The sequence below is a fragment of the Pseudophryne corroboree genome, unplaced genomic scaffold, assembly GCF_028390025.1.
Source record: "Pseudophryne corroboree isolate aPseCor3 unplaced genomic scaffold, aPseCor3.hap2 scaffold_462, whole genome shotgun sequence".
NCBI classification, from domain to species: domain Eukaryota; kingdom Metazoa; phylum Chordata; class Amphibia; order Anura; family Myobatrachidae; genus Pseudophryne; species Pseudophryne corroboree.
This window is the reverse complement of record NW_026970077.1, coordinates 258507-327655: the sequence shown is the minus strand read 5'-3', so window position 1 is coordinate 327655 and position 69149 is coordinate 258507. Positions and strand designations below refer to the sequence as shown.

The 69149-nt window shown below is 44.2% G+C and overlaps 21 non-coding genes and 4 pseudogenes across 21 annotated transcripts; 24 read left to right on the top strand and 1 right to left on the bottom strand.

The window, feature by feature from the left end:
* Positions 1–27700: 27700 nt before the first annotated feature.
* On the bottom strand, positions 27701–27866 carry LOC135027233 (U1 spliceosomal RNA). Its single transcript, XR_010223735.1, has one exon. It is a non-coding gene; the product is annotated as a U1 spliceosomal RNA (small nuclear RNA).
* Positions 27867–36937: 9071 nt separating this feature from the next.
* LOC135027230 (U1 spliceosomal RNA) lies at positions 36938–37101 on the top strand. Its single transcript, XR_010223732.1, has one exon. It is a non-coding gene; the product is annotated as a U1 spliceosomal RNA (small nuclear RNA).
* A 152-nt stretch (positions 37102–37253) lies between these two features.
* On the top strand, positions 37254–37395 carry LOC135027206 (U1 spliceosomal RNA; annotated as a pseudogene).
* A 694-nt stretch (positions 37396–38089) lies between these two features.
* Positions 38090–38253, top strand: LOC135027241 (U1 spliceosomal RNA). The gene has a single exon (XR_010223743.1). It is a non-coding gene; the product is annotated as a U1 spliceosomal RNA (small nuclear RNA).
* A 152-nt stretch (positions 38254–38405) lies between these two features.
* Positions 38406–38568, top strand: LOC135027171 (U1 spliceosomal RNA). The gene has a single exon (XR_010223680.1). It is a non-coding gene; the product is annotated as a U1 spliceosomal RNA (small nuclear RNA).
* A 674-nt stretch (positions 38569–39242) lies between these two features.
* On the top strand, positions 39243–39406 carry LOC135027249 (U1 spliceosomal RNA). Its single transcript, XR_010223750.1, has one exon. It is a non-coding gene; the product is annotated as a U1 spliceosomal RNA (small nuclear RNA).
* Positions 39407–39558: 152 nt separating this feature from the next.
* LOC135027205 (U1 spliceosomal RNA) lies at positions 39559–39721 on the top strand. Its single transcript, XR_010223711.1, has one exon. It is a non-coding gene; the product is annotated as a U1 spliceosomal RNA (small nuclear RNA).
* Positions 39722–40392: 671 nt separating this feature from the next.
* On the top strand, positions 40393–40556 carry LOC135027236 (U1 spliceosomal RNA). Its single transcript, XR_010223738.1, has one exon. It is a non-coding gene; the product is annotated as a U1 spliceosomal RNA (small nuclear RNA).
* A 152-nt stretch (positions 40557–40708) lies between these two features.
* LOC135027202 (U1 spliceosomal RNA) lies at positions 40709–40871 on the top strand. The gene has a single exon (XR_010223708.1). It is a non-coding gene; the product is annotated as a U1 spliceosomal RNA (small nuclear RNA).
* Positions 40872–41542: 671 nt separating this feature from the next.
* LOC135027240 (U1 spliceosomal RNA) lies at positions 41543–41706 on the top strand. The gene has a single exon (XR_010223742.1). It is a non-coding gene; the product is annotated as a U1 spliceosomal RNA (small nuclear RNA).
* Positions 41707–41858: 152 nt separating this feature from the next.
* On the top strand, positions 41859–42036 carry LOC135027210 (U1 spliceosomal RNA; annotated as a pseudogene).
* A 659-nt stretch (positions 42037–42695) lies between these two features.
* LOC135027239 (U1 spliceosomal RNA) lies at positions 42696–42859 on the top strand. Its single transcript, XR_010223741.1, has one exon. It is a non-coding gene; the product is annotated as a U1 spliceosomal RNA (small nuclear RNA).
* A 152-nt stretch (positions 42860–43011) lies between these two features.
* On the top strand, positions 43012–43174 carry LOC135027170 (U1 spliceosomal RNA). The gene has a single exon (XR_010223679.1). It is a non-coding gene; the product is annotated as a U1 spliceosomal RNA (small nuclear RNA).
* Positions 43175–43848: 674 nt separating this feature from the next.
* On the top strand, positions 43849–44012 carry LOC135027250 (U1 spliceosomal RNA). Its single transcript, XR_010223751.1, has one exon. It is a non-coding gene; the product is annotated as a U1 spliceosomal RNA (small nuclear RNA).
* Positions 44013–44164: 152 nt separating this feature from the next.
* Positions 44165–44327, top strand: LOC135027190 (U1 spliceosomal RNA). Its single transcript, XR_010223697.1, has one exon. It is a non-coding gene; the product is annotated as a U1 spliceosomal RNA (small nuclear RNA).
* A 671-nt stretch (positions 44328–44998) lies between these two features.
* On the top strand, positions 44999–45162 carry LOC135027251 (U1 spliceosomal RNA). The gene has a single exon (XR_010223752.1). It is a non-coding gene; the product is annotated as a U1 spliceosomal RNA (small nuclear RNA).
* Positions 45163–45313: 151 nt separating this feature from the next.
* LOC135027209 (U1 spliceosomal RNA) lies at positions 45314–45455 on the top strand (annotated as a pseudogene).
* A 692-nt stretch (positions 45456–46147) lies between these two features.
* LOC135027229 (U1 spliceosomal RNA) lies at positions 46148–46311 on the top strand. Its single transcript, XR_010223731.1, has one exon. It is a non-coding gene; the product is annotated as a U1 spliceosomal RNA (small nuclear RNA).
* Positions 46312–46463: 152 nt separating this feature from the next.
* Positions 46464–46605, top strand: LOC135027197 (U1 spliceosomal RNA; annotated as a pseudogene).
* Positions 46606–47300: 695 nt separating this feature from the next.
* LOC135027259 (U1 spliceosomal RNA) lies at positions 47301–47464 on the top strand. Its single transcript, XR_010223760.1, has one exon. It is a non-coding gene; the product is annotated as a U1 spliceosomal RNA (small nuclear RNA).
* Positions 47465–47616: 152 nt separating this feature from the next.
* LOC135027185 (U1 spliceosomal RNA) lies at positions 47617–47779 on the top strand. The gene has a single exon (XR_010223692.1). It is a non-coding gene; the product is annotated as a U1 spliceosomal RNA (small nuclear RNA).
* A 668-nt stretch (positions 47780–48447) lies between these two features.
* Positions 48448–48611, top strand: LOC135027234 (U1 spliceosomal RNA). The gene has a single exon (XR_010223736.1). It is a non-coding gene; the product is annotated as a U1 spliceosomal RNA (small nuclear RNA).
* A 152-nt stretch (positions 48612–48763) lies between these two features.
* LOC135027199 (U1 spliceosomal RNA) lies at positions 48764–48926 on the top strand. Its single transcript, XR_010223705.1, has one exon. It is a non-coding gene; the product is annotated as a U1 spliceosomal RNA (small nuclear RNA).
* Positions 48927–49597: 671 nt separating this feature from the next.
* Positions 49598–49761, top strand: LOC135027244 (U1 spliceosomal RNA). Its single transcript, XR_010223746.1, has one exon. It is a non-coding gene; the product is annotated as a U1 spliceosomal RNA (small nuclear RNA).
* Positions 49762–51512: 1751 nt separating this feature from the next.
* Positions 51513–51586, top strand: TRNAS-ACU (transfer RNA serine (anticodon ACU)). Its single transcript has one exon. It is a non-coding gene; the product is annotated as a tRNA-Ser (tRNA).
* Positions 51587–69149: the final 17563 nt, after the last annotated feature.

Sequence of the window (69149 nt, the reverse complement as noted above, 5' to 3'; positions counted from 1 at the left end):
CCTGAATTTTCCAATGCGTAGCTCTTTGCAAAAGAGAGATATTGGCAAGGAAAAGCTGTCTTGTACCTTTGCATTTTTCTCCCAAACGAAGGACACTAGAATTAAAATTTTAAAGCCTCCTGTTAGGCCATCATCTAAACGACATAGCCCTGAATTTTCCAATGCGCAGCTCTTTGCAAAAGAGAGATATTGGCAAGGAAAAGCTGTCTTGTACCATTGCATTTTTCTCCCAAACGAAGGTCACTAGAAAGAAAATTTTAAAGCCTCCTGTTAGGCCATCATCTACACGACATAGCCCTGAATTTTCCAATCGTAGCTCTTTGCAAAAGAGAGATATTGGCAAGGAAAAGCTGTCTTGTACCTTTGCATTTTTCTCCCAAACGAAGGACACTAGAATTAAAATTTTAAAGCCTCCTGTTAGGCCATCATCTACACGACATAGCCCTGAATTTTCCAATGCGCAGCTCTTTGCAAAAGAGAGATATTGGCAAGGAAAAGCTGTCTTGAACCTTTGCATTTTTCTCCCAAACGAAGGTCACTAGAAAGAAAATGTTAAAGCCTCCTGTTAGGCCATCATCTACACGACATAGCCCTGAATTTTCAAATGCGTAGCTCTTTGCAAAAGAGAGATATTGGCAAGGAAAAGCTGTCCTGTACCTTTGCATTTTTCTCCCAAACCAAGGACACTAGAAAGAAAATTTTAAAGCCTCCTGTTAGGCCATCATCTACACGACATTGCCCTGAATTTTCCAATGCGCAGCTCTTTGCAAAAGAGAGATCTTGGCAAGGAAAAGCTTTCTTGTACCATTGCATTTTTCTCCCAAACGAAGGACACTAGAAAGAAAATTTTAAAGCCTCCTGTTAGGCCATCATCTACACGACATAGCCCTGAATTTTCCAATGCGCAGCTCTTTGCAAAAGAGAGATATTGGCAAGGAAAAGCTGTCTTGTACCTTTGCATTTTTCTCCCAAACGAAGGACACTAGAATTAAAATTTTAAAGCCTCCTGTTAGGCCATCATCTACACGATATAGCCCTGAATTTTCCAATGCGCAGCTCTTTGCAAAAGAGAGATATTGGCAAGGAAAAGCTGTCTTGTACCTTTGCATTTTTCTCCCAAACGAAGGTCACTAGAAAGAAAATTTTAAAGCCTCCTGTTAAGCCATCATCTACACGACATAGCCCTGAATTTTCCAATGCGTAGCTCTTTGCAAAAGAGAGATATTGGCAAGGAAAAGCTGTCTTGTACCTTTGCATTTTTCTCCCAAACGAAGGACACTAGAAAGAAAATTTTAAAGCCTCCTGTTAGGCCATCATCTACACGACATAGCCCTGAATTTTCCAAAGCGCAGCTCTTTGCAAAAGAGAGATATTGGCAAGGAAAAGCTGTCTTGTACCATTGCATTTTTCTCCCAAACGAAGGACACTAGAAAGAAAATTTTAAAGCCTCCTGTTAGACCATCATCTACACGGCATAGCCATGAATTTTCCAATGCGCAGCTCTTTGCAAAAGAGAGATATTGGCAAGGAAAAGCTATCTTGTACCTTTGCATTTTTCTCCCAAACGAAGGACACTAGAATTAAAATTTTAAAGCCTCCTGTTAGGCCATCATCTACACGACATAGCCCTGAATATTCCAATGCGCAGCTCTTTGCAAAAGAGAGATATTGGCAAGGAAAAGCTGTCTTGTACCTTTGCATTTTTCTACCAAACGAAGGTCACTAGAAAGAAAATTTTAAAGTCTCCTGTTAGGCCATCATCTACACGACATAGCCCTGAATTTTCCAATGCGTAGCTCTTTGCAAAAGAGAGATATTGGCAAGGAAAAGCTATCTTGTACCTTTGCATTTTTCTCCCAAACGAAGGACACTAGAATTAAAATTTTAAAGCCTCCTGTTAGGCAATTATCTACACGACATAGCCCTGAATATTCCAATGCGCAGCTCTTTGCAAAAGAGAGATATTGGCAAGGAAAAGCTGTCTTGTACCTTTGCATTTTTCTCCCAAACGAAGGACACTAGAAAGAAAATTTTAAAGCCTCCTGTTAGGCCATCATCTACACGACATAGCCCTGAATTTTCCAATGCGCAGCTCTTTGCAAAAGAGAGATATTGGCAAGGAAAAGCTGTCTTGTACCTTTGCATTTTTCTCCCAAACGAAGGACACTAGAATGAAAATTATAAAGCCTCCTGTTAGTGCTTCATCTACACGGCATAGCCCTGAATTTTCCAATGCGTAGCTCTTTGCAAAAGAGAGATATTGGCAAGGAAAAGTTATCTTGCACCTTTGCATTTTTCTCCCAAACGAAGGACACTAGAATTAAAATTGTAAAGCCTCCTGTTAGGCCATCATCTACACGACATAGCCCTGAATTTTCCAATGCGCAGCTCTTTGCAAAAGAGAGATATTGGCAAGGAAAAGCTGTCTTGTACCTTTGCATTTTTCTCCCAAACGAAGGACACTAGAATTAAAATTTTAAAGCCTCCTGTTAGGCCATCATCTACACGATATAGCCCTGAATTTTCCAATGCGCAGCTCTTTGCAAAAGAGAGATATTGGCAAGGAAAAGCTGTCTTGTACCTTTGCATTTTTCTCCCAAACGAAGGTCACTAGAAAGAAAATTTTAAAGCCTCCTGTTAAGCCATCATCTACACGACATAGCCCTGAATTTTCCAATGCGTAGCTCTTTGCAAAAGAGAGATATTGGCAAGGAAAAGCTGTCTTGTACCTTTGCATTTTTCTCCCAAACGAAGGACACTAGAAAGAAAATTTTAAAGCCTCCTGTTAGGCCATCATCTACACGACATAGCCCTGAATTTTCCAATGCGCAGCTCTTTGCAAACGAGAGATATTGGCAAGGAAAAGCTGTCTTGTACCTTTGCATTTTTCTCCCAAACGAAGGACACTAGAAAGAAAATTTTAAAGCCTCCTGTTAGACCATCATCTACACGACATAGCCCTGAATTTTCCAAAGCGCAGCTCTTTGCAAAAGAGAGATATTGGCAAGGAAAAGCTGTCTTGTACCATTGCATTTTTCTCCCAAACGAAGGACACTAGAAAGAAAATTTTAAAGCCTCCTGTTAGACCATCATCTACACGGCATAGCCATGAATTTTCCAATGCGCAGCTCTTTGCAAAAGAGAGATATTGGCAAGGAAAAGCTGTCTTGTACCTTTGCATTTTTCTCCCAAACGAAGGACACTAGAAAGAAAATTTTAAAGCCTCCTGTTAGGCCATCATCTACACGACATAGCCCTGAATTTTCCAATGCGTAGCTCTTTGCAAACGAGAGATATTGGCAAGGAAAAGCTGTCTTGTACCATTGCATTTTTCTCCCAAACGAAGGACACTAGAAAGAAAATTTTAAAGCCTCCTGTTAGACCATCATCTACACGGCATAGCCATGAATTTTCCAATGCGCAGCTCTTTGCAAAAGAGAGATATTGGCAAGGAAAAGCTGTCTTGTACCTTTGCATTTTTCTCCCAAACGAAGGACACTAGAAAGAAAATTTTAAAGCCTCCTGTTAGGCCATCATCTACACGATATAGCCCTGAATTTTCCAATGCGCAGCTCTTTGCAAAAGAGAGATATTGGCAAGGAAAAGCTGTCTTGTACCTTTGCATTTTTCTCCCAAACGAAGGTCACTAGAAAGAAAATTTTAAAGCCTCCTGTTAAGCCATCATCTACACGACATAGCCCTGAATTTTCCAATGCGTAGCTCTTTGCAAAAGAGAGATATTGGCAAGGAAAAGCTGTCTTGTACCTTTGCATTTTTCTCCCAAACGAAGGACACTAGAAAGAAAATTTTAAAGCCTCCTGTTAGGCCATCATCTACACGACATAGCCCTGAATTTTCCAATGCGCAGCTCTTTGCAAACGAGAGATATTGGCAAGGAAAAGCTGTCTTGTACCTTTGCATTTTTCTCCCAAACGAAGGACACTAGAAAGAAAATTTTAAAGCCTCCTGTTAGACCATCATCTACACGACATAGCCCTGAATTTTCCAAAGCGCAGCTCTTTGCAAAAGAGAGATATTGGCAAGGAAAAGCTGTCTTGTACCATTGCATTTTTCTCCCAAACGAAGGACACTAGAAAGAAAATTTTAAAGCCTCCTGTTAGACCATCATCTACACGGCATAGCCATGAATTTTCCAATGCGCAGCTCTTTGCAAAAGAGAGATATTGGCAAGGAAAAGCTGTCTTGTACCTTTGCATTTTTCTCCCAAACGAAGGACACTAGAAAGAAAATTTTAAAGCCTCCTGTTAGGCCATCATCTACACGACATAGCCCTGAATTTTCCAATGCGTAGCTCTTTGCAAACGAGAGATATTGGCAAGGAAAAGCTGTCTTGTACCATTGCATTTTTCTCCCAAACGAAGGACACTAGAAAGAAAATTTTAAAGCCTCCTGTTAGACCATCATCTACACGGCATAGCCATGAATTTTCCAATGCGCAGCTCTTTGCAAAAGAGAGATATTGGCAAGGAAAAGCTGTCTTGTACCTTTGCATTTTTCTCCCAAACGAAGGACACTAGAAAGAAAATTTTAAAGCCTCCTGTTAGGCCATCATCTACACGACATAGCCCTGAATTTTCCAATGCGTAGCTCTTTGCAAAAGAGAGATATTGGCAAGGAAATGTTATCTTGCACCTTTGCATTTTTCTCCCAAACGAAGGACACTAGAAAGAAAATTTTAAAGCCTCCTGTTAGGCCATCATCTACACGACATAGCCCTGAATTTTCCAATGCGCAGCTCTTTGCAAAAGAGAGATATTGGCAAGGAAAAGCTGTCTTGTACCTTTGCATTTTTCTCCCAAACGAAGGACACTAGAATTAAAATTTAAAGCCTCCTGTTAGGCCATCATCTACACGACATAGCCCTGAATTTTCCAAAGCGCAGCTCTTTGCAAAAGAGATATATTGGCAAGGAAAAGCTGTCTTGTACCATTGCATTTTTCTCCCAAACGAAGGACACTAGAAAGAAAATTTTAAAGCCTCCTGTTAGACCATCATCTACACGGCATAGCCATGAATTTTCCAATGCGCAGCTCTTTGCAAAAGAGAGATATTGGCAAGGAAAAGCTGTCTTGTACCTTTGCATTTTTCTCCCAAACGAAGGACACTAGAAAGAACATTTTAAAGCCTCCTGTTAGGCCATCATCTACACGACATAGCCCTGAATTTTCCAATGCGTAGCTCTTTGCAAAAGAGAGATATTGGCAAGGAAAAGTTATCTTGCACCTTTGCATTTTTCTCCCAAATGAAGGACACTAGAATTAAAATTTTAAAGCCTCCTGTTAGGCCATCATCTACACGACATAGCCCTGAATTTTCCAATGCGCAGCTCTTTGCAAAAGAGAGATATTGGCAAGGAAAAGCTGTCTTGTACCTTTGCATTTTTCTCCCAAACGAAGGACACTAGAATTAAAATTTTAAAGCCTCCTGTTAGGCCATCATCTACACGATATAGCCCTGAATTTTCCAATGCGCAGCTCTTTGCAAAAGAGAGATATTGGCAAGGAAAAGCTGTCTTGTACCTTTGCATTTTTCTCCCAAACGAAGGTCACTAGAAAGAAAATTTTAAAGCCTCCTGTTAAGCCATCATCTACACGACATAGCCCTGAATTTTCCAATGCGTAGCTCTTTGCAAAAGAGAGATATTGGCAAGGAAAAGCTGTCTTGTACCTTTGCATTTTTCTCCCAAACGAAGGACACTAGAAAGAAAATGTTAAAGCCTCCTGTTAGGCCATCATCTACACGACATAGCCCTGAATTTTCCAATGCGCAGCTCTTTGCAAACGAGAGATATTGGCAAGGAAAAGCTATCTTGTACCTTTGCATTTTCTCCCAAACGAAGGACACTAGAAAGAAAATTTTAAAGCCTCCTGTTAGGCCATCATCTACACGACATAGCCCTGAATTTTCCAAAGCGCAGCTCTTTGCAAAAGAGAGATATTGGCAAGGAAAAGCTGTCTTGTACCATTGCATTTTTCTCCCAAACGAAGGACACTAGAAAGAAAATTTTAAAGCCTCCTGTTAGACCATCATCTACACGGCATAGCCATGAATTTTCCAATGCGCAGCTCTTTGCAAAAGAGAGATATTGGCAAGGAAAAGCTGTCTTGTACCTTTGCATTTTTCTCCCAAACGAAGGACACTAGAATTAAAATTTTAAAGCCTCCTGTTAGGCCATCATCTAAACGACATAGCCCTGAATTTTCCAATGCGCAGCTCTTTGCAAAAGAGAGATATTGGCAAGGAAAAGCTGTCTTGTACCTTTGCATTTTTCTCCCAAACGAAGGTCACTAGAAAGAAAATTTTAAAGCCTCCTGTTAGGCCATCATCTACACGACATAGCCCTGAATTTTCCAATCGTAGCTCTTTGCAAAAGAGAGATATTGGCAAGGAAAAGCTGTCTTGTACCTTTGCATTTTTCTCCCAAACGAAGGACACTAGAATTAAAATTTTAAAGCCTCCTGTTAGGCCATCATCTACACGACATAGCCCTGAATTTTCCAATGCGCAGCTCTTTGCAAAAGAGAGATATTGGCAAGGAAAAGCTGTCTTGAACCTTTGCATTTTTCTCCCAAACGAAGGTCACTAGAAAGAAAATGTTAAAGCCTCCTGTTAGGCCATCATCTACACGACATAGCCCTGAATTTTCAAATGCGTAGCTCTTTGCAAAAGAGAGATATTGGCAAGGAAAAGCTGTCCTGTACCTTTGCATTTTTCTCCCAAACCAAGGACACTAGAAAGAAAATTTTAAAGCCTCCTGTTAGGCCATCATCTACACGACATTGCCCTGAATTTTCCAATGCGCAGCTCTTTGCAAAAGAGAGATCTTGGCAAGGAAAAGCTTTCTTGTACCATTGCATTTTTCTCCCAAACGAAGGACACTAGAAAGAAAATTTTAAAGCCTCCTGTTAGGCCATCATCTACACGACATAGCCCTGAATTTTCCAATGCGCAGCTCTTTGCAAAAGAGAGATATTGGCAAGGAAAAGCTGTCTTGTACCTTTGCATTTTTCTCCCAAACGAAGGACACTAGAATTAAAATTTTAAAGCCTCCTGTTAGGCCATCATCTACACGATATAGCCCTGAATTTTCCAATGCGCAGCTCTTTGCAAAAGAGAGATATTGGCAAGGAAAAGCTGTCTTGTACCTTTGCATTTTTCTCCCAAACGAAGGTCACTAGAAAGAAAATTTTAAAGCCTCCTGTTAAGCCATCATCTACACGACATAGCCCTGAATTTTCCAATGCGTAGCTCTTTGCAAAAGAGAGATATTGGCAAGGAAAAGCTGTCTTGTACCTTTGCATTTTTCTCCCAAACGAAGGACACTAGAAAGAAAATTTTAAAGCCTCCTGTTAGGCCATCATCTACACGACATAGCCCTGAATTTTCCAAAGCGCAGCTCTTTGCAAAAGAGAGATATTGGCAAGGAAAAGCTGTCTTGTACCATTGCATTTTTCTCCCAAACGAAGGACACTAGAAAGAAAATTTTAAAGCCTCCTGTTAGACCATCATCTACACGGCATAGCCATGAATTTTCCAATGCGCAGCTCTTTGCAAAAGAGAGATATTGGCAAGGAAAAGCTATCTTGTACCTTTGCATTTTTCTCCCAAACGAAGGACACTAGAATTAAAATTTTAAAGCCTCCTGTTAGGCCATCATCTACACGACATAGCCCTGAATATTCCAATGCGCAGCTCTTTGCAAAAGAGAGATATTGGCAAGGAAAAGCTGTCTTGTACCTTTGCATTTTTCTACCAAACGAAGGTCACTAGAAAGAAAATTTTAAAGTCTCCTGTTAGGCCATCATCTACACGACATAGCCCTGAATTTTCCAATGCGTAGCTCTTTGCAAAAGAGAGATATTGGCAAGGAAAAGCTATCTTGTACCTTTGCATTTTTCTCCCAAACGAAGGACACTAGAATTAAAATTTTAAAGCCTCCTGTTAGGCAATTATCTACACGACATAGCCCTGAATATTCCAATGCGCAGCTCTTTGCAAAAGAGAGATATTGGCAAGGAAAAGCTGTCTTGTACCTTTGCATTTTTCTCCCAAACGAAGGACACTAGAAAGAAAATTTTAAAGCCTCCTGTTAGGCCATCATCTACACGACATAGCCCTGAATTTTCCAATGCGCAGCTCTTTGCAAAAGAGAGATATTGGCAAGGAAAAGCTGTCTTGTACCTTTGCATTTTTCTCCCAAACGAAGGACACTAGAATGAAAATTATAAAGCCTCCTGTTAGTGCTTCATCTACACGGCATAGCCCTGAATTTTCCAATGCGTAGCTCTTTGCAAAAGAGAGATATTGGCAAGGAAAAGTTATCTTGCACCTTTGCATTTTTCTCCCAAACGTAGGACACTAGAATTAAAATTGTAAAGCCTCCTGTTAGGCCATCATCTACACGACATAGCCCTGAATTTTCCAATGCGCAGCTCTTTGCAAAAGAGAGATATTGGCAAGGAAAAGCTGTCTTGTACCTTTGCATTTTTCTCCCAAACGAAGGACACTAGAATTAAAATTTTAAAGCCTCCTGTTAGGCCATCATCTACACGATATAGCCCTGAATTTTCCAATGCGCAGCTCTTTGCAAAAGAGAGATATTGGCAAGGAAAAGCTGTCTTGTACCTTTGCATTTTTCTCCCAAACGAAGGTCACTAGAAAGAAAATTTTAAAGCCTCCTGTTAAGCCATCATCTACACGACATAGCCCTGAATTTTCCAATGCGTAGCTCTTTGCAAAAGAGAGATATTGGCAAGGAAAAGCTGTCTTGTACCTTTGCATTTTTCTCCCAAACGAAGGACACTAGAAAGAAAATTTTAAAGCCTCCTGTTAGGCCATCATCTACACGACATAGCCCTGAATTTTCCAATGCGCAGCTCTTTGCAAACGAGAGATATTGGCAAGGAAAAGCTGTCTTGTACCTTTGCATTTTTCTCCCAAACGAAGGACACTAGAAAGAAAATTTTAAAGCCTCCTGTTAGACCATCATCTACACGACATAGCCCTGAATTTTCCAAAGCGCAGCTCTTTGCAAAAGAGAGATATTGGCAAGGAAAAGCTGTCTTGTACCATTGCATTTTTCTCCCAAACGAAGGACACTAGAAAGAAAATTTTAAAGCCTCCTGTTAGACCATCATCTACACGGCATAGCCATGAATTTTCCAATGCGCAGCTCTTTGCAAAAGAGAGATATTGGCAAGGAAAAGCTGTCTTGTACCTTTGCATTTTTCTCCCAAACGAAGGACACTAGAAAGAAAATTTTAAAGCCTCCTGTTAGGCCATCATCTACACGACATAGCCCTGAATTTTCCAATGCGTAGCTCTTTGCAAACGAGAGATATTGGCAAGGAAAAGCTGTCTTGTACCATTGCATTTTTCTCCCAAACGAAGGACACTAGAAAGAAAATTTTAAAGCCTCCTGTTAGACCATCATCTACACGGCATAGCCATGAATTTTCCAATGCGCAGCTCTTTGCAAAAGAGAGATATTGGCAAGGAAAAGCTGTCTTGTACCTTTGCATTTTTCTCCCAAACGAAGGACACTAGAAAGAAAATTTTAAAGCCTCCTGTTAGGCCATCATCTACACGATATAGCCCTGAATTTTCCAATGCGCAGCTCTTTGCAAAAGAGAGATATTGGCAAGGAAAAGCTGTCTTGTACCTTTGCATTTTTCTCCCAAACGAAGGTCACTAGAAAGAAAATTTTAAAGCCTCCTGTTAAGCCATCATCTACACGACATAGCCCTGAATTTTCCAATGCGTAGCTCTTTGCAAAAGAGAGATATTGGCAAGGAAAAGCTGTCTTGTACCTTTGCATTTTTCTCCCAAACGAAGGACACTAGAAAGAAAATTTTAAAGCCTCCTGTTAGGCCATCATCTACACGACATAGCCCTGAATTTTCCAATGCGCAGCTCTTTGCAAACGAGAGATATTGGCAAGGAAAAGCTGTCTTGTACCTTTGCATTTTTCTCCCAAACGAAGGACACTAGAAAGAAAATTTTAAAGCCTCCTGTTAGACCATCATCTACACGACATAGCCCTGAATTTTCCAAAGCGCAGCTCTTTGCAAAAGAGAGATATTGGCAAGGAAAAGCTGTCTTGTACCATTGCATTTTTCTCCCAAACGAAGGACACTAGAAAGAAAATTTTAAAGCCTCCTGTTAGACCATCATCTACACGGCATAGCCATGAATTTTCCAATGCGCAGCACTTTGCAAAAGAGAGATATTGGCAAGGAAAAGCTGTCTTGTACCTTTGCATTTTTCTCCCAAACGAAGGACACTAGAAAGAAAATTTTAAAGCCTCCTGTTAGGCCATCATCTACACGACATAGCCCTGAATTTTCCAATGCGTAGCTCTTTGCAAACGAGAGATATTGGCAAGGAAAAGCTGTCTTGTACCATTGCATTTTTCTCCCAAACGAAGGACACTAGAAAGAAAATTTTAAAGCCTCCTGTTAGACCATCATCTACACGGCATAGCCCTGAATTTTCCAATGCGCAGCTCTTTGCAAAAGAGAGATATTGGCAAGGAAAAGCTGTCTTGTACCTTTGCATTTTTCTCCCAAACGAAGGTCACTAGAAAGAAAATTTTAAAGCCTCCTGTTAAGCCATCATCTACACGACATAGCCCTGAATTTTCCAATGCGTAGCTCTTTGCAAAAGAGAGATATTGGCAAGGAAAAGCTGTCTTGTACCTTTGCATTTTTCTCCCAAACGAAGGACACTAGAAAGAAAATTTTAAAGCCTCCTGTTAGGCCATCATCTACACGACATAGCCCTGAATTTTCCAAAGCGCAGCTCTTTGCAAAAGAGAGATATTGGCAAGGAAAAGCTGTCTTGTACCATTGCATTTTTCTCCCAAACGAAGGACACTAGAAAGAAAATTTTAAAGCCTCCTGTTAGACCATCATCTACACGGCATAGCCATGAATTTTCCAATGCGCAGCTCTTTGCAAAAGAGAGATATTGGCAAGGAAAAGCTATCTTGTACCTTTGCATTTTTCTCCCAAACGAAGGACACTAGAATTAAAATTTTAAAGCCTCCTGTTAGGCCATCATCTACACGACATAGCCCTGAATATTCCAATGCGCAGCTCTTTGCAAAAGAGAGATATTGGCAAGGAAAAGCTGTCTTGTACCTTTGCATTTTTCTACCAAACGAAGGTCACTAGAAAGAAAATTTTAAAGTCTCCTGTTAGGCCATCATCTACACGACATAGCCCTGAATTTTCCAATGCGTAGCTCTTTGCAAAAGAGAGATATTGGCAAGGAAAAGCTATCTTGTACCTTTGCATTTTTCTCCCAAACGAAGGACACTAGAATTAAAATTTTAAAGCCTCCTGTTAGGCAATTATCTACACGACATAGCCCTGAATATTCCAATGCGCAGCTCTTTGCAAAAGAGAGATATTGGCAAGGAAAAGCTGTCTTGTACCTTTGCATTTTTCTCCCAAACGAAGGACACTAGAAAGAAAATTTTAAAGCCTCCTGTTAGGCCATCATCTACACGACATAGCCCTGAATTTTCCAATGCGCAGCTCTTTGCAAAAGAGAGATATTGGCAAGGAAAAGCTGTCTTGTACCTTTGCATTTTTCTCCCAAACGAAGGACACTAGAATGAAAATTATAAAGCCTCCTGTTAGTGCTTCATCTACACGGCATAGCCCTGAATTTTCCAATGCGTAGCTCTTTGCAAAAGAGAGATATTGGCAAGGAAAAGTTATCTTGCACCTTTGCATTTTTCTCCCAAACGAAGGACACTAGAATTAAAATTGTAAAGCCTCCTGTTAGGCCATCATCTACACGACATAGCCCTGAATTTTCCAATGCGCAGCTCTTTGCAAAAGAGAGATATTGGCAAGGAAAAGCTGTCTTGTACCTTTGCATTTTTCTCCCAAACGAAGGACACTAGAATTAAAATTTTAAAGCCTCCTGTTAGGCCATCATCTACACGATATAGCCCTGAATTTTCCAATGCGCAGCTCTTTGCAAAAGAGAGATATTGGCAAGGAAAAGCTGTCTTGTACCTTTGCATTTTTCTCCCAAACGAAGGTCACTAGAAAGAAAATTTTAAAGCCTCCTGTTAAGCCATCATCTACACGACATAGCCCTGAATTTTCCAATGCGTAGCTCTTTGCAAAAGAGAGATATTGGCAAGGAAAAGCTGTCTTGTACCTTTGCATTTTTCTCCCAAACGAAGGACACTAGAAAGAAAATTTTAAAGCCTCCTGTTAGGCCATCATCTACACGACATAGCCCTGAATTTTCCAATGCGCAGCTCTTTGCAAACGAGAGATATTGGCAAGGAAAAGCTGTCTTGTACCTTTGCATTTTTCTCCCAAACGAAGGACACTAGAAAGAAAATTTTAAAGCCTCCTGTTAGACCATCATCTACACGACATAGCCCTGAATTTTCCAAAGCGCAGCTCTTTGCAAAAGAGAGATATTGGCAAGGAAAAGCTGTCTTGTACCATTGCATTTTTCTCCCAAACGAAGGACACTAGAAAGAAAATTTTAAAGCCTCCTGTTAGACCATCATCTACACGGCATAGCCATGAATTTTCCAATGCGCAGCTCTTTGCAAAAGAGAGATATTGGCAAGGAAAAGCTGTCTTGTACCTTTGCATTTTTCTCCCAAACGAAGGACACTAGAAAGAAAATTTTAAAGCCTCCTGTTAGGCCATCATCTACACGACATAGCCCTGAATTTTCCAATGCGTAGCTCTTTGCAAACGAGAGATATTGGCAAGGAAAAGCTGTCTTGTACCATTGCATTTTTCTCCCAAACGAAGGACACTAGAAAGAAAATTTTAAAGCCTCCTGTTAGACCATCATCTACACGGCATAGCCATGAATTTTCCAATGCGCAGCTCTTTGCAAAAGAGAGATATTGGCAAGGAAAAGCTGTCTTGTACCTTTGCATTTTTCTCCCAAACGAAGGACACTAGAAAGAAAATTTTAAAGCCTCCTGTTAGGCCATCATCTACACGATATAGCCCTGAATTTTCCAATGCGCAGCTCTTTGCAAAAGAGAGATATTGGCAAGGAAAAGCTGTCTTGTACCTTTGCATTTTTCTCCCAAACGAAGGTCACTAGAAAGAAAATTTTAAAGCCTCCTGTTAAGCCATCATCTACACGACATAGCCCTGAATTTTCCAATGCGTAGCTCTTTGCAAAAGAGAGATATTGGCAAGGAAAAGCTGTCTTGTACCTTTGCATTTTTCTCCCAAACGAAGGACACTAGAAAGAAAATTTTAAAGCCTCCTGTTAGGCCATCATCTACACGACATAGCCCTGAATTTTCCAATGCGCAGCTCTTTGCAAACGAGAGATATTGGCAAGGAAAAGCTGTCTTGTACCTTTGCATTTTTCTCCCAAACGAAGGACACTAGAAAGAAAATTTTAAAGCCTCCTGTTAGACCATCATCTACACGACATAGCCCTGAATTTTCCAAAGCGCAGCTCTTTGCAAAAGAGAGATATTGGCAAGGAAAAGCTGTCTTGTACCATTGCATTTTTCTCCCAAACGAAGGACACTAGAAAGAAAATTTTAAAGCCTCCTGTTAGACCATCATCTACACGGCATAGCCATGAATTTTCCAATGCGCAGCTCTTTGCAAAAGAGAGATATTGGCAAGGAAAAGCTGTCTTGTACCTTTGCATTTTTCTCCCAAACGAAGGACACTAGAAAGAAAATTTTAAAGCCTCCTGTTAGGCCATCATCTACACGACATAGCCCTGAATTTTCCAATGCGTAGCTCTTTGCAAACGAGAGATATTGGCAAGGAAAAGCTGTCTTGTACCATTGCATTTTTCTCCCAAACGAAGGACACTAGAAAGAAAATTTTAAAGCCTCCTGTTAGACCATCATCTACACGGCATAGCCATGAATTTTCCAATGCGCAGCTCTTTGCAAAAGAGAGATATTGGCAAGGAAAAGCTGTCTTGTACCTTTGCATTTTTCTCCCAAACGAAGGACACTAGAAAGAAAATTTTAAAGCCTCCTGTTAGGCCATCATCTACACGACATAGCCCTGAATTTTCCAATGCGTAGCTCTTTGCAAAAGAGAGATATTGGCAAGGAAATGTTATCTTGCACCTTTGCATTTTTCTCCCAAACGAAGGACACTAGAAAGAAAATTTTAAAGCCTCCTGTTAGGCCATCATCTACACGACATAGCCCTGAATTTTCCAATGCGCAGCTCTTTGCAAAAGAGAGATATTGGCAAGGAAAAGCTGTCTTGTACCTTTGCATTTTTCTCCCAAACGAAGGACACTAGAATTAAAATTTAAAGCCTCCTGTTAGGCCATCATCTACACGATATAGCCCTGAATTTTCCAATGCGCAGCTCTTTGCAAAAGAGAGATATTGGCAAGGAAAAGCTGTCTTGTACCTTTGCATTTTTCTCCCAAACGAAGGTCACTAGAAAGAAAATTTTAAAGCCTCCTGTTAAGCCATCATCTACACGACATAGCCCTGAATTTTCCAATGCGTAGCTCTTTGCAAAAGAGAGATATTGGCAAGGAAAAGCTGTCTTGTACCTTTGCATTTTTCTCCCAAACGAAGGACACTAGAAAGAAAATTTTAAAGCCTCCTGTTAGGCCATCATCTACACGACATAGCCCTGAATTTTCCAATGCGCAGCTCTTTGCAAACGAGAGATATTGGCAAGGAAAAGCTGTCTTGTACCTTTGCATTTTTCTACCAAACGAAGGACACTAGAGAGAAAATTTTAAAGCCTCCTGTTAGGCCATCATCTACACGACATAGCCCTGAATTTTCCAAAGCGCAGCTCTTTGCAAAAGAGAGATATTGGCAAGGAAAAGCTGTCTTGTACCATTGCATTTTTCTCCCAAACGAAGGACACTAGAAAGAAAATTTTAAAGCCTCCTGTTAGACCATCATCTACACGGCATAGCCATGAATTTTCCAATGCGCAGCTCTTTGCAAAAGAGAGATATTGGCAAGGAAAAGCTGTCTTGTACCTTTGCATTTTTCTCCCAAACGAAGGACACTAGAAAGAAAATTTTAAAGCCTCCTGTTAGGCCATCATCTACACGACATAGCCCTGAATTTTCCAATGCGTAGCTCTTTGCAAAAGAGAGATATTGGCAAGGAAAAGTTATCTTGCACCTTTGCATTTTTCTCCCAAACGAAGGACACTAGAATTAAAATTTTAAAGCCTCCTGTTAGGCCATCATCTACACGACATAGCCCTGAATTTTCCAATGCGCAGCTCTTTGCAAAAGAGAGATATTGGCAAGGAAAAGCTGTCTTGTACCTTTGCATTTTTCTCCCAAACGAAGGACACTAGAATTAAAATTTTAAAGCCTCCTGTTAGGCCATCATCTACACGATATAGCCCTGAATTTTCCAATGCGCAGCTCTTTGCAAAAGAGAGATATTGGCAAGGAAAAGCTGTCTTGTACCTTTGCATTTTTCTCCCAAACGAAGGTCACTAGAAAGAAAATTTTAAAGCCTCCCGTTAAGCCATCATCTACACGACATAGCCCTGAATTTTCCAATGCGTAGCTCTTTGCAAAAGAGAGATATTGGCAAGGAAAAGCTGTCTTGTACCTTTGCATTTTTCTCCCAAACGAAGGACACTAGAAAGAAAATTTTAAAGCCTCCTGTTAGGCCATCATCTACACGACATAGCCCTGAATTTTCCAATGCGCAGCTCTTTGCAAACGAGAGATATTGGCAAGGAAAAGCTGTCTTGTACCTTTGCATTTTTCTCCCAAACGAAGGACACTAGAAAGAAAATTTTAAAGCCTCCTGTTAGGCCATCATCTACACGACATAGCCCTGAATTTTCCAAAGCGCAGCTCTTTGCAAAAGAGAGATATTGGCAAGGAAAAGCTGTCTTGTACCATTGCATTTTTCTCCCAAACGAAGGACACTAGAAAGAAAATTTTAAAGCCTTCTGTTAGACCATCATCTACACGGCATAGCCATGAATTTTCCAATGCGCAGCTCTTTGCAAAAGAGAGATATTGGCAAGGAAAAGCTATCTTGTACCTTTGCATTTTTCTCCCAAACGAAGGACACTAGAATTAAAATTTTAAAGCCTCCTGTTAGGCCATCATCTACACGACATAGCCCTGAATATTCCAATGCGCAGCTCTTTGCAAAAGAGAGATATTGGCAAGGAAAAGCTGTCTTGTACCTTTGCATTTTTCTCCCAAACGAAGGTCACTAGAAAGAAAATTTTAAAGCCTCCTGTTAGGCCATCATCTACACGACATAGCCCTGAATTTTCCAATGCGTAGCTCTTTGCAAAAGAGAGATATTGGCAAGGAAAATCTGTCTTGTACCTTTGCATTTTTCTCCCAAACGAAGGACACTAGAAAGAAAATTTTAAAGCCTCCTGTTAGGCCATCATCTACACGACATAGCCCTGAATTTTCCAATGCGCAGACCTCAGCAGACACAGTCGTGTAGAAAATTTAGGGCTATGCCGTGTAGATGAAGCACTAACAGGAGGCTTTAAAATTTTAATTCTAGTGTCCTTCGTTTGGGAGAAAAATGCAAAGGTACAAGACAGCTTTTCCTTGCCAATATCTCTCTTTTGCAAAGAGCTACGCATTGGAAAATTCAGGGCTATGCCGTGTAGATGAAGCACTAACAGGAGGCTTTAAAATTTTCATTCTAGTGTCCTTCGTTTGGGAGAAAAATGCAAAGGTACAAGACAGCTTTTCCTTGCCAATATCTCTCTTTTGCAAAGAGCTGCGCATTGGAAAATTCAGGGCTATGTCGTGTAGATGATGGCCTAATAGGAGGCTTTAAAATTTTCTTTCTAGTGTCCTTCGTTTGGGAGAAAAATGCAAAGGTACAAGACAGCTTTTCCTTGCCAATATCTCTCTTTTGCAAAGAGACTGCGCATTGAAAAATTCAGGGCTATACCGTGTAGATGAAGCACTAACAGGAGGCTTTAAAATTTTCATTCTAGTGTCCTTCGTTTGGGAGAAAAATGCAAAGGTACAAGACAGCTTTTCCTTGCCAATATCTCTCTTTTGCAAAGAGCTGCGCATTGGAAAATTCAGGGCTATGCCGTGTAGATGATGGCCTAACAGGAGGCTTTAAAATTTTCATTCTAGTGTCCTTCGTTTGGGAGAAAAATGCAAAGGTACAAGACAGCTTTTCCTTGCCAATATCTCTCTTTTGCAAAGAGCTACGCATTGGAAAATTCAGGGCTATACCGTGTAGATGAAGCACTAACAGGAGGCTTTAAAATTTTCATTCTAGTGTCCTTCGTTTGGGAGAAAAATGCAAAGGTACAAGACAGCTTTTCCTTGCCAATATCTCTCTTTTGCAAAGAGACTGCGCATTGAAAAATTCAGGGCTATACCGTGTAGATGAAGCACTAACAGGAGGCTTTAAAATTTTCATTCTAGTGTCCTTCGTTTGGGAGAAAAATGCAAAGGTACAAGACAGCTTTTCCTTGCCAATATCTCTCTTTTGCAAAGAGCTGCACATTGGAAAATTCAGGGCTATGTCGTGTAGATGATGGCCTAACAGGAGGCTTTAAAATTTTCTTTCTAGTGTCCTTCGTCTGGGAGAAAAATGTAAAGGTACAAGACAGCTTTTCCTTGCCAATATCTCTCTTTTGCAAAGAGCTACGCATTGGAAAATTCAGGGCTATGTCGTGTAGATGATGGCCTAACAGGAGGCTTTAAAATTTTCTTTCTAGTGACCTTCGTTTGGGAGAAAAATGCAAAGGTACAAGTCAGCTTTTCTTTGCCAATATCTCTCTTTTGCAAAGAGCTGCGCATTGGAAAATTCAGGGCTATGTCGTGTAGATGATGGCCTAACAGGAGGCTTTAAAATTTGAATTCTAGTGTCCTTCGTTTGGGAGAAAAATGCAAAGGTACAAGACAGCTTTTCCTTGCCAATATCTCTCTTTTGCAAAGAGCTGCGCATTGGAAAATTCATGGCTATGCCGTGTAGATGATGGTCTAACAGGAGGCTTTAAAATTTTCTTTCTAGTGTCCTTCGTTTGGGAGAAAAATGCAATGGTACAAGACAGCTTTACCTTGCCAATTTCTCTCTTTTGCAAAGAGCTGCGCATTGGAAAATTCAGGGCTATGTCGTGTAGATGATGGCCTAACAGGAGGCTTTAAAATTTTCTTTCTAGTGTCCTTCGTTTGGGAGAAAAATGCAAAGGTACAAGACAGCTTTTCCTTGCCAATATCTCTCTTTTGCAAAGAGCAACGCATTGGAAAATTCAGGGCTATGTCGTGTAGATGATGGCCTAACAGGAGGCTTTAAAATTTTCTTTCTAGTGACCTTTGTTTGGGAGAAAAATGCAAAGGTACAAGACAGCTTTTCCTTGCCAATATCTCTCTTTTGCAAAGAGCTACGCATTGGAAAATTCAGGGCTATGTTTAGCAAGGGATAGTGGGTGACTGCGGCAGGGGTCGCAGGTATAGTGGTTGACTGAGGCAGCGGTGACTGGGAGATAGTGGGTAACTGAGGCAGGGGTGAAACGGAAAGTGTGTGACTCAGGCAGGGGTGATAGGGAGATAGTGGGCAGCATATCTCTGCCTCACTGCAGCAGCACATTCCTGCTTCACTGACAGCAGCACATCCCTGCAACGTTGACAGCAGCACATCCCTGCAACATTGACGGCAGTACATCCCTGCCTCATTGACGGCAGCACATCCCTGCCTCACTTATAGCAACACACCCCTGCCTCGCTGACAGCAGCACATCACTGCCTCGCTGACAGCAGCACATCACTGCTTCACTGACAGCAGCACATCACTGCTTCACTGACAGCAGCACATCCCTGCCTCACTGGCAGCAGCACATCCCTGCTTTACTGACAGCTGTATATAGGGCCTAATTAAGACCTGATCCCTGCTGTGCATATTCACACAACAGGAGATCAGGTCTGAAGTGCGTGTGTGCTGGTGCCACAGTGCACCGGCACATGCCAGAGATGCGATCAGCATCTCTGCCCAGTGAGCGCCTCTGCCTGATTGACAGGCAGAGGCGGTCACTGGGCAGGAGGAGTCGGGCCAGCGGCGTTGTGCCGCCATTTTGGGGGCACAGTCAGGACAACGCAGACATGACCGGACCGTATGGGGGCGGGCCGTGACGGCTGTGTGACCCGGACAGCAACAGGCCTTATTTACTAAAATCTCAGATACTTTTTATGGCATTTATGTGCAGTCTAGTTTGCACAGTTGATAGAGTGTTGATCTTGCACTATCAATGTAAGCCTCACATAGGTTTGATACACATGTAAGTTTGTTTTTATTTTACTACATTGTGGTTTGTGGCTCTATACCATGTAATGCATGTCTTTTAACAGTAGTCAAGTCTTCCAATGTGTTTGTTAGTGAAACCCAATACATAGCTTTATTTTATTTTGTTTCTTCAAATATTGAATGCATATGTCTTATAACTTTTTAATTCAATATATAAACATTTTTATTATAAGATTTTCAATGACACAAGTACATCCAAGTTGCAGATTATGGATTGTGAAGTACAAATCAACCATATAAACAATTTAAGCAATTTAAATTGCATGCAGGTAGTAGAATGTCAAACTCCTTGGATGAGAGTTGGTCGTAATAAACTAGGATAGAAAAGAATAAAGTAGAAAATAAGATTTTAAACCTACCGGTAAATCTTTTTCTCGTAGTCCGTAGAGGATGCTGGGGACTTCGTAAGGACCATGGGGATAAACGGGCTCCGCAGGAGACATGGGCACTTTAAGAAAGACTTTAGTTCTGGGTGTGCAGTGGCTCCTCCCTCTATGCCCCTCTATGCCACAGTTAGAGAAACTGTGCCCAGAGGAGACTGACAGTATGAGAAAAGGATTTTGTTAATCCAGGGCAAGATTCATACCAGCCACACCAATCACACCGTATAACTTGTGATAAACTACCCAGAAATGAGTACGAAAAAACAACATACTGTAGCATCAGTGCAGGACCGATGCAACTATAACATAACCCTTATTGAAGCAATAACTATATACAAGTATTGCAGAAGTAGTCCGCACTTGGGACGGGCGCCCAGCATCCTCTACGGACTACGAGAAAAAGATTTACCGGTAGGTTTAAAATCTTATTTTCTCTAACGTCCTAGAGGATGCTGGGGACTCCGTAAGGACCATGGGGATTATACCAAAGCTCCAAAACGGGCGGGAGAGTGCGGATGACTCTGCAGCACCGATTGAGCAAACATGAGTTCCTCCTCAGCCAGGGTATCAAACTTATAGTATTTTGAAAAGGTGTTTGAACCTGACCAAGTAGCAGCTCGACACAGCTGTAGTGCCGAGACCCCTCGGGCAGCCGCCCAAGAAGAGCCCACTTTCCTCGTGGAATGGGCCTTGACCGATTTCGGTAACTGCAATCCAGCCATAGAATGCGCTTGCTGAATCGTGTTACAAATCCGGCGAGCAATAGCCTGCTTTGAAGCAGGGGCACCAATCTTGTTGGTTGCATACAGGACAAACAGCGCTTCAGTTTTCCTGACTCTAGCCGTCCTGGCCACATAAATTTTCAAAGCCCTGACCACATCAAGTAACTCGGAATCCTCCAAGTCACGCGTAGCCAAAGGCACCACAATAGGTTGGTTCATATGAAAAGATGAGACCACTTTTGGTAGGAATTGAGGACGGGTCCGCAATTCCGCTCTATCCACATGGAACACCAAATATGGGCTTTTATGTGACAAAGCTGCTAATTCCGACACTCGCCTAGCCGAAGCCAAGGCTAATAACATGACCACCTTCCACGTGAGATATTTTAACTCCACCGTTTTAAGTGGTTCAAACCAGTGTGATTTTAGAAAACTTAACACCACGTTAAGGTCCCAAGGTGCCACCGGAGGCACAAAAGGAGGCTGAATATGCAGCACTCCTTTTACAAAAGTCTGAACTTCTGGAAGAGAAACCAATTCTTTTTGAAAGAAAATGGATAAGGCCGAAATCTGGACCTTAATAGAGCCTAATTTTAGGCCCAAATTCACTCCAGTTTGTAGGAAGTGAAGGAAACGGCCCAGATGGAATTCTTCCATAGGAGCATTCCTGGCCTCACACCAAGAAACATAATTTCGCCATATACGGTGTAATGTTTTGACGTTACATCCTTCCTAGCCTTTATCAGCGTAGGGATGACCTCAACCGGAATGCCTTTCACTGCTAGGATCCGGCTTTCAACCGCCATGCCGTCAAACGCAGCCGCGGTAAGTCTTGGAACAGACAGGGCCCCTGATGCAACAGGAGGCCACGGATCTTCTGTGAGCATTTCCTGCAGATCCGGAAACCAGGTCCTCCGTGGCCAATCTGGAACAATGAGGATTGTTCTCACTTCTCTTTGTCTTATTATCCTCAACACCTTGGGTATGAGAGGAAGAGGAGGAAATACATAGACCGGCCGGAACACCCACGGTGTCACTAGGGCGTCTACAGCTACTGCCTGAGGGTCTCTTGACCTTGCGCAATACCTCTGTAGCTTTTTGTTGAGCCGGGACGCCATCATGTCTATCTGTGGCAGTTCCCACCAACTTGTAATCTGTGCAAAGACTTCCTGATGAAGTCCCCACTCTCCCGGATGTAGGTTGTGTCTGCTGAGGAAGTCTGCTTCCCAGTTGTCCACTCCCGGAATGAACACTGCTGACAGTGCGCTTGCGTGATTCTCCACCCAGCGAAGAATTCTGGTGGCTTGTGCCATCGCCACTCTGCTCCTTGTGCTGCCTTGGCGGTTTACATGAGCCACTGCGGTGATGTTGTCTGACTGGATCAGAACCGGTTGGTCGCAAAGTAAGGTTTCCGCTTGACGTAGGGCATTGTATATGGCCCCTAGTTTCAGGATGTTGATGTGAAGACAAGTCTCTTGACTTGACCAAAGACCTTGGAAATTTCTTCCCTGTGTGACTGCTCCCCAACCTTGGAGGCTTGCATCTGTGGTCACCAGGATCCAGTCCTGAATGCCGAATCTGCGTCACTCGAGACGGTGAGCACTCTGCAGCCACCACAGGAGTGATACCCTGACCCTGGGGGACAGGGTAATCAACCAATGCATCTGTAAATGTGACCCAGACCACTTGTCCAGTAGGTCCCATTGGAAAGTCCTCGCATGGAACCTGCCGAATGGAATGGCTTCGTATGATGCCACCATCTTTCCCAGGACTCGAGTGCAGTGATGCACTGACACAAGTTTTGGTTTCAATAGGTTCCTGACAAGAGTCATGAGTTCCTGGGCCTTTTCTATCGGGAGATAAACCCTCTTCTGGTCTGTGTCCAGAATCATGCCCAAGAAAGACAGACGAGTCGTAGGAACCAACTGCGACTTTGGGATATTGAAAATCCATCCGAAAATCCAGTGAAAGTGATACGCTGTTCAGCAACTGCTCTCTTGATCTCGCTTTTATGAGATCGCTCAAGTACGGGATAATTGTGACACCTTGCTTGCGCAGGAGTACCATCATTTCCGCCATTACCTTGGTGAAAATTCTCTGGGCCGTGGAGAGACCAAACAGCAACGTCTGAAATTGGCAATGACAGTCCTGTACCGCAAATCTGAGGTACGCCTGATGAGATGGATAAATGGGAACATGAAGGTATGCATCCTGTACACAAATGCGGACAACAGGTGTCAAGCCGTGTGTTGCCTTTGTCAAGCTGTAATAAGTAGGGGTAAGGACGTTAACCACCTCAGAACATCCTCCCTTATACGTCACCTGCAGCGCATTAATCATAAGTCAGTGACAAGTTCAAAAACTTTGGATGACAGCGGAAGCAGTCCACTGACCTCTAAATCCCTTCCTCTTGTAACCAAGCTCCTGCAAACCACACCACCAACTCCCTCAGTGTCAATTTCCTCCTTAGACAGGAAAGCCAATAGTTCTGCAGGCCATGTCACTGGCACGTCTGACGAGTCCTCTCCTGCCTGGGATTCCTCCGATGCATCCTTGAGTGTAACGCCTACTGCTGCTGGCGCTGCTGTTGTTGCTGCTGGGAGTCGATCGTCATCCCAGAGGGGAAGTCGGAAGACCACTTGTACTACTTCCAGTAGGCAATTGACTGTCCAACAGTCCTTTGCGAGGAAGATGAAATATCACAGCAGTCATCCTGCTGCAAAGCGGATAACTCAGGTCTTGTCAGCCTGGGTGGTGAGAAACGTGGTTCCGGTATCCATCGTTAATTCAGAGGCAACTAGAGACTTGATTGAGGTACTGTGTCCCCGGTACCAAATGCCATCTAGGTTCCATTTCTCTAGGCAGGCGATACCGAAAATGTACACAGACCTCAAAAAAGAGTCACCAGTGTCCTAAAAAATGCAGTTGTACCCAATGTCCACTAGTCCACATGTCCGTGGTTAAGTGGAGCAGGGCAGACTCAGGGATATATGACTGTGACAGCCCACTGGGTAGATGTATTGCCTCCCGCAGCAAGAACAGCAGCGGCGGCACCAGTAGCAGCATCTCGCAAATTCCAACTCGTTCCTAGGCAGGCTACGCTTTGTATCACCGCTTTCCATAAGAGGCACACAGCTGACAACCTCTTACGGAAACTGAGGAACATCATCGCAGAATGGCTTACCCCAATTGAACTCTCCTGGGGATTTGTGACATCGGACAACGCCACCAATATTGTGCGTACATTACATCTGGGCAAATTCCAGCACGTCCCATGTTTTGCACATACATTGAATTTGGTGGTGCAGAATTATTTAAAAAATGACAGGGGCGTGCAAGAGATGCTGTCGGTGGCCCGAAGAATTGCGGGCCACTTTCTGCATTCAGCCACCGCGTGCCGAAGACTGGAGCACCACCAAACATTCCTGAACCTGCCCTGCCATCCTCTGAAGCAAGAGGTGGTAACGAGGTGGAATTCAACCCTCTATATGCTTCAGAGGATGGAGGAGCAGCAAAAGGCCATTCAAGCCTATACATCTACTCACGATATAGGCAAAGTAGGGGGAATGCACCTGACTCAAGCGCAGTGGAGAATGATTTCAACGTTGTGCAAGGTTCTGCAACCCTTTGAACTTGCCACACGTGAAGTCAGTTCAGACACTGCCAGCCTGAGTCAGGTCATTCCCCTCATCAGGCTTTTGCAGAAGAAGCTGGAGACATTGAAGGAGGAGCTAAAACAGAGCGATTCCGCTAGGCATGTGGGACTTGTGGATGGAGCCCTTAATTCGCTTAACCAGGATTCAATCTGTTGAAATCAGAGCAATACATTTTGGCCACCGTACTCGATCCTAGATTTAAAACCTACATTGTATCTCTCTTTCCGGCAGACACAAGTCTGCAGAGGTTCAAAGACCTGCTGGTGAGAAAATTGTCAAGTCAAGCGGAACGTGACCCATCAACAGCTCCTCCTTCACATTCTCCCGCAACTGGGGGTGCGAGGAAAAGGCTAAGAATTCCGAGCCCACCTGCTGGCGGTGATGCAGGGCAGTCTGGAGTGAGTGCTGACATCTGGTCCGGACTGAAGGACCTGGCAACGATTACTGACATGTCGTCTACTGTCACTGCATATGATTCTGTCACCTTTGAAAGAATGGTGGAGGATTATATGAGTGACCGCATCCAGGTAGGCACGTCAGACAGTCCGTATGTATACTGGCAGGAAAAAGAGGCAATTTGGAGGCCCTTGCACAAACTAGCTTTATTCTACCTAAGTTGCCCTCCCTCCAGTGTGTACTCCAAAAGAGTGTTTAGTGCAGCCGCTCACCTTGTCAGCAATCGGTGTACGAGGTTACTTCCAGAAAATGTGGAGAAGATGATGATCATCAAAATGAATTATAATCAATTCCTCCGTGGAGACATTCACCAGCAATTGCCTCCAGAAAGTACACAGGGATCTGAGATGGTGGATTCCAGTGGGGACGAATTAATAATCTGTGAGGAGGGCGATGTACACAGTGAAAGGGGTGAGGAATCGGAGGATGATGAGGTGGACATCTTGCCTCTGTAGAGCCAGTTTGTGCAAGGAGAGATTGATTGCTTTTTTTTTGGTGGGGGCCCAAACCACCCAGTCATTTCAGTCAGCCGTGTGGCAGACCCTGTTGCTGAAATGATGGGTTCGTCAATGTTTTTCTTTTCAATCTAAGCCCCTGCAGTTTTCTGTAAGAATCTGCTTCGCTATGATGATCAACAAGTCACAAGGGCAAACACTCAGGGCTGGAGGCGTAGATCTTAGGACCAGCTGCTACAAGCATGGCAAAGGTGTCACTATCATTGGTGACACCCAGAGAGGCAGCGAGGGAGATTGTAATGCAGTGCGCGCAGATAAGCAGCGCAATGGTAAAAAGGAGGCATGGTCTCATAGGTAGGGGTGTGGCCTGTTGGCCTGAATCTCCATTTTGTTGCTCCGGGTATCCCGGGGGTTGGGGGCTGCACCCGGGGACTTGTGTGTGAGTGGTGCTGGCTCCTGCACAGTGACAGAAACTGGGTGTTGCACGTAATGTCACAGTGAAACACCCATATTCTGTCACTGAAGAGGAGCCGGCACTTTGGTGTCACCCCCCTTGGCGGGTGACACTCGGGTGTGGGCCACAACCCCATTGTGATGCCACAGACCCATGGAAAGCTTTACGTGGCTTACCCATGTGTTAGCAGCCCCAAGCATCTTTTGTGTTAGTCCGTGAAGAAAAACTTCAAATATTTACAAATAAATTTTGTAATCAATGGGCCTAATTCAGTTAGGATTGCAAATTCCGCTAAGTAACAGAATTTGCAATCCTTTGGTTCACATGCTGGGGCCACCCAGCATGCCGCCTCCCTTCTTGACCACGCTGAAATTGCAGTCGCAGTGCAGTTCAGCGTGATCATAAAAAATGGGTTAGCCTCCAGTTGGTGAAGACTGTATGTGTGCGCAGGAAGCCGCCACCATTTTTGTGATCGCAGCTGCTGCATGTGATGTCATGCAGCCGCTCTGACCACGCCTCCTGTTTCTCCGTTGCCGACCCCATTTTGAAGCCCTGCCCACGCACCGCTCCATCTCCGACTTAGAAATGGAGTGTTGCTGACCCCCCCCCCCCCCCAGCACCGATTGACAGTCAGAGGCGATCGCATTATCTGCGGGGTGCCGCAGAAAATGCAGGCGCATGCGTATGCTCTTAGCAATTTTTGCAGTTGGATTGCTTATTGCGATTGCAATCCAACCTGAATCAGGCTCTATTACCTATCACAATGCACTGCGGGTAGTACAAAATGGGGTTAATATAAGAGAAAACCCCCCAGAGCTGTGCTCCTTAACTGTCCCTGGTGGCTAGTGTAGCGGCTGCCCAGTAATCAGTGTCCACGCCAGTGCGCACATGGCCCGCCCCCTACAGCCACGCTGGATCACGGTATAGTGCGGGCATAGAAGTACCTTACCTCCCTTTCATCAGCGGCCTCGTGATCCCGGAGGGCGGTGTGTGTGTGACTGACCTTAGGAAGAAACCGGAGCCTCCGCTGCAGTGACCCAGCAACCAGGGCACGGGAGTATACTGCGCCGCTGGGAGTGATGGAGCTGCAGTAAAGATGTCTATTAGACCTAGCCTGCTGCAGCCCTTGTAGATTCTTATAAAAAAAAGTTCTTCTTTTCTTGTCAAAATTAATAGCTAAGAATAGGCTGCCTGAGGCAGCCCCCTGTTAAGTGGCCTGCTACTGAAGGCACCAACTACAAACTGAGCTCCCTGTTCATGGAAGCGAGGTTATAGAGGAGGGGGCGCTGAGCATCTTGGGAACAGTCAAAAGCTTTGAGCCTGTTGGTGCCTCAGATCAAGATCCTACTCTACACCCCAATGTGAATCCTTGTGGAGTCCAGTGTACCCCACAGAAGAAATGAATGTGTCACACCCATTGGCAGCAACATTAGAATAGCTGCTGATGGGCACAATTGAGAAAGGAAGGGGGGAAAACATTTGAATCCAGCACATATATGTAATTTGAATATGTAATTTGTACCTTCCTACTTTAAAATGTAATGGATGAACCTCACCCTGTGAGAACTATCTTCATGATCAAGAGATCTCATACGCAAGAAAAGCATGTGTTGAGATAGGGCTGTGGAGGGCGGCTGCTCGGGCACACCCCCGTCAAGTTAAGGAGATTCAACTGAGGAAGCACAAGAAAACTCTTGTCTGGGGACAACAACTGCAGGGAGACCACATATTTTCAGATAAACATGAGAGGGCGGAAGGCTGCCTAATACTGAAGCACCCACAAACATCAAACCATATGCAACAACTAGTGCAAGCATTCCTGGGGAAAGGTCTGCAGCAGACGGATTTGCATACGGTGATGTCATCCAAGCAGTGGGCCAAAGTTGGCTGGAACCCTCATCTGCATATGAAAAGAGAAAAGGGGCGCTTGGATGACCCCTAGTTCACATTGAACACCCCCACCCTCCTTCGGTGTGGGGCTCATGTTGGCCATGCCCCTGCCAATGAAGCATTCAAGCTGATTTCTTGCAGCAGCTGGGCACTGTAACAGCTCCAGAGCTGCTCTGTAAGGCAAGTAAAAGGGCGTGGGCCCTGCAGCACTACCTGTAGTTCGCATTGTGCGTTGGAAGGCACAAAGTAAGCAGACGGGAGAAGTCAGGATAGTGCGCAAGGGCATAGAAGGGAGGGGCTCAAGAAAAGAGAAGTGGAAACAGACAGCAAACTAGGCTGGAGAGAGACCTGAGACAAAGAGATCTGAATTATACCAGAGCCAACCAGGGGAAAGCACAAATGCAGTCCCCCCCCCTACCACAAATTATGCAGTCGAGTTTCCCACATTTGGGGAAATCACAGAGGTCAGCATACCCAGAATGCAATGAATGAACCTCACCCTGGGAAAACAATCTTCATGACCATGGTATCACCTATGCAAAATAAGTATGATTTGAGATAGGGCTGGGGAGGGCCGCTGCTCAGGCACACCTCCGTCAAGTAAAGGAGATTCAACTGAGGCAGCACAAGGGAACTCTCATCTGGGGACAACAACTGCAGGGAGAACACATTTTCAGACGAATGTGGGAGGGCAGAAGGCTGCCTAATACTGAAGCACCCCCAAACAACAAACCAAATGCAACAACTAGTGCAAGCATTCCTGGGGGAAGGCCTGCAGCAGATGGATTCGCATATGGTGATGTCATCCAAGCAATGGGCATAGTTGGCTGCAACCCTCGTCTGCATATGAAAAGAGAAAATGGTCACGCAGGGCATGGCGGCCTTTGTGGGGTTGCGCTTGGATGACCCCTAGATCGCTTTATACACCCCCATCAGTGTGGGGCTCATGTTGGCCATGCCCAAGCCCCTGAAGCATTCAAGCTGATTTCTTGCAGCAGCTGGACCCAGTAACAGCTCCAGAGTTGCTCTACAAGACAAGTAAAAGGGTGTGAGCCCTGCAGCTCCACCTGTAGTTTGCATACACACATATATAGGACAGCATCTCTTATATGCCCCAGGGGCAATAAAATAGTAGCCTTATCTAGGGTATCCGTCCATGCCGCTACAGCACTACACACCCAGGCCGACGCAATTGCCGGTCTGAGTAAGGTACCTGAATGTGTATAAATGGACTTCAGGGTAATCTCCTGTTTGCGGTCAGCAGACTCTTTGAGGGAAGCCGTATCCTGGGACGGGAGGGCTACCTTCTTGGATAAGCGTGTTAATGCTTTGTCCACCCAAGGGGAGGATTCCCATCGTAACCTATCCGTTGATGGGAAAGGATACGCCATAAGAATCCTTTTGGAAATCTGCAGGGGATTCCCAAGCTTTTTCACATAACTCGTTCAGCTCGTGTGAGGGGGGAAAGGTTACCTCAGGCTTCTTTACCTTGTACATATGTACCCTCTTGTCAGGGATAGGGGGCTCCTCTGTGATGTGCAAAACATTTTTTATTGCCATAATCATATATCAAATTTATTTTGCCAATTTTGGCTGTAACTTTGCATCATCGTAATCGACACTGGAGTCAGAATCCGTGTCGGTATCTGTGTCAACAATCTGGATAGTGGGCGCTTATGAGACCCTGACAGTCCCTGCGACATAGGATCAGGCATGGGTTGAGACCCTGACTGTCGCAAAGCTTCAGCCTTGTCTAATCTTTTGTGCAATGAGTTTACACTAGCATTTAAAACATTCCACATATCCATCCAATCAGGTGTCGGCGGAGACACCACGTTCATTTGCTCCCGCTCCTCTCTAATATAGCCTTCTTCCTCAGACATATCGACACACGCGTACCGACACACCACACACACAGGGAATACTTTTACTGAAGACATTTCCCCCACAAGGCCCTTTGGAGAGACAGAGAGAGAGTATGCCAGCACATACCCCAGCGCTATATAACCCAGGAATAGCACAGTAACTTAATGTTTGCACAGTAGCGCTGCTGTATGTAATTTGCGCCGAATTATGTGCCCCCCCTCTCTTTTCAAAACTCTTGTCTACCGTGGTATAAGCGGGGGAGAGTCCGGGGAGCTTCCTCTCAGCTGTGCTTTGGAGAAAAAATGGCGCTGGTGAGTGCTGAGGGAGAAGCCCCGCCCCCTCGGCGGCGGGCTTCTGTCCCGTTTAAACTGTACAATTGGCGGGGGCTCATACATATATACATTGCCCAGCTGTATATATGTTATATTTTTGCCAAAAAGAGGTTTATATTGCAGCCCAGGGCGCCCCCCCTGCGCCCTGCACCCTTACAGTGACCGGAGTATGTGAGGTGTATGGGAGCAATGGCGCACAGCTGCAGTGCTGTGCGTTACCTCAATGAAGATCATGAAGTCCTCTGCCGCCTCTGAAGTCTTCTTTTCTTCTCATACTCACCCGGCTTCTATCTTCCGGCTCTGCGAGGGGGACGGACGGCGAGGGTGAGATCCTGCGTACCAATCCCTTTGGAGCTAATCCCTTTGGAGCTAATGGTGTTCAGTAGCTTAAGAAGCAGGTCCTTGCAACTCGGAGAGTAGGGCTGCTTCTCCCCCCTCAGTCCCTCGATGCAGGGAGTCTGTTGCAAGCAGTGCTCCCTGAAAATTAAAAACCTAACAAAATACTTTCTGTCAGAAAGCTCAGGAGAGCTCCTGAAAAGCACCCAGTCTCCACTGGGCACAGTATCAAACTGAGGTATGGAGGAGGGGCATAGTGGGAGGAGCCAGTGCACACCCAGAACTAAAGTCTTTCTTAAAGTACCCATGTCTCCTGCGGAGCCCGTCTATCCCCATGGTCCTTACGGAGTCCCCAGCATCCTCTAGGACGTTAGAGAAAATAGGATTTTAATACCTACCGGTAAATCCTTTTCTCTTAGTCCGTAGAGGATGCTGGGCACCCGTCCCAGTGCGTACTGTGTCTGCAGTTATTAAATGGCCCTTAACTCCAGAACATTTATGTGGAGACAACTTTCCCGACTTGACCATCTTCCTTGGACGTTTTCCCCCTGTGTGACTGCTCCCCATCCTCGGAGGGTTGCATCCATGGTCCCTAGGATCCAGTCCTGGATCCCGAACCTTCGCCCCTCTAGGAGGTGAGAACTGTGCAGCCACCAATGGAGTGAGATTCTGGTCTTGGAAGACAGGATTATCCTCCGGTGCGTGTGTAGGTGGGATCCGGACCACTTGTCCAACAGGTCCCACTGGAACAGTAAAGCCACGCCCATCCCAACGAAGCCACACACCCTATTTTGCGGCGCGCGCTCATTTATCCCTTTAATAGTGTTATGATTCCCGTACTCCAGACCAGAGGAGATCTTATGGCAGAGGTCTGAGTACTGGAAAGATATGCTGGTTACGGGAGCAGGAAAGCCTAGTAACCCCTGGCGCCCTAACTCCGTTGCCTCGCCCGTGTTATCAGAAATCCCCTGTGAGACTATGGTTGCTTGAGCCCATGGCAGCCGCGTTTGAAGGGCGGATTATGTCTGCCCAACTTCGATGCCCCCTCAGGTCTTAATGGGAGACAAAGGGAAATCCGAGACAGGGTGATAACAAGGGGCCCTCTGACTAAGCAACCAGGCCAGGGGCTACAAGCTAACTAACTTAAACCAAAAGTATGTGCGGACAAACCGCCAGGGAAAAGGACAACCAAAGATCCACTGATCCGTTACTCCTATCCAGCACCGCTGGATACCAGAGTGGATTTGTGGGAGCGGAATCCTCCGCAAAAGCTCCGGAACACAATGAAACTAAATCATAAACAGTAAGCGGTCAAGCCGCAACACACGGCTACGCCGCGACTCACGAACACCACAGGATGTTAAAGGTGCTCGGTCGGACTCCAGGAATAGATGACAACTTCCGAGTACAGGACCACTGAGGACAGGAACAACCGGATTGAGCAAGACTGGAAACTCTCTGTAACTGACACAGCAAACAGGAAGCTATCACCGGCGTCTGTGAGAAGTCCTGAGAGTGCTTAAATTTGGGAGCCCTCCAATCAAGTTCCAGACAGGGTAATCACATAATCATGCCGTGCAGCTGCATGCTGCACGGCCAGGATACAATTGAACTGATTAATTAAGACCCAGCAACGGGAAACGCGGTCCGACCGAGGCGTCCCCGTTGCTAGGGTCTGAGCGGCTCCGTGCGCCCGGCGTCTAGCGTTGCTAGGGAGCCGGCGGCTGTCTGCCTGCGGCGTCCCTAGTTGCTAGGCGCCGGGCCGCACTGACGGGCGGACCCTCGGCGCCTAACAGTACCCCCCCCTTGAGGAGGGGTCAAGGAACCCCTAAGGCCAGGTTTCTGAGGAAATTCTCGAAAAAATGCCCTTTTGAGCCTCGGGGCATGGAGATCCTCATCCAGGACCCAAGACCTTTCTTCTGGACCATAACCTCTCCAATGTACCAAAAAATAAAGCCGACCCCGGGACAACTTGGAATCGAGAACCTTCTCCACCAAGAACTCCTGCTGACCCTGTACATCTATTGGTGATTTCCCCTGAGAGATCTTGCGAGGAAATCTACTGGACGAAACATATGGTTTTAACAAGGAGCAATGGAAGGTATTTCCGATCCGTAAAGTTTTTGGTAAACTTAACCGGAAAGCAACTGGATTGACTTTTTTGATAATATGAAATGGTCCAATAAATTTAGGACCCAATCTGGCTGAGGTTTGTCGAAGTTTAATGTTGCGAGTCGACAACCATACCCTATCTCCTACTTTAAAAGTGCACGGCCGCCGGAGCCTGTCAGAATTTTTTTTCTCCCGAAATGCCGCTTTTCTGAGAGCCAGGTGCACTTTTCTCCAAATGAGTTTGAGATGAGAGGTCAAGGTCAGTGAGGAGACAGAGGAATGTTGAAAAAAGGAATTAGCTCTGGGGTGAAAACCAAAAACTGTAAAAAATGGAGACACATTGGTGGAGGAATGACAGGCATTGTTGTAAGCAAACTCCGCCAACGGAAGAAACTCAGACCAGTCATTTTGGAGTTTGGCCGAGTACAAACGCAAATATTGTTTTAATGATTGATTAACTCGCTCAGTCTGCCCGTTGGATTGGGGATGGTAGCCAGACATTAAAGATAATTTCATCTTTAATGAGGCACAAAAAGACTTCCAAAATTGTGCAATGAATTGTGGACCCCGATCAGAAACAATATCAGTGGGTAACCCATGGAGTCTGAAAACATGGCGGAGGAACAAGACTGCCAATCCCTGGGCAGATGGCAATCGGGGAAGAGCAATGAAATGGGCCATTTTGCTAAAACGGTCCACTACCACCCATATGACTCGGCATCCGGCTGACAGAGGGAGGTCCACCACAAAATCCATGGAAATATGAGACCATGGCCTAAGAGGAACATTCAAGGGCATAAGTTGACCGATAGGCAAGGAACGGGGAACCTTATGCTGTGCACAGACCTGACAAGAAAAAACAAACTCCTTAATGTCTTTGGAAAGACCAGGCCACCATACCGAGCGGGAAACTAATTCAAAAGTTTTGGCGATCCCCGGATGCCCGGCAACTTTGCTATCATGAAACTCCGTCAAAACAGTTGCTCTCAAAAACTCGGGGACATAAAGACGACCAGCAGGAGTATTTCCAGGAGCTTGATGTTGAAGCTGCTTTAACTGGGTAAATAAATCTTGTGTGAGGCCTGCCCGAATGACTGAAGACGGAAGTATGGGAGTAACAGGACTATTGTCTTGAACTGGAAGAAAACTGCGTGACAGGGCATCTGCCTTGGTATTCTTGGAACCTGGCCTGAAGGTGATAATGAACTTGAAACGAGTAAAAAATAAAGCCCAACGAGCTTGCCGGGCATTCAGCCGTTTAGCTGATTCAATGTATTGAAGATTTTTGTGATCAGTCAAAACTGAAATGGTATGAGTGGCTCCTTCAAGCCAATGCCTCCACTCCTCGAAAGCCCATTTAATAGCCAGTAATTCCCGGTTACCAACATCGTAGTTGGATTCAGCAGATGAGAATTTCCTGGACATAAAGGCACAAGGATGTAATTCTAGAGAATCCAGATCCTTCTGAGATAGGATAGCCCCTACTCCAACCTCCGAGGCATCAACCTCAACAATGAAAGGCAATTCTGGGTTGGGATGTCTGAGGACTGGGGCTGAGACAAAGGCTTGTTTCAAGGCCTGAAAAGATAACTCAGCTTCACGTGACCAGTTGGTAGGATCTGCTCCCTTCTTAGTCAGTGCCACAATGGGAGCAACTAGGTCGGAGAAAGAGTGAATAAATCTTCTATAGTAATTCGCAAACCCTAAAAAGCGCTGAATTGCTTTTAAGTTGGTGGGTTGCGCCCAACTAAGGATGGCTTGGAGCTTCTTTGGTTCCATACAGAATCCCCGAGGGGAAATGATGTACCCTAAAAAGGATACCTCCGTGACATGAAATTCACACTTCTCCAGCTTGGCATATAGGTGATTTTCACGTAATTTTTTTAGAACCTGACGCACCTGGGTAACATGTTGTTCTATAGAGTCAGAATATATCAAAATATCGTCTAAGTAGACTACAACGAATCTTCCAAGAAATTCACGGAGCACATCGTTAATGAGATCCTGGAAAACTGCCGGAGCGTTAGACAGGCCGAATGGCATAACCAGATACTCATAGTGACCCGACTGAGTACTGAATGCCGTTTTCCACTCATCCCCTGACTTGATCCGGATGAGGTTATATGCTCCTCTCAGGTCAATCTTAGAAAAAATCACAGCCGAACGTAGCTGATCAAAGAGGACAGAAATCAGCGGCAAAGGGTAAGTATTTTTTACTGAGATCTTATTCAAGGCTCTAAAGTCAATGCAAGGTCTGAGTGATCCATCCTTCTTCTCCACGAAGAAGAAGCCTGCACTTAAAGGGGATTTAGATGGCCTGATAAATCCTTTCCCTAGGCTTTCTTTAACATACTCATTCATGGCCACAGTTTCAGGTCCGGACAATGCATATAACCTTCCCTTAGGCAAAGTGGCACCAGGAATTAGCTCAATAGCACAATCATAAGGCCTATGGGGAGGCAGAATGTCCGCATTGCCCTTGGAAAATACATCAACAAAATCCTGGTATTCCACAGGAATGGGTGCGGGAATGACAGCAGCTATTCTGATGGGAAGCGTAATACATTCCTTATTACAGATGGTACCCCATTGTGAGATCTCCCCCGACTGCCAATCAATGATGGGATTATGAAAGGCCAGCCAAGGGTGACCCAGAACCACTGGAACTGCTGGGCAATGGGTAAGGAAAAATTCAATTTTTTCGGAATGAAGAGCTCCTACCGAAAGTAGAACAGGGGGTGTACAGAGAGAAATAACCCCATTGGATAAGGGACTCCCATCTAAACCATGCATGGTGATATGCCTACCCAAGGTTAACTGAGGAATACCTAAGGCCTTGGCCCATGTTAAGTCCATAAAGTTCCCTGCAGCTCCACTGTCTACGAAAGCCGACACCGAAGAACTGAGGCTGCCAAAGGAAACTTTAGCTGGGACTAACAGGGAATTATTCGAGGAGATAAGCTGCAGACCAAAGTGAACCCCCTCACAATTCACTTGGTCGAGGCGTTTCCCGACTTGCTCGGACAATTACGGGCAAAATGTCCTTTACCCCCACAGTACAAACAAAGACCAGAATTTTGCCTTCTGGTTCTTTCTTCAGGAGACAGTTTGGAGAGGCCTATCTGCATGGGCTCCTCTATGTCCACAGGAATGGAAAAAACACAAGGAGTAGACCCGACAGATGCTCCTTTTTCAGCCCTCCGCTCTCTGAGACGACGATCAATCTTAATAGAGAGCTCCATGAGTTTATCGAGAGTCTCAGGAGCCGGATACTGAAGGAGACTGTCTTTTATAGACTCGGATAAGCCGAGGCGAAACTGACTGCGCAGGGCTGGGTCATTCCATCCACAGTCGTTCGACCAACGGCGAAACTCCGTACAATAAATCTCTGCGGGATTCCTACCCTGTCTGAGAGCACGCAACTGACTCTCGGCGGATGCCTCTCTATCAGGGTCGTCATACAATAGCCCTAAAGACCCCAGAAAGGCGTCTACAGACAATAAAGCCGGATCGTCTGTTCTTAAACCAAAAGCCCAGGTCTGAGGATCCCCCTGAAGTAAGGAAATAATAATTCCAACCCGCTGAGATTCCGTACCTGAGGAGACTGGTCTTAAACGAAAATAAAGTTTACAAGACTCTTTAAAATTAAAAAACTGCTTTCTATCCCCAGAAAAACGGTCAGGCAAATGCATTTTTGGTTCAGGAATGACCCTCGGGGAAGTCCGTAACAGATCTTCCTGTGACCTCACCCGAAGGGACAGATCCTGAACCATCTGAGTAAGTTCTTGAATCTGGCTAACTAGAAGCTGGCCAGGATTTGGCACAACACCGGTGGGATTCATGAGGCCGACAAATCTTCCAACTGAATAAGGGAAAAAATTAAATCCTGTTAATTTTAAATTTTAGTCTGGCCGGTGATAATGTTATGATTCCCGTACTCCAGACCAGAGGAGATCTTATGGCAGAGGTCTGAGTACTGGAAAGATATGCTGGTTACGGGAGCAGGAAAGCCTAGTAACCCCTGGCGCCCTAACTCCGTTGTCTCGCCCGTGTTATCAGAAATCCCCTGCGAGACTATGGTTGCTTGAGCCCATGGCAGCCGCGTTTGAAGGGCGGATTATGTCTGCCCAACTTCGATGCCCCCTCAGGTCTTAATGGGAGACAAAGGGAAATCCGAGACAGGGTGATAACAAGGGGCCCTCTGACTAAGCAACCAGGCCAGGGGCTACAAGCTAACTAACTTAAACCAAAAGTATGTGCGGACAAACCGCCAGGGAAAAGGACAACCAAAGATCCACTGATCCGTTACTCCTATCCAGCACCGCTGGATACCAGAGTGGATTTGTGGGAGCGGAATCCTCCGCAAAAGCTCCGGAACACAATTAAACTAAATCATAAACAGTAAGCGGTCAAGCCGCAACACACGGCTGCGTCGCGACTCACGAACACCACAGGATGTTAAAGGTGCTCGGTCGGACTCCAGGAATAGATGACAACTTCCGAGTACAGGACCACTGAGGACAGGAACAACCGGATTGAGCAAGACTGGAAACTCTCTGTAACTGACACAGCAAACAGGAAGCTATCACCGGCGTCTGTGAGAAGTCCTGAGAGTGCTTAAATTTGGGAGCCCTCCAATCAAGATCCAGACAGGGTAATCACATAATCATGCCGTGCAGCTGCATGCTGCACGGCCAGGATACAATTGAACTGATTAATTAAGACCCAGCAACGGGGAACGCGGTCCGACCGAGGCGTCCCCGTTGCTAGGGTCTGAGCGGCTCCGTGCGCCCGGCGTCTAGCGTTGCTAGGGAGCCGGCGGCTGTCTGCCTGCGGCGTCCCTAGTTGCTAGGCGCCGGGCCGCACTGACGGGCGGACCCTCGGCGCCTAACAAATAGTGCCAATTGTGGGGAGCGCCAAATAATTTTTTGGCGTGGGGGAGAAAAATTTCTAGTTACGCCACTGATCCCAAATCATACTTATTTTGCATAGGAGATACCATGGTCATGAAGATTGTTCTCCCAGGGTGAGGTTCATTCATTGCATTCTGGGTATGCTGACCCCTGTGATTTCCCCAAATGTGGGAAACTCGACTGCATTATTTGTGGTAGTGGGGGACTGTGTTTGTGCTTTCCTCTGGTCAGCTCTGGTAAAAGTCAGATTTCTTTGTCTCAGATTTTCCTCTAGCCTTGTTCTTCTTTCGAGAGTTTCCTTGTGCTGCCTCAGTTGGATTTCCTTCACTTGACAGGGGGGTGCCCGAGCAGCGACCCTCCCCAGCTCCAGCCCAACTCCTACTTACCTGCCAGGTGAGATACTATGATCATGAAGTTGCTTCTCCCAGGGCAAGGCTCACCCATTGCACTCTGGGTGTGCTGCCCCTGCGATTTCCGCAAATGTGGGAAACTTGACTGCATAATTTGTGTTTCCCCTGGTCGGCTCTCATATGATTCAGATCTCTTTGTCTCAGGTCTCTCTCCAGCCTAGTTTGCTGTCTGTTTCCACTTCATTTTTCTTGAGCCCCTCCCTTCTATACCCTTGTGCACTATCCTGACTTCTCCTCCCGTCTGCTTACTTTGTGCCTTCCAATGCACAATGCAAACTACAGGTAGTGCTGCAGGGCCCACACCTTTTTACTTGCCTTACAGAGCAGCTCTGGAGCTGTTACAGTGCCCAGCTGCTGCAAGAAATCAGCTTGAATGCTTCAGGGGCTGGGGCATGGCCAACATGAGCCCCACACCGAAGGAGGGTGGGGGTGTTTAATGCGAACTAGGGGTCATCCAAGCGCCGCAAAAGGCCGCCATGCCCTGCATACCCCTTTTCTCTTTTCATATGTAGATGAGGGTTCCAGCCAACTTTGGCCCACTGCTTGGATGACATCACCGTATGCAAATCCGTCTTCTGCAGACCTTCCCCCAGGAATGCTTGTACTAGTTGTTGCATTTGGTTTGTTTTTTGGGGGTGCTTCAGTATTAGGCAGCCTTCTGCCCTCCCATGTTCATCTGAAAATATGTGTTCTCCCTGCAGTTGTTGTCCCCAGATGAGAGTTCCCTTGTGCTGCCTCAGTTGAATCTCTTTACTTGACAGAGATGTGCCTGAGCAGCGGCCCTCCCCAGCCCTATCCCAAATCATACTTATTTTGCATAGGAGATACCATGGTCATGAAGATTGATCTCCCAGGGTGAGGTTCATTCATTGCATTCTGGGTATGCTGACCCCTATGATTTCCCCAAATGTGGGAAACTCGACTGCATTATTTGTGGTAGTGGAGGACTGTGTTTGTGCTTTCCTCTGGTCAGCTCTGGTAAAAGTCAGATTTCTTTGTCTCAGATCTTCCTCTAGCCTTGTTCTTCTTTCGAGAGTTCCCTTGTGCTGCCTCAGTTGGATCTCCTTCACTTGACAGGGGGGTGCCCGAGCAGTGACCCTCCCCAGCTCTAGCCCATCTCATACTTACCTGCCAGGTGAGATACTATGATCAGGAAGGTGCTTCTCCCAGGGCAAGGCTCACCCATTGCACTCTGGGTGTGCTGCTCCTGTGATTTCCCCAAATGTGGGACACTTGACTGCATAATTTGTGTTTCCTCTGGTCGGCTCTCGTATAATTCAGATCTCTTTGTCTCAGGTCTATCTCCAGCCTAGTTTGCTGTTTGTTTCCACTTCTTTTTTCGTGAGCCCCTTCCTTCTATACCCTTGTGCACTATCCTGACTTCTCCTCCCGTCTGCTTACTTTGTGCCTTACAATGCACAATACGAACTACAGGTAGTGCTGCAGGGCCCACACCCTTTTACTTGCCTTACAGAGCAGCTCTGGAGCTGTTACAGTGCCCAGCTGCTGCAAGAAATCAGCTTGAATGCTTCAGGGGCTGGGGCATAGCCAACATGAGCCCCACACCGAAGGAGGGTGGGGGTGTTTAATGCGAACTAGGGGTCATCCAAGCGCCGCAAACGGCCGCCATGCCCTGCATACCCCTTTTCTCTTTTCATATGCAGATGAGGGTTCCAGACAACTTTGGCCCACTGCTTGGATGACATCACCGTATGCAAATCCGTCTTCTGCAGACCTTCCCCAAGGAATGCTTGTACTAGTTGTTGCATTTGGTTTGTTGTTTGGGGGTGCTTCAATATTAGACAGCCTTCTGCCCTCCCATGTTCATCTGAAAATATGTGTTCTCCCTGCAGTTGTTGTCCCCAGATGAGAGTTCCCTTGTGCTGCCTCAGTTGAATCTCCTTTACTTGACAGAGATGTGCCTGAGCAGCGGCCCTCCCCAGCCCTATCCCAAATCATACTTATTTTGCATAGGAGATGCCATGGTCATGAAGATTGTTCTCCCAGGGTGAGTTTCATTCATTGCATTCTGGGTATGCTGACCCCTGTGATTTCCCCAATTGTGGGAAACTCGACTGCATTATTTGTGGTAGTGGGGGACTGTGTTTGTGCTTTCCTCTGGTCAGCTCTGGTAAAAGTCAGATTTCTTTGTCTCAGATCTTCCTCTAGCCTTGTTCTTCTTTCGAGAGTTCCCTTGTGCTGCCTCAGTTGGATCTCCTTCACTTGACAGGGGGGTGCCCGAGCAGCGACCCTCCCCAGCTCTAGCCCAACTCCTACTTACCTGCCAGGTGAGATACTATGATCATGAAGGTGCTTCTCCCAGGGCAAGGCTCACCCATTGCACTCTGGGTGTGCAGCTCCTGTGATTTCCCAAAATGTGGGACTCTTGACTGCATAATTTGTGTTTCCTCTGGTCGGCTCTCGTATAATTCAGATCTCTTTGCATCAGGTCTCTCTCCAGCCTAGTTTGCTGTCTATTTCCACTTCTCTTTTCTTGAGCCGTTCCCTTTTATGCCCTTGCGCACTATCCTGACTTCTCCCGTCTGCTTACTTTGTGCCTTCCAACGCACAATGCGAACTACAGGTAGTGCTGCAGGTCCCACAACCTTTTATTTGCCTTACAGAGCAGCTCTGGAGCTGTTACAGAGCCCAGCTTCTGCAAGAAATCAGCTTGAATGCTTCAGGGGCTGGGACATAGCCAACATGAGCCCCACACCGAAGGAGGGTAGAGGTGTTTAATGTGAACTAGGGGTCATCCAAGCGCCGCAAAAGGCCGCCATGCCCTGCACGCCCCTTTTCTCTTTTCATATGCAGACGAGGGTTTAAGCCAACTTTGACCCACTGCTTGGATGACATCACCATATGCAAATCCATCTGCTGCAGGCCTTCCCCCAGGAATGCTTGCACTAGTTGTTGCATTTGGTTTGTTGTTTGGGGGTGCTTCAGTATTAGGCAGCCTTCTGCCCTCCCATGTTCATCTGAAAATATGTGTTCTCCCTGCAGTTGTTGTCCCCAGATGAGAGTTCCCTTGTGCTGCCTCAGTTGAATCTCCTTTACTTGACAGAGATGTGCTTGAGCAGCGGCCCTCCCCAGCCCTATCCCAAATCATACTTATTTTGCATAGGAGATACCATGGTCATGAAGATTGTTCTCCCAGGGTGAGGTTCATTCATTGCATTCTGGGTATGCTGACCCCTATGATTTCCCCAAATGTGGGAAACTCGACTGCATTATTTGTGGTAGTGGGGGACTGTGTTTGTTCTTTCCTCTGGTCAGCTCTGGTAAAAGTCAGATTTATTTGTCTCAGATCTTCCTCTAGCCTTGTTCTTCTTTCGAGAGTTTCCTTGTGCTGCCTCAGTTGTATCTCCTTCACTTGACAGGGGGGTGCCCGAGCAGCGACCCTCCACAGCTCTAGCCCAACTCCTACTTACCTGCTAGGTGAGATACTATGATCATGAAGGTGCTTCTCCCAGGGCAAGGCTCACCCATTTCACTCTGGGTGTGCTGCTCCTGCGATTTCCCCAAATGTGGGAAACTTGACTGCATAATTTGTGTTTCCCCTGGTCGGCTCTCGTATAATTCAGATCTCTTTGTCTCAGGTCTCTCTCCAGCCTAGTTTGCTATCTGTTTCCACTTCTCTTTTCTTGAGCCGCTCCCTTCTATGCCCTTGCGCACTATCCTGACTTCTCCCGTCTGCTTAATTTGTGCCTTCCAACGCACAATGCAAACTACAGGTAGTGCTGCAGGGCCCACACCCTTTTATTTGCCTTACAGAGCAGCTCTGGAGCTGTTACAGTGCCCAGCTGCTGCAAGAAATCAGCTTGAATGCTTCAGGGGCTAGGGCATAGCCAACATGAGCCCCACACCGAAGGAGGGTGGAGGTGTTTAATGCGAACTAGGGGTCATCCAAGCGCCGCAAAAGGCCGCCATGCCCTGCATGCCCCTTTTCTCTTTTCATATGCAGACGAGGGTTGAAGCCAACTTTGACTCACAGCTTGGATGACATCACCATATGCAAATCCATCTGCTGCAGGCCTTCCCCCAGGAATGCTTGCACTAGTTGTTGCATTTGGTTTGTTGTTTGGGGGTGCTTCAGTATTAGGCAGCCTTCTGCCCTCCCATGTTCATCTGAAAATATGTGTTCTCCCTGCAGTTGTTGTCCCCAGATGAGAGTTCCCTTGTGCTGCCTCAGTTGAATCTCCTTTACTTGACAGAGTTGTGCCTGAGCAGCGGCCCTCCCCTGCCCTATACCAAATCATACTTATTTTGCATAGGAGATACCATGGTCATGAAGATTGATCTCCCAGGGTGAGGTTCATTCATTGCATTCTGGGTATGCTGACCCCTATGATTTCCCCAAATGTGGGAAACTCGACTGCATTATTTGTGGTAGTGGAGGACTGTGTTTGTGCTTTCCTCTGGTCAGCTCTGGTAAAAGTCAGATTTCTTTGTCTCAGATCTTCCTCTAGCCTTGTTCTTCTTTCGAGAGTTCCCTTGTGCTTCCTCAGTTGGATTTCCTTCACTTGACAGGGGGGTGCCCGAGCAGCGACCCTCCCCAGCTCTAGCCCAACTCCTACTTACCTGCCAGGTGAGATACTATGATCATGAAGTTGCTTCTCCCAGGGCAAGGCTCACCCATTGCACTCTTGGTGTGCTGCTCCTGCGATTTCCGCAAATGTGGGAAACTTGACTGCATAATTTGTGTTTCCCCTGGTCGGATCTCATATAATTAAGATCTCTTTGTCTCAGGTCTCTCTCCAGCCTAGTTTGCTGTCTGTTTCCACTTCTTTTTTCTTGAGCCCCTCCCTTCTATACCCTTGTGCACTATCCTGACTTCTCCTCCCGTCTGCTTACTTTGTGCCTTCCAATGCACAATGCAAACTACAGGTAGTGCTGCAGGGCCCACACCTTTTTACTTGCCTTACAGAGCAGCTCTGGAGCTGTTACAGTGCCCAGCTGCTGCAAGAAATCAGCTTGAATGCTTCAGGGGCTGGGGCATGGCCAACATGAGCCCCACACCGAAGGAGGGTGGGGGTGTTTAATGCGAACTAGGGGTCATCCAAGCGCCGCAAAAGGCCGCCATGCCCTGCATACCCCTTTTCTCTTTTCATATGTAGATGAGGGTTCCAGCCAACTTTGGCCCACTGCTTGGATGACATCACCGTATGCAAATCCGTCTTCTGCAGACCTTCCCCTAGGAATGCTTGTACTAGTTGTTGCATTTGGTTTGTTGTTTGGGGGTGCTTCAGTATTAGGCAGCCTTCTGCCCTCCCATGTTCATCTGAAAATATGTGTTCTCCCTGCAGTTGTTGTCCTCAGATGAGAGTTCCCTTGTGCTGCCTCAGTTGAATCTCCTTTACTTGACCGAGAAGTGCCTGAGCAGCGGCCCTCCCCAGCCCTATCTGAAATCATACTTATTTTGCATAGGAGATACCATGGTCATGAAGATTGATCTCCCAGGGTGAGGTTCATTCATTGCATTCTGGGTATGCTGACCCCTATGATTTCCCCAAATGTGGGAAACTCGACTGCATTATTTGTGGTAGTGGAGGACTGTGTTTGTGCTTTCCTCTGATCAGCTCTGGTAAAAGTCAGATTTCTTTGTCTCAGATCTTCCTCTAGCCTTGTTCTTCTTTCGAGAGTTCCCTTGTGCTGCCTCAGTTGGATCTCCTTCACTTGACAGGGGGGTGCCCGAGCAGCGACCCTCCCCAGCTCTAGCCCATCTCATACTTACCTGCCAGGTGAGATACTATGATCAGGAAGGTGCTTCTCCCAGGGCAAGGCTCACCCATTGCACTCTGGGTGTGCTGCTCCTGTGATTTCCCCAAATGTGGGACACTTGACTGCATAATTTGTGTTTCCTCTGGTCGGCTCTCGTATAATTCAGATCTCTTTGTCTCAGGTCTATCTCCAGCCTAGTTTGCTGTCTGTTTCCACTTCTTTTTTCTTGAGCCCCTCCCTTCTATACCCTTGTGCACTATCCTGACTTCTCCTCCCGTCTGCTTACTTTGTGCCTTACAATGCACAATGCGAACTACAGGTAGTGCTGCAGGGCCCACACCCTTTTACTTGCCTTACAGAGCAGCTCTGGAGCTGTTACAGTGCCCAGCTGCTGCAAGAAATCAGCTTGAATGCTTCAGGGGCTGGGGCATAGCCAACATGAGCCCCACACCGAAGGAGGGTGGGGGTGTTTAATGCGAACTAGGGGTCATCCAAGCGCCTCAAAAGGCCGCCATGCCCTGCATACCCCTTTTCTCTTTTCATATGCAGATGAGGGTTCCAGACAACTTTGGCCCACTGCTTGGATGACATCACCGTATGCAAATCCGTCTTCTGCAGACCTTCCCCCAGGAATGCTTGTACTAGTTGTTGCATTTGGTTTGTTGTTTGGGGGTGCTTCAATATTAGGCAGCCTTCTGCCCTCCCATGTTCATCTGAAAATATGTGTTCTCCCTGCAGTTGTTGACCCCAGATGAGAGTTCCCTTGTGCTGCCTCAGTTGAATCTCCTTTACTTGACAGAGATGTGCCTGAGCAGCGGCCCTCCCCAGCCCTATCCCAAATCATACTTATTTTGCATAGGAGATGCCATGGTCATGAAGATTGTTCTCCCAGGGTGAGGTTCATTCATTGCATTCTGGGTATGCTGACCCCTGTGATTTCCCCAATTGTGGGAAACTCGACTGCATTATTTGTGGTAGTGGGGGACTATGTTTGTGCTTTCCTCTGGTCAGCTCTGGTAAAAGTCAGATTTCTTTGTCTCAGATCTTCCTCTAGCCTTGTTCTTCTTTCGAGAGTTCCCTTGTGCTGCCTCAGTTGGATCTCCTTCACTTGATAGGGGGGTGCCCGAGCAGCGACCCTCCCCAGCTATAGCCCAACTCCTACTTACCTGCCAGGTGAGATACTATGATCAGGAAGGTGCTTCTCCCAGGGCAAGGCTCACCCATTGCACTCTGGGTGTGCTGCTCCTGTGATTTCCCAAAATGTGGGACACTTGACTGCATAATTTGTGTTTCCTCTGGTCGGCTCTCGTATAATTCAGATCTCTTTGCATCAGGTCTCTCTCCAGCCTAGTTTGCTGTCTGTTTCCACTTCTCTTTTCTTGAGCCGTTCCCTTTTATGCCCTTGCGCACTATCCTGACTTCTCCCGTCTGCTTACTTTGTGCCTTGCAACGCACAATGCGAACTACAGGTAGTGCTGCAGGTCCCACAACCTTTTATTTGCCTTACAGAGCAGCTCTGGAGCTGTTACTGAGCCCAGCTTCTGCAAGAAATCAGCTTGAATGCTTCAGGGGCTGGGGCATAGCCAACATGAGCCCCACACCGAAGGAGGGTGGAGGTGTTTAATGTGAACTAGGGGTCATCCAAGCGCCGCAAAAGGCCGCCATGCCCTGCACGCCCCTTTTCTCTTTTCATATGCAGACGAGGGTTGAAGCCAACTTTGACCCACTGCTTGGATGACATCACCATATGCAAATCCATCTGCTGCAGGCCTTCCCCCAGGAATGCTTGCACTAGTTGTTACATTTGGTTTGTTGTTTGGGGGTGCTTCAGTATTAGGCAGCCTTCTGTTCTCCCATGTTCATCTGAAAATATGTGTTCTCCCTGCAGTTGTTGTCCCCAGATGAGAGTTCCCTTGTGCTGCCTCAGTTGAATCTCCTCTTCTTGACAGAGATGTGCCTGAGCAGCGGCCCTCCCCAGCCCTATCCCAAATCATACTTATTTTGAATAGGAGATACCATGGTCATGAAGATTGTTCTCCCAGGGTGAGGTTCATTCATTGCATTCTGGGTATGCTGACCCCTATGATTTCCCCAAATGTGGGAAACTCGACTGCATTATTTGTGGTAGTGGGGGACTGTGTTTGTTCTTTCCTCTGTCAGCTCTGGTAAAAGTCAGATTTATTTGTCTCAGATCTTCCTCTAGCCTTGTTCTTCTTTCGAGAGTTTCCTTGTGCTGCCTCAGTTGTATCTCCTTCACTTGACAGGGGGGTGCCCGAGCAGTGACCCTCCCCAGCTCTAGCCCAACTCCTACTTACCTGCTAGGTGAGATACTATGATCATGAAGGTGCTTCTCCCAGGGCAAGGCTCACCCATTTCACTCTGGGTGTGCTGCTTCTGCGATTTCCCCAAATGTGGGAAACTTGACTGCATAATTTGTGTTTCCCCTGGTCGGCTCTCGTATAATTGAGATCTCTTTGTCTCAGGTCTCTCTCCAGCCTAGTTTGCTGTCTGTTTCCACTTCTCTTTTCTTGAGCCGCTCCCTTCTATGCCCTTGCGCACTATCCTGACTTCTCCCGTCTGCTTAATTTGTGCCTTCCAACGCACAATGCAAACTACAGGTAGTGCTGCAGGGCCCACACCCTTTTACTTGCCTTACAGAGCAGCTCTGGAGCTGTTACAGTGCCCAGCTGCTGCTAGAAATCAGCTTGAATGCTTCAGGGGCTGGGGCATAGCCAACATGAGCCCCACACCGAAGGAGGGTGGAGGTGTTTAATGCGAACTAGGGGTCATCCAAGCGCCGCAAAAGGCCGCCATGCCCTGCATGCCCCTTTTCTCTTTTCATATGCAGACGAGGGTTGAAGCCAACTTTGACTCACTGCTTGGATGACATCACCATATGCAAATCCATCTGCTGCAGGCCTTCTCCCAGGAATGCTTGCACTAGTTGTTGCATTTGGTTTGTTGTTTGGGGGTGCTTCAGTATTAGGCAGCCTTCTGCCCTCCCATGTTCATCTGAAAATATGTGTTCTCCCTGCAGTTGTTGTCCCCAGATGAGAGTTCCCTTGTGCTGCCTCAGTTGAATCTCATTTACTTGACAGAGATGTGCCTGAGCAGCGGCCCTCCCCAGCCCTATCCCAAATCATACTTATTTTGCATAGGAGATACCATGGTCATGAAGATTGTTCTCCCAGGGTGAGGTTCATTCATTGCATTCTGGGTATGCTGACCCCTGTGATTTCCCCAAATGTGGGAAACTCGACTGCATTATTTGTGGTAGTGGGGGACTGTGTTTGTGCTTTCCTCTGGTCAGCTCTGGTAAAAGTCAGATTTCTTTGTCTCAGATTTTCCTCTAGACTTGTTCTTCTTTTGAGAGTTACCTTGTGCTGTCTGAGTTGGATCTCCTTCACTTGACAGGGGGGTGCCCGAGCAGCGACCCTCCCCAGCTCTAGCCCAACTCCTACTTACCTGCCAGGTGAGATACTATGATCATGAAGTTGCTTCTCCCAGGGCAAGGCTCACCCATTGCACTCTGGGTGAGCTGCCCCTACGATTTCCCCAAATGTGGAAAACTTGACTGCATAATTTGTGTTTCCCCTGGTCGGCTCTCATATAATTCAGATCTCTTTGTCTCAGGTCTCTCTCCAGCCTAGTTTGCTGTCTGTTTCCACTTCTTTTTTCTTGAGCCGCTCCCTTCAATACCCTTGTGCACTATCCTGACTTCTCCTCCCGTCTGCTTACTTTGTGCCTTACAATGCACAATGTAAACTACAGGTAGTGCTGCAGGGCCCACACCCTTTTACTTGCCTTACAGAGCAGCTCTGGAGCTGTTACAGTGCCCAGCTGCTGCAAGAAATCAGCTTGAATGCTTCAGGGGCTGGGGCATGGCCAACATGAGCCCCACACCGAAGGAGGGTGGGGGTGTTTAATGCGAACTAGGGATCATCAAAGCGCCGCAAAAGGCCGCCATGCCCTGCATATCCCTTTTCTCTTTTCATATGCAGATGAGGGTTCCAGCCAATTTTGGCCCACTGCTTGGATGACATCACCGTATGCAAATCCGTCTTCTGCAGACCTTCCCCCAGGAATGCTTGTACTAGTTGTTGCTTTTGGTTTGTTGTTTGGGGGTGCTTCAGTATTAGGCAGCCTTCTGCCCTCCCATGTTCATCTGAAAATATGTGTTCTCCCTGCAGTTGTTGTCCCCAGATGAGAGTTCCCTTGTGCTGCCTCAATTGAATCTCCTTTACTTGACTGAGATGTGCCTGAGCAGCGGCCCTCCCCAGCCCTATCCAAAAACATACTTATTTTGCATAGGAGATACCATGGTCATGAAGATTGCTCTCCCAGGGTGAGGTTCATTCATTGCATTCTGGGAATGCTGACCCGTGTGATTTCCCTAAATGTGGGAAACTCGACTGCATTATTTGTGGTAGTGGGGGACTGTGTTTGTTCTTTCCTCTGGTCAGCTCTGGTAAAAGTCAGATTTCTTTGTCTCAGATCTTCCTCTAGCCTTGTTCTTCATTCGAGAGTTCCCTTGTGCTGCCTCAGTTGGATCTCCTTCACTTGACAGGGGGGTGCCCGAGCAGCGACCCTCCCCAGCTCTAGCCCATCTCCTACTTACCTGCCAGGTGAGATACTATGATCAGGAAGGTGCTACTCCCAGGGCAAGGCTCACCCATTGCACTCTGGGTGTGCTGCTCCTGCGATTTCCCCAAATGTGGGAAACTTGACTGCATAATTTGTGTTTCCCCTGGTCGGCTCTCGTATAATTCAGATCTCTTTGTCTCAGGTCTCTCTCCAGACTAGCTTGCTGTCTGTTTCCACTTCTCTTTTCTTGAGCCGCTCCCTTCTATGCCCTTGCGCACTATCCTGACTTCTCCCGTCTGCTTAATTTGTGCCTTCCAACGCACAATGCGAACTACAGGTAGTGCTGCAGGGCCCACACCCTTTTACTCGCCTTACAGAGCAGCTCTGGAGCTGTTACAGTGCCCAGCTGCTGCAAGAAATCAGCTTGAATGCTTCAGGGGCTGGGGCATAGCCAACATGAGCCCCACACCGAAGGAGGGTGGAGATGTTTAATGCGAACTAGGGGTCATCCAAGCGCCGCAAAAGGCCGCCATGCCCTGCACGCCCCTTTTCTCTTTTCATATGCAGACGAGGGTTGAAGCCAACTTTGACCCACTGCTTGGATGACATCACCATATGCAAATCCATCTGCTGCAGGCCTTCCCCCAGGAATGCTTGCACTAGTTGTTGCATTTGGTTTGTTTGGGGGTGCTTCAGTATTAGGCAGCCTTCTGCCCTCCCATGTTCATCTGAAAATATGTGTTCTCCCTGCAGTTGTTGTCCCCAGATGAGAGTTCCCTTGTGCTGCCTCAGTTGAATCTTCTTTACTTGACAGAGATGTGCCTGAGCAGCGGCCCTCCCCAGCCCTATCCCAAATCATACTTATTTTGCATAGGAGATACCATGGTCATGAAGATTGTTCTCCCAGGGTGAGGTTCATTCATTGCATTCTGGGTATGCTGACCCCTGTGATTTCCCCAAATGTGGGAAACTCGACTGCATTATTTGTGGTAGTGGGGGACTGTGTTTGTTCTTTCCTCTGGTCAGCTCTGGTAAAAGTCAGATTTATTTGTCTCAGATCTTCCTCTAGCCTTGTTCTTCTTTCGAGAGTTTCCTTGTGCTGCCTCAGTTGGATCTCCTTCACTTGACAGGCGGGTGCCCGAGCAGCGACCCTCCCCAGCTCTAGCCCTACTCCTGCTTACCTGCCAGGTGATATACTATGATCAGGAAGGTGCTTCTCCCAGGGCAAGGCTCACCCATTGCACTCTGGGTGTGCTGATCCTGCGATTTCCCCAAATGTGGGAAACTTGACTGCATAATTTGTGTTTCCCCTGGTCGGCTCTCGTATAATTCAGATCTCTTTGTCTCAGGTCTATCTCCAGCCTAGTTTGCTGTCTGTTTCCACTTCTCTTTTCTTGAGCCGCTCCCTTCTATGCCCTTGCGCACTATCCTGACGTCTCCCGTCTGCTTACTTTGTGCCTTCCAACGCACAATGCAAACTACAGGTAGTGCTGCAGGGCCCACACCTTGTTACTTGCCTTTCAGAGCAGCTCTGGAGCTGTTACAGTGCCCAACTGCTGCAAGAAATCAGCTTGAATGCTTCAGGGGCTGGGGCATAGCCAACATGAGCCCCACACCGAAGGAGGGTGGAGGTGTTTAATGTGAACTAGGGGTCATCCAAGCGCCTCAAAAGGCTGCCATGCCCTGCACGCCCCTTTTCTCTTTTCATATGCAGACGAGGGTTGGAGCCAACTTTGACCCACTGCTTGGATGACATCACCATATGCAAATCCATCTGCTGCAGGCCTTCCCCCAGGAATGCTTGCACTAGTTGTTGCATTTGGTTTGTTGTTTGGGGGTGCTTCAGTATTAGGCTGCCTTCTGCCCTCCCATGTTCATCTGAAAATATGTGTTCTCCCTGCAGTTGTTGTCCCTAGATGAGAGTTCCCTTGTGCTGCCTCAGTTGAATCTCCTTTACTTGACAGAGATGTGCCTGAGCAGCGGCCCTCCCCAGCCCTATCCCAAATCATACTTATTTTGCACAGGAGATACCATGGTCATGAAGATATTTCTCCCAGGGTGAGGTTCATTCATTGCATTCTGGGTATGCTGACCCCTGTGATTTCCCCAAATGTGGAAAACTTGACTGCATTATTTGTGGTAGTGGGGGACTGTGTTTGTGCTTTCCTCTGGTCAGCTCTGGTAAAAGTCAGATTTCTTTGTCTCAGATCTTCCTCTAGCCTTGTTCTTTTTTCAAGAGTTCCTTTGTGCTGCCTCAGTTGGATCTCCTTCACTTGACAGGGGGGTGCCTGAGCAGCGACCCTCCCCAGCTCTAGCCCAACTCCTACTTACCTGCCAGGTGAGATACTATTAAGTGGATTTTTGAAAGAAAACAATACTGTCAATATACTATTAAAACAAATTAAATTGGTAAAAGTTATTGTACTTTAAGTAAAAATAAAAGAGCTAAAATATCAATCCCAGTTTTGGATTACTTTAATTAACAAAAAAAATGCATATAGCAGAGGATAGTTTCAATCTGCCTACCTCTGGGTTATAGGCCCAGCATGCTTCCATTGCAGTACTCTGCTGCACTTGTAAGTGCAAGAGATCCTGAAGCACTCACTCATCATGGGAAAGTACCAATGTGTTTCTTCATTGGTTGATTTAAGAAAATTCTTACAAAAACTCTCCAGATTATTGACTTTTTAAAGTTTTTCTAGGAAACGTTCTAGATGAATGCTTATTAGGCTTTGTCAGTATGTACATTTTGCAAAGTGTCTCTGTGGCGCAATCGGTTAGTGTGTTCGGCTATTAACCAAAAGGTTGGTGGTTCAATCCCAAGCAGGGACTTAATTGACCTTGTTATCAGATTTTGGTGATCTTTAAGTAGACAAGTCAAAATTTCAAACCCCCTCTTATGGTGTAGGGTACCTGGCCTTCTCTGATGTAATCAGAGTTAGATTTGATTTAGTGATTTTATAAAAAAACAGATAGGAAGTACAATTTAGCAGTGGGTTGCAGAGAAAAAGAAAAATGCTGGCAGAAAAATCCAATTGAGTGATTAAACAGCTCTTCATTTTCTGGCTTTATTTTTATGCTAACAAATTTGTTCTCTGAAAAGGGTCCACAAAGCCAAGTCTCTGATTAACACCTTTGTAGGGATGGTTTTTCACCTACTACTAAATTAAACTTGCTTCATTGGAAAGGCAGCAAGATGCATCCTCATTTCAATGTCTACTGAAATAATACAGGTTGACACCAGGAAACATTAACGCCACTGCATCCTTGCTGCTTTCTCATGTGGAATTCTGTTTAATGTGAAAACAAGGTGATATCTAATTAGCACACAGGTAAGGAATTAAGAAAATATTTAAGGGTGAAGATGTTTCTCACAAAATCGTTGCCCCAATGCATCATTGAAATTCAAGCTGGAAAGATGATTTTAATATATCACTTGTACATGCTGTATTGCTCTTCTGGTGACAATGTAGTTTGTTTTTGTCAATTACCATTTTAATAATAGGGTAAAGAAAATTAAGTGGATTTTTGAAAGAAAACAATACTGTCAATATACTATTAAAACAAATTAAAATAGTAAAAGTTATTGTACTTTAAGTAAAAATAAAAGAGCTAAAATATCAATCCCAGTTTTGGATTACTTTAATTAAAAAAAAATGCATATAGCAGAGGATAGTTGCAATCTGCCTACCTCTGGGTTATGGGCCCAGCATGCTTCCATTGCAGTACTCTGCTGCACATGTAAGTGCAAGAGATCCTGAAGCACTCACTCATCATGGGAAAGTACCAAGGTGTTTCTTCGTTGGTTGATCTAAGAAACATCTTACAAAAACTCTCCAGATTATTGACTTTTTAAAGTTTTTCTAGGAAACGTTCTAGATGAATGCTTATTAGCCTTTGTCAGTATGCACTTTCGCAAAGTGTCTCTGTGGCGCAATCAGTTAGTGTGTTTGGCTACTAACCAAAAGGTTGGTGGTTTAATCCCACCCAGGGACGTAATTGACCTGGTGATCTTTAAGTAGACAAGTCAAAATTTCAACCTCTCTCTTATGATGTAGGTTACCTGGCCTTCTCTGATGTAAACTGAGTTAGATTTGATTAAGTGATTTTATAAAAAAACAGCTAGGAAGCACAATTTAGCAGTGGGTTGCAGAGAAAAAAAAATATGCTGGCAGAAAAATCCAATTGAGTGATTAAACAGCTCTTCATTTTCTGGCTTTATTTTTATGCTAACAAATTTGTTCTCTGAAAAGTGTCCACAAAGCCAAGTCTCTGATTAACACCTTTGTAAGGATGGTTTTTCACCTATTACTAAATTAAACTTGCTTCATTGGAAAGGCAGCAAGATGCATCCTCATTTCAATGTCTACTGAAATAATACGGGTTGACACCAGGAAACATTAACGCCAATGCATCCTTGCTGCTTTCTCATGTGGAAGTCTGTTTAATGTGAAAACAAGGTGATATTTAATTAGCACACAGGTAAGGAATTAAGAAAATCTTTATTTAAGGGTGAAGATGTTTCTCACAAAATCGTTGCCCCAATGCATCATTGAAATTCAAGCTGGAAAGATTATTTTTATATATCACTTGTACATTTTGTATTGCTCTTCTGGTGACAATGTAGTTTGTTTTTGTCAATTACCATTTTAATAATAGGGTAAAGAAAATGAAGTGGATTTTTGAAAGAAAACAATACTGTCAATATACTATTAAAACAAATTAAAATGGTAAAAGTTATTGTACTTTAAGTAAAAATAAAAGAGCAAAAATATCAATCCCAGTTTTGGATTACTTTAATTAACAAAAAAAATGCATATAGCAAAGGATAGTTTCAATCTGCCTACCTCTGGGTTATGGGCCCAGCATGCTTCCATTGCAGTACTCTGCTGCACATGTAAGTGCAAGAGATCCTGAAGCACTCACTCATCATGGGAAAGTACCAATGTGTTTCTTCGTTGGTTGATGGAAGAAACATCTTACAAAAACTCTCCAGATTATTGACTTTTTAATGTTTATCTAGGAAACGTTCTAGATGAATGCTTATTAGCCTTTGTCAGTATGTACTTTTTGCAAAGTGTCTCTGTGGCACAATTGGTTAGTGTGTACGGCTATTAACCAAAAGGTTGGTGGTTAAATCCTACCCAGGGACGTAATTGACCTTGTGATCAGATTTTGGTGATATTTAAGTAGACAAGTCAAAATTTCAAACCCCCTCTTATGGTGTAGGGTACCTAGCCTTCTCTGATGTAATCAGAGTTAGATTTGATTCAGTGATTTTATAAAAACAGCTAGGAAGCACAATTTAGCAGTGGGTTGCAGAGAAAAAGAAATATGCTGGCAAAAAAATCCAATTGAGTGATTAAACAGCTCTTCATTTCTGGCTTTATTTTTATGCTAACAAATTTGTTCTCTGAAAAGTGTCCACAAAGCCAAGTCTCTGATTAACACCTTTGTAGGGATGGTTTTTCACCTATTACTAAATTAAACTTGCTTCATTGGAAAGGCAGCAAGATGTATCCTCATTTCAATGTCTACTGAAATAATACAGGTTGACACCAGGAAACATTAACGCCACTGCATCCTTGCTGCTTTCTCATGTGGAAGTCTGTTTAATGTGAAAACAAGGTGATATCTAATTAGCACACAGGTAAGGAATTAAGAAAATCTTTATTTAAGGGTGAAGATGTTTCTCACAAAATCGTTGCCCCAATGCATCATTGAAATTCAAGCTGGAAAGATGATTTTAATATATCACTTGTACATTTTGTATTGCTCTTCTGGTGACAATGTAGTTTGTTTTTGTCAATTACCATTTTAATAATAGGGTAAAGAAAATTAAGTGGATTTTTGAAAGAAAACAATACTGTCAATATACTATTAAAACAAATTAAAATGGTAAAAGTTATTGTACTTTAAGTAAAAATAAAAGAGCCAAAATATCAATCCCAGTTTTGGATTACTTTAATTACCAAACAAAAAAATGCATATAGCAGAGGATAGTTTCAATCTGCCTACCTCTGGGTTATGGGCCCAGCATGCTGCCATTGCTGTACTCTGCTGCACATGTAAGTGCAAGAGATCCTGAAGCACTCACTCATCATGGGAAAGTACCAATGTGTTTCTTCGTTGGTTGATAGAAGAAACATCTTACAAAAACTCTCCAGATTATTGACTTTTTTAAGTTTTTCTAGGAAACGTTTTAGATGAATGCTTATTAGCATTTGTCAGTATGTACTTTTGCAAAGTGTCTCTGTGGCGCAATCAGTTATTGTGTACGGCTATTAACCAAAAGGTTGGTGGTTCAATCCCACCCAGGGACGTAATTGACCTTGTTATCAGATTTTGGTGATCTTTAAGTAGACAAGTCAAATTTCATACCCCCTGTTATGGTGTAGGGTACCTGGCCTTCTCTGATGTAATCAGAGTTAGATTTGATTCAGTGATTTTATAAAAACATCTTTGAAGCACAATTTAGCAGTGGGTTGCAGAGAAAAAGAAATATGCTGGCAAAAAAATCAAATTGCGTGATTAAACAGCTCTTCATTTTCTGGCTTTATTTTTATGCTAACAAATTTGTTCTCTGAAAAGTGTCCACAAAGCCAAGTCTCTGATTAACACCTTTGTAGGGATGGTTTTTCACCTATTACTAAATTAAACTTGCTTCATTGGAAAGGCAGCAAGATGTATCCTCATTTCAATGTCTACTGAAATAATACAGGTTGACACCAGGAAACATTAACGCCACTGCATCCTTGCTGCTTTCTCATGTGGAAGTCTGTTTAATGTGAAAACAAGGTGATATCTAATTAGCACACAGGTAAGGAATTAAGAAAATCTTTATTTAAGGGTGAAGATGTTTCTCACAAAATCGTTGCCCCAATGCATCATTGAAATTCAAACTGGAAAGATGATTTTAATATATCACTTGTACATTTTGTATTGCTCTTCTGGTGACAATGTAGTTTGTTTTTGTCAATTACCATTTTAATAATAGGGTAAAGAAAATGAAGTGGATTTTTGAAAGAAAACAATACTGTCAATATACTATTAAAACAAATTAAAATGGTAAAAGTTATTGTACTTTAAGTAAAAATAAAAGAGACAGAATATCAATCCCAGTTTTGGATTACTTTAATTAACACAAAAAAAATGCATATAGCAGAGGATAGTTTCAATCTGCCTACCTCTGGGTTATGGGCCCAGCATGCTTCCATTGCAGTACTCTGCTGCACATGTAAGTTCAAGAGATCCTGAAGCACTCACTCATCATGGGAAAGTACCAATGTGTTTCTTCGTTGGTTGATGGAAGAAACATCTTACAAAAACTCTCCAGATTATTGACTTTTTAAAGTTTTTCTAGGAAACGTTTTAGATGAATGCTTATTAGCCTTTGTCAGTATGGACTTTTGCAAAGTGTCTCTGTGGCGCAATCAGTTAGTATGTACGGCTATTAACCAAAAGGTTGGTGGTTCAATCCCACCCAGGGACCTAATTGACCTTGTTATCAGATTTTGGTGATCTTTAAGTAGACTAGTCAAAATTTCAAACCCCCTGTTATTGTGTAGGGTACCTGGCCTTCTCTGATGTAATCAGAGTTAGATTTGATTCAGTGATTTTATAAAAACAGCTAGGAAGCACAATTTAGCAGTGGGTTGCAGAGAAAAAAAATATGCTGGCAGAAAAATCCAATTGAGTGATTAAACAGCTCTTTATTTTCTGGCTTTATTTTTATGCTAACAAATTTGTTCTCTGAAAAGTGTCCACAAAGCCAAGTCTCTGATTAACACCTTTGTAAGGATGGTTTTTCACCTATTACTAAATTAAACTTGCTTCATTGGAAAGGCAGCAAGATGCATCCTCATTTCAATGTCTACTGAAATAATACAGGTTGACACCAGGAAACATTAACGCCACTGCATCCGTGCTGCTTTCTCATGTGGAAGTCTGTTTAATGTGAAAACAAGGTGATATCTAATTAGCACACAAGTAAGGAATTAAGAAAATCTTTATTTAAGGGTGAAGATGTTTCTCACAAAATCGTTGCCCCAATGCATCATTGAAATTCAAGCTGGAAAGATGATTTTAATATATCACTTGTACATTTTGTATTGCTCTTCTGGTGACAATGTAGTTTGTTTTTGTCAATTACCATTTTAATAATAGGGTAAAGAAAATTAAGTGGATTTTTGAAAGAAAACAATACTGTCAATATACTATTAAAACAAATTAAAATGGTAAAAGTTATTGTACTTTAAGTAAAAATAAAAGAGCCAAAATATCAATCCCAGTTTTGGATTACTTTAATTAACAAACAAAAAAATGCATATAGCAGAGGATAGTTTCAATCTGCCTACCTCTGGGTTATGGGCCTAGCATGCTTCCATTGCTGTACTCTGCTGCACATGTAAGTGCAAGAGATCCTGAAGCACTCACTCATCATGGGAAAGTACCAATGTGTTTCTTCGTTGGTTGATAGAAGAAACATCTTACAAAAACTCTCCAGATTATTGACTTTTTTAAGTTTTTCTAGGAAACGTTTTAGATGAATGCTTATTAGCATTTGTCAGTATGTACTTTTGCAAAGTGTCTCTGTGGCGCAATCAGTTAGTGTGTACGGCTATTAACCAAAAGGTTGGTGGTTCAATCCCACCGAGGGACCTCATTGACCTTGTTATCAGATTTTGGTGATCTTTAAGTAGACAAGTCAAATTTCATACCCCCTGTTATGGTGTAGGGTACCTGGCCTTCTCTGATGTAATCAGAGTTAGATTTGATTCAGTGATTTTATAAAAACATCTTTGAAGCACAATTTAGCAGTGGGTTGCAGAGAAAAAGAAATATGCTGGCAAAAAAATCAAATTGCGTGATTAAACAGCTCTTCATTTTCTGGCTTTATTTTTATGCTAACAAATTTGTTCTCTGAAAAGTGTCCACAAAGCCAAGTCTCTGATTAACACCTTTGTAGGGATGGTTTTTCACCTATTACTAAATTAAACTTGCTTCATTGGAAAGGCAGCAAGATGTATCCTCATTTCAATGTGTACTGAAATAATACAGGTTGACACCAGGAAACATTAACGCCACTGCATCCTTGCTGCTTTCTCATGTGGAAGTCTGTTTAATGTGAAAACAAGGTGATATCTAATTAGCACACAGGTAAGGAATTAAGAAAATCTTTATTTAAGGGTGAAGATGTTTCTCACAAAATTGTTGACCCAATGCATCATTGAAATTCAAGCTGGAAAGATGATTTTAATATATCACTTGTACATTTTGTATTGCTCTTCTGGTGACAATGTAGTTTGTTTTTGTCAATTACCATTTTAATAATAGGGTAAAGAAAATGAAGTGGATTTTTGAAAGAAAACAATACTGTCAATATACTATTAAAACAAATTAAAATGGTAAAAGTTATTGTACTTTAAGTAAAAATAAAAGAGACAAAATATCAATCCCAGTTTTGGATTACTTTAATTAACAAAAAAAAATGCATATAGCAGAGGATAGTTTCAATCTGCCTACCTCTGGGTTATGGGCCCAGCATGCTTCCATTGCAGTACTCTGCTGCACATGTAAGTTCAAGAGATCCTGAAGCACTCACTCATCATGGGAAAGTACCAATGTGTTTCTTCGTTGGTTGATAGAAGAAACATCTTACAAAAACTCTCCAGATTATTGACTTTTTTAATTTTTTCTAGGAAACGTTTTAGATGAATGCTTATTAGCCTTTGTCAGTATGGACTTTTGCAAAGTGTCTCTGTGGCGCAATCAGTTAGTATGTACGGCTATTAACCAAAAGGTTGGTGGTTCAATCCCACCGAGGGACCTAATTGACCTTGTTATCAGATTTTGGTGATCTTTAAGTAGACAAGTCAAAATTTCAAACCCCCTGTTATGGTGTAGGGTACCTGGCCTTCTCTGATGTAATCAGAGTTAGATTTGATTCAGTGATTTTATAAAAACAACTAGGAAGCACAATTTAGCAGTGGGTTGCAGAGAAAAAGAAATATGCTGGCAAAAAAAAACAAATTGCGTGATTTAACAGCTCTTCATTTTCTGGCTTTATTTTTATGCTAACAAATTTGTTCTCTGAAAAGTGTCCACAAAGCCAAGTCTCTGATTAACACCTTTGTAGGGATGGTTTTTCACCTATTACTAAATTAAACTTGCTTCATTGGAAAGGCAGCAAAATGTATCCTCATTTCAATGTCTACTGAAATAATACAGGTTGACACCAGGAAACATTAACGCCACTGCATCCTTGCTGCTTTCTCATGTGGAAGTCTGTTTAATGTGAAAACAAGGTGATATCTAATTAGCACACATGTAAGGAATTAAGAAAATCTTTATTTAAGGGTGAAGATGTTTCTCACAAAATTGTTGACCCAATGCATCATTGAAATTCAAGCTGGAAAGATGATTTTAATATATCACTTGTACATTTTGTATTGCTCTTCTGGTGACAATGTAGTTTGTTTTTGTCAATTACCATTTTAATAATAGGGTAAAGAAAATTAAGTGGATTTTTTAAAGAAAACAATACTGTCAATATACTATTAAAACTAATTAAAATGGTAAAAGTTATTGTACTTTAAGTAAAAATAAAAGAGCAAAAATATCAATCCCAGTTTTGGATTACTTTAATTAACAAAAAAAATGCATATAGCAAAGGATAGTTTCAATCTGCCTACCTCTGGGTTATGGGCCCATCATGCTTCCATTGCAGTACTCTGCTGCACATGTAAGTGCAAGAGATCCTGAAGCACTCACTCATCATGGGAAAGTACCAATGTGTTTCTTCGTTGGTTGATGGAAGAAACATCTTACAAAAACTCTCCAGATTATTGAATTTTTAATGTTTTTCTAGGAAACGTTCTAGATGAATGCTTATTAGCCTTTGTCAGTATGTACTTTTTGCAAAGTGTCTCTGTGGCGCAATTGGTTAGTGTGTACGGCTATTAACCAAAAGGTTGGTGGTTAAATCCTACCCAGGGACGTAATTGACTGTTAGGGTCTCCTGCCCTGTGCTGCCACGTCGTCATGGCAACCGGGAGACAAGTGCTAGTGGAGTAACCTGAGCGCAGCTGATACTCCGGTTCGGGTCTTTTGCTGTGCAGTGGTTATAGGCTCTGTGCACGGCAGGGGATCCGGTGCTGGTTTTTGTGCTCACAGTCTGTGAGGTCTGAGTGGGGCGTGGACAGCACCTGCTTTATAAGGCCTCTTTTCAGGGTAAGCAGATGCTGCTGAATCTTTGTTGGTTAGTCAGTTCATGAACGTTAGCCAGTACTGTGTAGCTTTGTATTTGTTTGTTGCTTACTGCAAATAGGCCTGGGAATTTGGTATTACACTCTGCCAATCCAGACCTAGCAGTAAGACTGGAGTCAGTCGTTTAGCTTGCTGGGGTTCTGTTACTACTCTGTGAACTTAGCAAGTTTGCGGCTGTATTCTAAGACTTGCCTGTCTAATCCTGTCTCACTGTGCTAGGTGTCAGGGGTCAGTTTAGTGGCAGTAAGCTAAAACCTGTGCACTGCAAGTGAGAATTAGGATTGTGGAGATTCTCCTTGTGTCTATCATTCCATCTCTGACCAAGGAGTTTACTGCCACACCCGTTGGTAACCCTTTAGGGTTTTGCTGTTGCCCTTAGCAACAGCATTTCGGGTACTCTACGTATTAAAACACAACATCTTGCTTTTTCCATCTTAGCAGTTCTAATACAAGGGAGATACCCAGTTCCTTAGCCTCTGGGCTTCTCTGTTCACTTTGTGTGTATTTTGTTACCCTATCACCTTCTGTGTACGTTATGTCATATCCCCCAGTTTGTCTGTGAGTCCATCTGTTTTGCATAACAGTTCAAACACCAGTACATTCCTGCAGACACTGGAGTGCATAACAGTTCTGACACCAGTACTTTCCTGCTGGCACTGGTGTGCATAACATATTCAGCAGCCTAATACTCCTGTTGAAATTTTGTGGGAATATGGAGCATACCCCTCAAAATATGTTGCAACAGGTGGTCGATCAGGTGCAGGTCCTGACTCGACAATTTAATGATTTGTCCATTAAAATGCACACCTCCCAGGCTGCTGGCGGAGCTCCCGCAGCAGCAGCACCTGCAGGGGTTAAGGAGCCGAAAGTAAATCTCCCGGATCGTTTTTCTGGAGATCGCTCGCAGTTCTTTTGTTTCAAGGAGAGCTGCAAGCTATACTTCCGGCTTAGGCCTCAGTCTTCTGGGTCGGAGATTCAGCGGGTGGGCATAGTGATTTCCTTGCTACAAGGAGACCCACAGGTCTGGGCATATGGGTTGCAGCCTGACTGTCCGTCGCTTAAAAGTGTTGATGCTTTTTTTACGGCACTGGGCATGTTGTATGATGACCCTGACAAGACGGCCTCAGCCGAGGCTCAGATTTCGATCCTTAAGCAAGGGCGAAGGCCAGTTGAGGTTTACTGTACGGAGTTTCGGAGGTTGGCCCATGATACCCAGTGGAATGACCCAGCCCTGAGACACCAGTACCGAAGAGGTCTTTCTAACCAGATAAAGGACCAACTGGTACAATATCCCTTGCCTGATAGCTTGGATCAGCTCATGCAGTTATCCATCCGGGTGGATAGACGGCTGAGAGAGCGTAGGCTTGAAAGGGAGACTGAGATTTCCTTCCTTCCCAAGGGAACCTCAGACTCTGAGGGATTTTCTGAGGAGCCTATGCAGATTGGGGCTACCCGCCTCTCCTCGCGTGAGAAGACGCGGAGGAGACAGCAGGGGTTGTGTTTGTACTGTGGGAATAAAGGTCATGTGGTAGTATCATGCCCAGAAAAGCCGGAAAACTTCAGGGCCTGAGGGTGATGGGAAATATCCTGTCAGGCCAGAAGTCAGAATTTCCCAAGAAGACTTTTATCATTCCGGTGACCTTGAAGATCCTCGGTCAAACTGTCAAGACTGAGGCCTTTGTGGACAGTGGGGCCGACGGGGTTTTTATGGACCGCCAATTCGCCCTGAAACACTCTGTTCCCTTAGTACCCTTGGCATCGGAAATTGAGATTTGTGGGTTAAACGGGGAACCATTATCCCAAGGTAAAATTACCTCTTGCACTAGCCAGATTTCTTTGTTTATTGGAGCCACACACTCTGAAAAATTGTCCTTTTATGTGACTGTCTGTACTTTTGCCCCATTGGTGTTGGGGTTACCCTGGTTAAGGGCCCACAATCCTCAATTTGACTGGGTCTCTGGGGAGATTCTTAGTTGGGGTACTGATTGTTTCAGGAGTTGCTTGAGCCTTCCAGTCAGGCTCTCGCAGCTAAGTTTGCCAGGATTGCCAGGGTGTTATGCAGATTTTGCGGACGTGTTCTCCAAAAAAGTTGCAGAGGTACTACCTCCCCATCGCCCCTATGACTGTGCCATTGATTTGTTGCCAAATGCTAAGCTTCCCAAGAGCAGGTTGTACTCCCTGTCACGTCCTGAGACTCAGGCTATGGCAGAGTACATTCAGGAGAACTTGGCTAAGGGATTTATCAGACCTTCACAGTCTCCAGTTGGGTCGGGGTTCTTCTTCGTGGGTAAAAAGGACGGTTCGTTGCGACCCTGCATCGACTTCAGGGAATTGAACCGTATCACGATTAAAAACTCATACCCATTGCCTCTCATTTCGGTCTTGTTTGACCAGCTTCGTACTGCCACCATTTTTTCTAAGATTGACCTACGCGGTGCGTACAATCTAATCCGAAGAAGAGAGGGGGATGAATGGAAGACTGCCTTTAATACCCACTCAGGGCATTATGAATATTTGGTGATGCCTTTTGGGCTCTGTAATGCCCCGGCAGTCTTCCAGGATTTCATGAATGATGTGCTCAGGGAATATTTGGATAGATTCTTAGTTGTATACTTAGATGACATCCTAATCTTCTCCCATTCCCTGGAGGAACATCGGAAGCATGTACGCTTAGTCCTCCTGAAACTCAGAGACCACCGGCTTGGGGCAAAGCTGGAGAAGTGCGAATTTGAAGTTCAGCAAATCGCATTTCTAGGATATATTATCTCCCCAGAAGGTTTCCAAATGGAGGGTTCCAAGGTACAGGCAGTCCTGGATTGGGTGCAGCCCACTAGTTTGAAGGCGCTTCAGCGTTTCCTGGGCTTTGCGAATTTTTATAGACGATTTATCGCTGGATTTTCGTCTATAGTGGCGCCCTTGGTGGCACTCACTAAGAAAGGGGTGGATGTTGCTCACTGGTCTTGTGAGGCTAAAGCGGCTTTTGCCCGTCTCAAAAGGGCATTTGTTTCGGCCAAGGTGCTGCGACACCCAGATCCAGAGCGTCCTTTTGTGGTGGAGGTGGATGCCTCTGAGATGGGTATTGGGGCAGTGCTTTCTCAGATGGGAGTGTCTGATAATCGCCTTCATCCCTGTGCTTACTTTTCCCGTAAATTTTCGCCTGCCGAGATGAATTATGACGTGGGTAACCGGGAATTGTTGGCTATTAAGGATGCACTCGAGGAGTGGAGACACTGGCTTGAGGGGGCTAAGTTTGTGGTCTCAATTCTCACTGACCATAAGAATCTGGCATATTTAGAGTCAGCGAAGCGTCTCAATGCCAGGCAGGCACGATGGGCTTTGTTTTTTGCTCGCTTTAATTTTTTGATAACATATCGCCCTGGGTCAAAAAACATCAAGGCTGATGCGCTCTCGTGGAGTTTTGCTCCAATCCAGGAGACCACCGAGGAGCCGTTGCCCATTGTTTCCCCATCATGTATTAAAGTGGGCATTACCCAGGACCTCTTATCATTAGTCCTTAGAGCACAGGAGCAGGCTCCTCCAGACCTTCCGGTAGGTCTTTTGTTTGTGTCTCCTAGGTTAAGACAGCGAGTGTTCCTGGAATTCCATGCCAAGAAGTCGGCAGGTCACCCGGGTATTGCCAGAACTCGGGAGTTGCTATCTAGGGCGGTGTGGTGGCCCTCGGTGGCTAAGGATGTGGATCAGTGGGTTCGGGCATGTGACATCTGTGCCTGAAATAAGACTCCAAGAGGGGTTCCTGTTGGCCCATTACATCCACTCTCTATCCCATCTAAGCCATGGACCCACATTTCAATGGATTTTGTGGTGGACTTGCCCAAATCCTCGGGGATGACAGCCATCTGGGTTGTCGTTGACAGGTTTTCGAAGATGGCGCACTTCGTTCCACTGGTTGGGCTGCCATCAGCCAGACGCCTGTCTGAATTATTTATGCTGCATGTTGTGCGTCTCCACGGGTTGCCACTTGATGTGGTCTCTGACCGCGGATCCCAGTTTGTGGCCAAATTCTGGAGGGCATTTTGTTCCGATCTCCAGATTTCTGTCAGCTTGTCGTCAGGCTACCATCCGCAGTCTAATGGGCAGACTGAAAGGGTGAACCAGTCCTTGGAGCAGTTCCTCAGGTGTTATGTCTCCAAGTGTCAGACTGACTGGGTTGCTCATCTGTCCATGGCGGAGTTTGCCTATAACAACGCGGCTCACTCTGCTACAGGGATCTCTCCCTTCCTTTGTGTGTATGGGCATCATCCTAAGGCCAATTCTTTTGACCCCCTGGACTCCACGCCTGGTGGTTCCTCTGTGGTTTCGGTCCTTAGAGGTATTTGGCGGAAAGTGAAGAAAGCCCTTGTGTCTGTGTCATTAGTGACCAAAAGGGTTTTTGATAAGCGGAAAAGACCCTGCAGCTTCAAATTAGGAGACTTCGTCTGGTTGTCTACCAAGAATTTGAAGTTGAGACAGCCATCTCATAAGTTAGGCCCCCGGTTCATCGGCCCTTATAAGATCACCAGGGTTATCATTCCGGTGGCATTTCAGTTAGATCTGCCCCGTTCTTTGGGTATCAATAAAACATTTCATTGTTCCCTTTTAAAACGGGCGATTAGTAATCCTTCTACCAGTGGAAGACCTTCCCCTCTTCTGATACGTGGCCAGAGGGAGTTTGTTGTTGAAAGGATTCTTGACTCCAAGGTGGTTCGGGGTCGGCTATCATTTTTGGTGCACTGGAAGGGGTATGGCCCGGAGGAGCGGTCGTGGGTGCGCAGTTGTGATCTTCATGCCCCCAGACTGATACGCTCTTTCTTCTCGCAGTTCCCCGATAAACCCGGTGGTAGGGGTTCTTTGACCCCTCGTCAGAGGGGGGGTACTGTTAGGGTCTCCTGCCCTGTGCTGCCACGTCGTCATGGCAACCGGGAGACAAGTGCTAGTGGAGTAACCTGAGCGCAGCTGATACTCCGGTTCGGGTCTTTTGCTGTGCAGTGGTTATAGGCTCTGTGCACGGCAGGGGATCCGGTGCTGGTTTTTGTGCTCACAGTCTGTGAGGTCTGAGTGGGGCGTGGACAGCACCTGCTTTATAAGGCCTCTTTTCAGGGTAAGCAGATGCTGCTGAATCTTTGTTGGTTAGTCAGTTCATGAACGTTAGCCAGTACTGTGTAGCTTTGTATTTGTTTGTTGCTTACTGCAAATAGGCCTGGGAATTTGGTATTACACTCTGCCAATCCAGACCTAGCAGTAAGACTGGAGTCAGTCATTTAGCTTGCTGGGGTTCTGTTACTACTCTGTGAACTTAGCAAGTTTGCGGCTGTATTCTAAGACTTGCCTGTCTAATCCTGTCTCACTGTGCTAGGTGTCAGGGGTCAGTTTAGTGGCAGTAAGCTAAAACCTGTGCACTGCAAGTGAGAATTAGGATTGTGGAGATTCTCCTTGTGTCTATCATTCCATCTCTGACCAAGGAGTTTACTGCCACACCCGTTGGTAACCCTTTAGGGTTTTGCTGTTGCCCTTAGCAACAGCATTTCGGGTACTCTACGTATTAAAACACAACATCTTGCTTTTTCCATCTTAGCAGTTCTAATACAAGGGAGATACCCAGTTCCTTAGCCTCTGGGCTTCTCTGTTCACTTTGTGTGTATTTTGTTACCCTATCACCTTCTGTGTACGTTATGTCATATCCCCCAGTTTGTCTGTGAGTCCATCTGTTTTGCATAACAGTTCAAACACCAGTACATTCCTGCAGACACTGGAGTGCATAACAGTTCTGACACCAGTACTTTCCTGCTGGCACTGGTGTGCATAACATTGACCTTGTGATCAGATTTTGGTGATATTTAAGTAGACAAGTCAAAATTAAAACCCCCTCTTATGGTGTAGGGTACCTAGCCTTCTCTGATGTAATCAGTGTTAGATTTGATTCAGTGATTTTATAAAAACAGCTAGGAAGCACAATTTAGCAGTGGGTTGCAGAGAAAAAGAAATATGCTGGCAAAAAAATCCAATTGAGTGATTAAACAGCTCTTCATTTCTGGCTTTATTTTTATGCTAACTAATTTGTTCTCTGAAAAGTGTCCACAAAGCCAAGTCTCTGATTAACACCTTTGTAGGGATGGTTTTTCACCTATTACTAAATTAAACTTGCTTCATTGGAAAGGAAGCAAGATGTATCCTCATTTCAATGTCTACTGAAATAATACAGGTTGACACCAGGAAACATTAACGCCACTGCATCCTTGCTGCTTTCTCATGTGGAAGTCTGTTTAATGTGAAAACAAGGTGATATCTAATTAGCACACAGGTAAGGAATTAAGAAAATCTTTATTTAAGGGTGAAGATGTTTCTCACAAAATCGTTGCCCCAATGCATCATTGAAATTCAAGCTGGAAAGATGATTTTAATATATCACTTGTACATTTTGTATTGCTCTTCTGGTGACAATGTAGTTTGTTTTTGTCAATTACCATTTTAATAATAGGGTAAAGAAAATGAAGTGGATTTTTGAAAGAAAACAATACTGTCAATATACTATTAAAACAAATTAAAATGGTAAAAGTTATTGTACTTTAAGTAAAAATAAAAGAGACAAAATATCAATCCCAGTTTTGGATTACTTTAATAATCAAAAAAAATGCATATAGCAGAGGATAGTTTCAATCTGCCTACCTCTGGGTTATGGGCCCAGCATGCTTCCATTGCAGTACTCTGCTGCACATGTAAGTGCAAGAGATCCTGAAGCACTCACTCATCATGGGAAAGTACCAATGTGTTTCTTCGTTGGTTGATGGAAGAAACATCTTACAAAAACTCTCCAGATTATTGACTTTTTAAAGTTTTTCTAGGAAACGTTTTAGATGAATGCTTATTAGCCTTTGTCAGTATGGACTTTTGCAAAGTGTCTCTGTGGCGCAATCAGTTAGTTTGTACGGCTATTAACCAAAAGGTTGGTGGTTCAATCCCACCCAGGGACCTAATTGACCTTGTTATCAGATTTTGGTGATCTTTAAGTAGACTAGTCAAAATTTCAAATCCCCTATTATGGTGTAGGGTACCTGGCCTTCTCTGATGTAATCAGAGTTAGATTTGATTCAGTGATTTTATAAAAACAGCTAGGAAGCACAATTTAGCAGTGGGTTGCAGAGAAAAAAAATATGCTGGCAAAAAAATCCAATTGAGTGATTATACAGCTCTTCATTTTCTGGCTTTATTTTTATGCTAACAAATTTGTTCTCTGAAAAGTGTCCACAAAGCCAAGTCTCTGATTAACACCTTTGTAAGGATGGTTTTTCACCTATTACTAAATTAAACTTGCTTCATTGGAAAGGCAGCAAGATGCATCCTCATTTCAATGTCTACTGAAATAATACAAGTTGACACCAGGAAACATTAACGCCACTGCATCCTTGCTGCTTTCTCATGTGGAAGTCTGTTTAATATGAAAACAAGGTGATATCTAATTAGCACACAGGTAAGGAATTAAGAAAATCTTTATTTAAGGGTGAAGATGTTTCTCACAAAATCGTTGCCCCAATGCATCATTGAAATTCAAGATGGAAAGATGATTTTAATATATCACTTGTACATTTTGTATTGCTCTTCTGGTGACAATGTAGTTTGTTTTTGTCAATTACCATTTTAATAATAGGGTAAAGAAAATGAAGTGGATTTTTGAAAGAAAACAATACTGTCAATATACTATTAAAACAAATTAAAATGTAAAAGTTATTGTACTTTAAGTAAAAATAAAAGAGACAAAATATCAATCCCAGTTTTGGATTACTTTAATTAACAAAAAAAAAATGCATATAGCAGAGGATAGTTTCAATCTGCCTACCTCTGGGTTATGGGCCCAGCATGCTTCCATTGCAGTACTCTGCTGCACATGTAAGTGCAAGAGATCCTGAAGCACTCACTCATCATGGGAAAGTACCAATGTGTTTCTTCGTTGGTTGATGGAAGAAACATCTTACAAAAACTCTCCAGATTATTGACTTTTTAAAGTTTTTCTAGGAAACGTTTTAGATGAATGCTTATTAGCCTTTGTCAGTATGGACTTTTGCAAAGTGTCTCTGTGGCGCAATCAGTTAGTATGTACGGCTATTAACCATAAGGTTGGTGGTTCAATCCCACCCAGGTACCTAATTGACCTTGTTATCAGATTTTGGTGATCTTTAAGTAGACAAGTCAAAATTTCAAACCCCCTGTTATGGTGTAGGGTGGGTACCTGGCCTTCTCTGATGTAATCAGAGTTAGATTTGATTCAGTGATTTTATAAAAACAGCTAGGAAGCACAATTTAGCAGTGGGTTGCAGAGAAAAAAAATATGCTGGAAGAAAAATCCAATTGAGTGATTAAACAGCTCTTCATTTTCTGGCTTTATTTTTATGCTAACAAATTTGTTCTCTGAAAAGTGTCCACAAAGCCAAGTCTCTTATTAACACCTTTGTAAGGATGGTTTTTCACCTATTACTAAATTAAACTTGCTTCATTGGAAAGGCAGCAAGATGCATCCTCATTTCAATGTCTACTAAAATAATACAAGTTGACACCAGGAAACATTAACACCACTGCATCCTTGCTGCTTTCTCATGTGGAAGTCTGTTTAATATGAAAACAAGGTGATATCTAATTAGCACACAGGTAAGGAATTAAGAAAATCTTTATTTAAGGGTTTAAGGGTGAAGATGAGACATTGAAATGAGGATACATCTTGCTGCCTTTCCAATGAAGCAAGTTTAATTTAGTAATAGGTGAAAAACCATCCTTACAAAGGTGTTAATCAGAGACTTGGCTTTGTGGACACTTTTCAGAGAACAAATTTGTTAGCATAAAAATAAAGCCAGAAAATTAAGAGCTGTTTAATCACTCAATTGGATTTTTCTGCCAGCATATTTTTTTTCTCTGCAACCCACTGCTAAATTGTGCTTCCTAGCTGTTTTTATAAAATCACTGAATCAAATCTAACTCTGATTACATCAGAGAAGGCCAGGTACCCTACACCATAAGAGGGGGTTTGCAATTTTGACTTGTCTACTTAAATATCACCAAAATCTGATCAGAAGGTCAATTAGGTCCCTGGGTGGGATTGAACCACCAACCTTTTGGTTAATAGCCGTACATACTAACTGATTGCGCCACAGAGACACTTTGCAAAAGTCCATACTGACAAAGGCTAATAAGCATTCATCTAAAACGTTTCCTAGAAAAACTTTAAAAAGTCAATAATCTGGAGAGTTTTTGTAAGATGTTTCTTCCATCAACCAACGAAGAAACACATTGGTACTTTCCCATGATGAGTGAGTGCTTCAGGATCTCTTGCACTTACATGTGCAGCAGAGTACTGCAATGGAAGCATGCTGGGCCCATAACCCAGAGGTAGGCAGATTGAAACTATCCTCTGCTATATGCATTTTTTTTGTTAATTAAAGTAATCCAAAACTGGGATTGATATTTTGTCTCTTTTATTTTTACTTAAAGTACAATAACTTTTACCATTTTAATTTGTTTTAATAGTATATTGACAGTATTGTTTTCTTTCAAAAATCCACTTCATTTTCTTTAGCCTATTATTAAAATGGTAATTGACAAAAACAAACTACATTGTCACCAGAAGAGCAATACAAAATGTACAAGTGATATATTAAAATCATCTTTCCAGCTTGAATTTCAATGATGCATTGGGTCAACAATTTTGTGAGAAACATCTTCACCCTTAAATAAAGATTTTCTTAATTCCTTACCTGTGTGCTAATTAGATATCACCTTGTTTTCACATTAAACAGACTTCCACATGAGAAAGCAGCAAGGATGCAGTGGCGTTAATGTTTCCTGGTGTCAACCTGTATTATTTCAGTAGACATTGAAATGAGGATACATCTTGCTGCCTTTCCAATGAAGCAAGTTTAATTTAGTAATAGGTGAAAAACCATCCCTACAAAGGTGTTAATCAGAGACTTGGCTTTGTGGACACTTTTCAGAGAACAAATTTGTTAGCATAAAAATAAAGCCAGAAAATGAAGAGCTGTTTAATCACGCAATTTGATTTGTTTGATAGCATATTTCTTTTTCTCTGCAACCCACTGCTAAATTGTGCTTCCTAGATGTTTTTATAAAATCATTGAATCAAATCTAACTCTGATTACATCAGAGAAGGCCAGGTACCCTACACCATAACAGGGGGTATGAAATTTGACTTGTCTACTTAAAGATCACCAAAATCTGATAACAAGGTCAATTACGTCCCTGGGTGGGATTGAACCACCAACCTTTTGGTTAATAGCCGTACACACTAACT